Source organism: Dama dama, chromosome 32, assembly GCF_033118175.1.
Source record: "Dama dama isolate Ldn47 chromosome 32, ASM3311817v1, whole genome shotgun sequence".
Lineage (NCBI taxonomy): Eukaryota > Metazoa > Chordata > Mammalia > Artiodactyla > Cervidae > Dama > Dama dama.
In genome coordinates, this window is record NC_083712.1 from 3,522,091 (window position 1) to 3,589,726 (window position 67,636).

The following is a 67,636-nucleotide window of genomic DNA, read 5'->3' on the forward strand; positions in this document are numbered from 1 at the left end:
TTGGGAGCATTGTGCGTGGCTGGCGGGAACAGCGGGCATGAGTGCTTGCAAACTGTCCTTTGGAGGCAGCCGGGGAGGTCTTCCAAGGGCCGGACTGATCACCACCCCAAAATGCTTTTCTCTCGGGCTTGGGAGCATTGTGCGCGGCTGGCGGGAACAACGGACATGAATGCTTGCAAACCGGCCTTTGGAGGCAGCCCAGGAGGTCTTCCAAGGGCCTGGAGAGAGCACCACCCCAAAATGCTTTTCTCCCGGGCTTGGGAGCATTGTGCGTGGATGGCGGAAGCAGCGGGAATGAGTACTTACAAACCGGCCTTTGGGGGCAGCCGGGGAGGTCTTGAAAGTGCCCGGAGAGAGCACCACCCCGAAGCGCTTTTCTCCCGGGCTTGGGAACATTGTGCGCGGCTGGCGGGAACAGCAGGCAGGACTGCTTGCAAACTGGCCTTTGGAGGCAGCCGGGGAGGTCTTCCAAGGGCCCGGAGTGAGCACCACCCCAAAATGCTTTTCTCCCGGGCTTGGGAGCATTGTGCGCGGCTGGTGGGAACAACGGGCATGAGTGCTTGCAAACCGGCCTTTGGAGGCAGCCGGGGACGTCTTCCAAGGGCCCGGAGAGAGCACCACCCCGAAGCGCTCTTCTCCCGGGCTTGGGAGCATTGTGCGCGGCTGGCGGGAACAGCAGGCAGGACTGCTTGCAAACTGGCCTTTGGAGGCAGCCGGGGAGGTCTTCCAAGGGCCCGGAGTGAGCACCACCCCAAAATGCTTTTCTCCCGGGCTTGGGAGCATTGTGCGTGGCTGGCGGGAACAGCAGGAAGGAGCCTTGCAAACCGGCCTTTGGAGGCAGCGGGGGAGGTCTTCCAAGGGCCTGTAGAGAGCACCACCCCGAAGCGCTTTTCTCCCGGGCTTGGGAGTATTGTGCGCGGGTGGCGGGAACAGCAGGCAGGAGTGCTTGAAAACCGGCCTTTGCAGGCAGCCGGGGAGGTCTTCCAGGGCCCGGTGTGAGCACCACCCCAAAAAGCTTTTCTCCCGGACTTGGGAGCATTGTGCGCGGCTGGTGGGAACAGCGGGCATGAGTGCTTGCAAACTGGCCACTGGAGGCAGCCGGGGAGGTCTTCCAAGGGCCTGTAGAGAGCACCACCCCAAAATGCTTCTCTCCCGGGCTTGGGAGCATTGTGCGTGGCTGGCGGGAACAGCAGGAAGGAGTCCTTGCAAACCGGCCTTTGGAGGCAGCCGGGGAGGTCTTCCAAGGGCCTGTAGAGAGCACCACCCCGAAGCGCTTTTCTCCCGCGCTTGGGAGCATTCTGCGCGGGTGGCGGGAACCGCAGGCAGGAGTGCTTGAAAACCGTCCTTTGGAGGCAGCCGGGGAGGTCTTCCAGGGCCCGGTGTGAGCACCACCCCAAAATGCTTTTCTCCCGGGCTTGGGAGTATTGTGCGCGGATGGCGGGAACAGCAGGAAGGAGTCCTTGCAAACCGGCCTTTGGAGGCAGCCGGGGAGGTCTTCCAAGGGCCTGTAGAGAGCACCACCCCGAAGCGCTTTTCTCCCGGGCTTGGGAGCATTGTGCGCGGGTGGCGGGAACAGCAGGCAGGAGTGCTTGAAAACCGTCCTTTGGAGGCAGCCGGGGAGGTCTTCCAGGGCCCGGTGTGAGCACCACCCCAAAATGCTTTTCTCCCGGGCTTGGGAGCATTGTGCGCGGATGGCGGGAACAGCGAGTGGGAGTGCTTGCAAACCGGCCTTTGGGGGCACCCCGGGAGGTCTTCCATGGGCACGGAGAGAACACCACCCCGAAGCGCTTTTCTCCGGGGTTTTGGAGGATTGTGCGTGGCTGGCGGGAACAGCGAGTGGGAGTGCTTGCAAACCGGCCTTTGGGGGCAGCCAGGGAGGTCCTCCATTGGCACGGAGAGAACACCACCCCGAAGCGCTTTTCTCCCGGTCTTGGGAGCATTGTGCGAGGCTGGCGGGAACAGCGGGCGGGAGTGCTTGCAAACCGGCCTTTGGAGGCAGCTTGGGAGGTCTTCCAAGGGCCCGGAGAGAGCACCATCCCGAAGCACTTTTCTCACGGAATTGGGAGCATTGTTCGCGGCTGTCGGGAACAGAGGACATGAGTGCTTGCAAACCGGCCTTTAGAGGCAGCCGGGGAGTCTTCCAAGGGCCCGGAGAGAGACCACCCCAAAATGCTTTTCTCCCGGGCTTGGGAGCATTGTGTGCGGCTGGCGGGTCAGCGGGAGGGAGTTCTCGAAAACCAGCCTTTGGAGGCAGCCGGGGAGGTCTTCCAAGGGCCAGGAGAGAGCACCACCCCGAAGCGCTTTTCTCCCGGGCTTGGGAGCATTGTGCGCGGCTGGCGGGAACAGCGGGCATGAGTGCTTGCAAACCGGCCTTTGGAGACAAACGGGGAGGTCTTCCAAGGGCCCGTAGAGAGCACCACCCCGAAGCGCTTTTCTCCCGTGATTGGGAGCATTGTGTGCGGCTGGCGGGACAGCGGGAGGAAGTACTTGAAATCCAGCCTTTGGAGGCAGCCGGGGAGGTCTTCCAAGGGCCGGGAGAGAGCACCACCCTGAAGGGCTTTTCTCCTGGGCTTGGAGCATTTGCACGGATGGCGGGAACAGCGAGTGGGAGTGCTTGCAAACCGGCATTTAGGGGCAGCCCGGGAGGTCTTTCTTGGGCCCAGAGAGAACACCACCCCGAAACGCTTTTCTCCCGGGCTTGGGAGCATTGTGCGCGGGTGGCGGGAACAGCAGGCAGAAGTGCTTGCAAACCGGCCTTGGAGGCAGCCGGGGCGGTCTTCCAAAGCCCGGAGTGAGCACCACCCCAAAATGCTTTTCTCCCGGGCTTGGGAGCATTGTGCGCAGCTGGCGTGAACAGCGGGATTGAGTGCTTGCAAACCAGCCTTTGGAGGCAGCCGGGGAGGTCTTCCAGCGGGAGAGTGCCAGTTGTTCTCAGAGGCCCCACAGGCCAGGGGCAGGACCCAGCAGTGTCCCTGCCTCTGGCAGCCTTGCCCAGACCTTCCTGGCCTCCGGGGGTACTACCCCACCAAGGGGCAGGCTGCGGGGCCTGGGTCCAGACATGCCCGGGCGCCTCCCCAGGCTCATCCCCGCTGGTGCCTTTCCCCTGGGCCTAGGCCTCGGTTGAGGCCTCCTTGGAGAGGAGGTGGCCGGTAGGGGCTGTCTGCACACTGCAAGGTGCTGGAGCTCAGAGGGCCTCGTCAGAGGGAAAGGACCAGAAAAGGGCTGGATGCCCAAGACCTCTTTGACCCAGCAGCCTCAGGACAGCAGGGAGAGCAAGAGGCCCAACTTGCCCCTAGGTCGGCTCTACCCCGTCCCACACAGGCAGCCAGCCCAGCAGCAGCCTGGCAGTCTCTGGCTCCCCCGAACTCTCTGCCGGTGTAGGGGGCAGGAACAGACGTGTGCATGTCGTTCTGCCTTGGCCTGGGAGTGTGTTCCCCCTGCCTGTCCCCCAGGCTCAGGGGCAAGGGCTCGGAGAGAGCACCACCCCGAAGCGCTTTTCTCCCGGGCTTGGGAGCATTGTGCGTGCCTGGCGGGAACAGCGGGCGGGAGTGCTTGCAAACCGGCCTTTGGAGGCAGCCGGGGAGGTCTTCCAGCGGGAGAGTGCCGGTTGTGCTCAGACGCCCCACAGGCCAGGGGCACGACCCAGCAGTGTCCCTGCCCCTGGCAGCCTTGCCCAGACCCTCCTGGCCTCCGGGGGTACTGCCCCACCAAGGGGCAGGCTGCGGGGACTGGGTCCAGACATGGCCGGGCGCCTCCCCAGGCTCATCCCCGCTGGTGCCTTTCCCCTGGGCCTAGGCCTCGGTTGAGGCCTCCTTGGAGAGGAGGTTGCTGGCAGGGGCTGTCTCCACACTGCAAGGTGCTGGAGCTCAGAGGGCCTCGTCAGAGGCAAGGGACCAGCAAGGGGCTGGATGCCCAAGACCTCTTTGGCCCAGCAGCCTCAGGGCAGCAGGGAGAGGAAGAGGCCCAACTTGCCCCTAGGTCGGCTCTGCCCCTTCCCACACAGGCGGCCAGCCCAGCAGCTGCCTGACAGACTCTGGCTCCCCCGAGCTCTCTGCCGGTGCAGGGGTCAGGAACAGACGTGTGCATGTGGTTCTGCGTTGGTCTGGGAGTGTGGACCCACTGCCTGGCCCCCAGGCTCAGGGGCAAGGGCCCGGAGAGAGCACCACCCCGAAGCGCTTTTCTCCCGGGCTTGGGAGAATTGTGCGTGCCTGGCGGGAACAGCGGGCGGGAGTGTTGGCAAACCGGCCTTTGGAGGCAGCCGGGGAAGTCTTCCAGTGGGAGAGGGCCGGTTGTGCTCAGAGGCCCCACAGGCCAGGGGCAGGACCCAGCAGGGCCCCTGCCCGTGGCCAGCCTTGCCCAGACCTTCCTGGCTTCCGGGGGTACTGCCCCACCAAGGGGCAGGCTGCGGGGACTGGGTCCAGACATGCCCGGGCGCCTCCCCAGGCTCATCCCCGCTGGTGCCTTTCCCCTGGGCCTAGGCCTCGGTTGAGGCCTCCGTGGAGAGGAGGTTGCTGGCAGGGGCAGTCTCCACACTGCAAGGTGCTGGAGCTCAGAGGGCCTCGTCAGAGGGAAGGGACAAGCAAGGGGCTGGATGCCCAAGATCTCTTTGGCCCAGCAGCCTCATGGCAGCAGGAAGAGCAAGAGGCCCAACTTGCCCCTAGGTCGGCTCTGCCCCTTCCCACACAGGCGGCCAGCCCAGCAGCTGCCTGACAGACTTTGGCTCCCCCGAGCTCTCTGCCGGTGCATGGGGCAGGAACAGACGTGTGCATGTCGTTCTGCCTTGGCCTGGGAGTGTGGACACCCTGCCTGGCCCCCAGGCTCAGGGGACAGGGCCCGGAGAGAGCACCACCCCGAGGCGATTTTCTCCCGGGCTTGGGAGCGTTGTGCGCCCTTGGTTGGAACAGTGGGCGGGAGTGCTTGCAAACCGGCCTTTGGAGGCAGCCGGGGACGTCTTCCAGTGGGAGAGGGCCGGTTGTGCTCAGAGGCCCCACAGGCCAGGGGCAGGACGCAGCAGGGCCCCTGCCCCTGGCCAGCCTTGCCCAGACCTTCCTGGCCTCCGGGGGTACTGCCCCACCAAGGGGCAGGCTGCGCGGACTGGGTCCAGACATGCTCGGGCGCCTCCCCTGTCTCATCCCCGCTGGTGCCTTTCCCCTGGGCCTAGGCCTCGGTTGAGTCCTCCTTGGAGAGGAGGTTGCTGGCAGGGGCTGTCTCCACACTGCAAGGTGCTGGAGCTCAGAGGGCCTCGTCAGAGGGAAGGGACCAGTAAGGGGCTGGATGCCCAAGACGTCTTTGGCCCAGCAGCCTCAGGGCAGCAGGGAGAGCAAGAGGCCCAACTTGCCCCTCGGTCGGCTCTGCCCCTTCCCACACAGGCGGCCAACCCAGCAGCTGCCTGCCAGACTCTGGCTCCCCCAAGCTCTCTGCCGGTGCAGGGGACAGGAACAGACGTGGGCATGTGGTTCTGCCTTGGCCAGGGAGTGTGTTCCCCGTGCCTTGCCCCCAGGCTCAGGGGCAAGGGCCCGGAGAGAGAACCACCCCAATGCGCTTTTCTCCCGGGCTTGGGAGCATTGTGCGAGCCTGGCGTGAACAGCGGGCGGGAGTGTTAGCAAACAGGACTTTGGAGGCAGCCGGGGAGGTCTTCCAGTGGGAGAGGGCCGGTTGTGCTCAGAGGCCCCACAGGCCAGGGGCAGGACCCAGCAGGGCCCCTGACCCTGGCCAGCCTTGCCCAGACCTTCCTGGCCTCCGGGGGTACTGCCCCACCAAGGGGCAGGCTGCGGGGACTGGGTCCAGACATCCCCGGGCGCCTCCCCAGGCTCATCCCCGCTGGTGCCTTTCCCCTGGGCCTAGGCCTCGGTTGAGGCCTCCTTGGAGAGGAGGTTGCTGGCAGGGGCTGTCTCCACACTGCAAGGTGCTGGAGATCAGAGGGCCTCGTCAGAGGGAAGGGACCAGCAAAGGGCTGGATGCCCAAGACCTCTTTGACCCAGCAGCCTCAGGGCAGCAGGGAGAGCAAGAGGCCCAACTTGCCCCTAGGTCGGCTCTGCCCCTTCCCACACAGGCGGCCAGCCCAGCAGCAGCCTGGCAGTCTCTGGCTCCCCCGAGCTCTCTGCCGGTGTAGGGGGCAGGAACAGACGTGTGCATGTCGTTCTGCCTTGGCCTGGGAGTGTGTTCCCCCTGCCTGGCCCCCAGGCTCAGGGGCAAGGGCCCGGTGAGAGCACCACCCCGAAGCGCTTTTCTCCCGGGCTTGGGAGCATTGTGCGTGCCTGGCGGGAACAGCGGGCGGGAGTGCTTGCAAACCGGCCTTTCGAGGCAGACGGGGAGGTCTTCCAGCGGGAGAGTGCCGGTTGTGCTCAGACGCCCCACAGGCCAGGGGCACGACCCAGCAGTGTCCCTGCCCCTGGCAGCCTTGCCCAGACCTTCCTGGCCTCCGGGGGTACTGCCCCACCAAGGGGCAGGCTGCGGGGACTGGGTCCAGACATGCCCGGGCGCCTCCCCAGGCTCATCCCCGCTGGTGCCTTTCCCCTTGGCTAGGCCTCGGTTGAGGACTCCTTGGAGAGGAGGTTGCTGGCAGGAGCTGTCTCCACACTGCAAGGTGCTGGAGCTCAGAGGGCCTCGTCCGAGGGAAGGGACCAGCAAGGGGCTGGATGCCCAAGACCTCTTTGGCCCAGCAGCCTCAGGGCAGCAGGGAGAGCAAGAGGCCCAACTTGCCCTTAGGTCGGCTCTGCCACTTCCCACACAGGCGGCCAGCCCAGCAGCTGCCTGACAGACTCTGGCTCCCCCGAGCTCTCTGCCGGTGCAGGGGGCAGATCAGACGTGTGCATGTGGTTCTGCCTTGTCCTGGGAGTGTGGACACCCTGCCTTGCCCCCAGGCTCAGGGGCAAGGGCCCGGAGAGAGCACCACCCTGAAGCGCTTTTCTCCCGGGCTTGGGAGCATTGTGCACGCCTGCTGGGAACAGTGGGCGGGAGCGCTTGCAAACCGGCCTTTGGAGGCAGCCGGGGAGGTCTTCCAGTGGGAGAGGGCCGGTTGTGCTCAGAGGCCCCACAGGCCAGGGGCAGGACGCAGCAGGGCCCCTGCCCCTGGCCAGCCTTGCCCAGATCTTCCTGGCCTCCGGGGGTACTGCCCCACCAAGGGGCAGGCTGCGGGGACTGGGTCCAGACATGCCCGGGCGCCTCCCCAGGCTCATCCCCGCTGGTGCCTTTCCCCTGGTCCTAGGCCTCGGTTGAGGCCTCCTTGGAGAGGAGGTTGCTGGCAGGGGCTGTCTCCACACTGCAAGGTGCTGGAGCTCAGAGGGCCTCGTCAGAGGGAAGGGACCAGCAAGGGGCTGGATGCCCAAGACCTCTTTGGCCCAGCAGCCTCAGGGCAGCAGGGAGAGGAAGAGGCCCAACTTGCCCCTAGGTCGGCTCTGCCCCTTCCCACACAGGCGGCCAGCCCAGCACCTGCCTGACAGACTCTGGCTCCCCAGAGCTCTCTGCCGGTGCAGGGGTCAGGAACAGACGTGTGCATGTGGTTCTGCCTTGGTCTGGGAGTGTGGACCCACTGCCTGGCCCCCAGGCTCAGGGGCAAGGGCCCGGAGAGAGCACCACCCCGAAGCGCTTTTCTCCCGGGCTTGGGAGCATTGTGCGAGCCTGGCGTGAACAGCGGGCGGGAGTGTTTGCAAACAGGACTTTGGAGGCAGCCGTGGAGGTCTTCCAGTGGGAGAGGGCCGGTTGTGCTCAGAGGCCTCACAGGCCAGGGGCAGGACCCAGCAGGTCTCCTGCCCCTGGCCAGCCTTGCCCAGACCTTCCTGGCCTCCGGGGGTACTGCCCCACCAAGGGGCAGGCTGCGGGGACTGGGTCCAGACATGCCTGGGCGCCTCCCCAGGCTCATCCCCGCTGGTGCCTTTCCCCTGGGCATAGGCCTCGGTTGATGCCTCCTTGGAGAGGAGGTTGCTGGCAGGGGCTGTCTCCACACTGCAAGGTGCTGGAGCTCAGAGGGCCTCGTCAGCGGGAAGGGACCAGCAAGGGGCTGGATGCCCAAGACCTCTTTGGCCCAGCAGCCTCAGGGCAGCAGGGAGAGCAAGAGGCCCAACTTGCCCCTAGGTCGGCTCTGCCCCTTCCCACACAGGCAGCCAACCCAGCAGCTGCCTGATAGACTCTGGCTCCCCCGAGCTCTCTGCCGGTTCAGGGGTCAGGAACACACGTGTGCATGTGGTTCTGCCTTGGTCTGGGAGTGTGGACCCACTGCCTGGACCCCAGGCTCAGGGGCAAGGGCCCGGAGAGAGCAACACCCCGAAGCGCTTTTCTCCTGGCCTTGGGAGCGTTGTGCGTGCCTGGCGGGAACAGCGGGCGGGAGTGTTGGCAAACCCGCCTTTGAAGGCAGCCGGGGAGGTCTTCCAGTGGGAGAGGGCCGGTTGTGCTCAGAGGCCCCACAGGCCAGGGGCAGGACCCAGCAGGGACCCTGCCCCTGGCCAGCCATGCCCAGACCTTCCTGGCCTCCGGGGGTACTGCCCCACCAAGGGGCAGGCTGCGGGGACTTGGTCCAGACATGCCCGGGCCCCTCCACTGGCTCATCCCCGCTGGTGCCTTTCCCCTGGGCCTAGGCCTCGGTTGAGGCCTCCTTGGAGAGGAGGTTGCTGGCAGGGTCTGTCTCCACACTGCAAGGTGCTGGAGCTCAGAGGGCCTCGTCAGAGGGAAGGGACCAGCAAGGGGCTGGATGCCCAAGACCTCTTTGGCCCAGCAGCCTCAGGGCAGCAGGGAGAGCAAGAGGCCCAACTTGCCCCTAGGTCGGCTCTGCCCCTTCCCACACAGGCGGCCAGCCCAGCAGCTGCCTGACAGACTCTGGCTCCCCCCAGCTCTCTGCCGGTGGAGGGGGCAGGAACAGACGTGTGCATGTTGTTGTGCCTTGGCCTGGGACTCTGGATCCCCTGCCTGGCCCCCAGGCTCAGGGGCAAGGGCCCGGAGAGACCACCACCCCGAAGCGCTTTTCTCCCGGGCTTGGGAGCATTGTGCGTGCCTGGCGGGAACAGCGAGTGGGAATGCTTGCAAACCGGCCTTTGGGGGCAGCCGGGGAGGTCCTCCATGGTCCCTGAGAGAACACCACCCCGAAGCGCTTTTCTCACGGTCTTGGGAGCATTGTGCGCGGCTGGCGGGAACAGCGGGCATGAGTGCTTGCAAACTGTCCTTTGGAGGCAGCCGGGGAGGTCTTCCAAGGGCCGGACTGATCACCACCCCAAAATGCTTTTCTCTCGGGCTTGGGAGCATTGTGCGAGGCTGTCGGGAACAACGGACATGAATGCTTGCAAACCGGCCTTTGGAGGCAGCCCGGGAGGTCTTCCAAGGGCCCGGAGAGAGCACCACCCCAAAATGCTTTTCTCCCGGGCTTGGGAGCATTGTGCGTGGCTGGCGGAAGCGGCGGGAATGAGTACTTACAAACCGGCCTTTGGAGGCAGCCGGGGAGGTCTTGAAAGTGCCCGGAGAGAGCACCACCCCGAAGCGCTTTTCTCCCGGGCTTGGGAACATTGTGCGCGCCTGGCGGGAACAGTGGGCGGGAGTGCTTGCAAACCGGCCTTTGTAGGCAGCCGGGGAGGTCTTCCAGTGGGAGAGGGCCGGTTGTGCTCAGAGGCCCCACAGGCCATGGGGAGGACCCAGCAGGGCCCCTGCCCCTGGCCAGCCTTGCCCAGATCTTCCTGGCCTCCGGGGGTACTGCCCCACCAAGGGGCAGGCTGCGGGGACTGGGTCCAGACATGCCCGGGCGCCTCCCCAGGCTCATCCCCGCTGGTGCCTTTCCCCTGGGCCTAGGCCTCGGTTGAGGCCTCCTTGGAGAGGATGTTGCTGGCAGGGGCTGTCTCCACACTGCAAGGTGCTGGAGCTCAGAGGGCCTCCTCAGAGGGAAGGCACCAGCAAGGGGCTGGATGCCCAAGACCTCTTTGGCCCAGCAGCCTCAGGGCAGCAGGGAGAGGAAGACGCCCAACTTGCCCCTAGGTCGGCTCTGCCCCTTCCCACACAGGCGGCCAGCCCAGCAGCTGCCTGACAGACTCTGGCTCCCCCGAACTCTCTGCCGGTGCAGGGGTCAGGAACAGACGTGTGCATGTGGTTCTGCCTTGGTCTGGGAGTGTGGACCAACTGCCTGGACCCCAGGCTCAGGGGCAAGGGCCCGAGGAGAGCACCACTCCGAAGCGCTTTTCTCCCGGGCTTGGGAGCATTGTGCGTGCCTGGCGGGAACAGCGGGCGGGAGTGTTGGCAAACTGGCCTTTGGAGGGAGCCGGGGAGTTCTTCCAGTGGGAGAGGGCCGGTTGTGCTCAGAGGCCCCACAGGCCAGGGGCAGGACCCAGCAGGGCCCCTGCCCCTGGCCAGCCTTGCCCAGACCTTCCTGGCCTCCGGGGGTACTGCCCCACCAAGGGGCAGGCTGCGGGGACTGGGTCCAGACATGCCCGGGCGCCTCCCCAGGCTCATCCCCGCTGGTGCCTTTCCCCTGGGCCTAGGCCTCGGTTGAGGCCTCCTTGGAGAGGAGGTTGCTGGCAGGGGCTGTCTCCACACTGCAAGGTGCTGGAGCTCAGAGGGCCTCGTCAGAGGGAAGGGACCAGCAAGGGGCTGGATGCCCAAGACCTCTATGGCCCAGCAGCCTCAGGGCAGCAGGGAGAGCAAGAGGCCCAACTTGCCCCTAGGTCGGCTCTGCCACTTCCCACACAGGCGGCCTGCCAAGCAGCTGCCTGACAGACTCTGGCTCCCCCGAGCTCTCTGCCGGTGCAGGGGGCAGATCAGACGTGTGCATGTGGTTCTGCCTTGGCCTGGGAGTGTGTTCCCCCTGCCTGGCCCCCAGGCTCAGGGGCAAGGGCCCAGGAGAGCACCACCCTGAAGCGCTTTTCTTCCGGGCTTAGGAGCATTGTGCCGCCTGCTGGTAACAGTGGCCGGGAGCGCTTGCAAACCGGCCTTTGGAGGCAGCCGGGGAGGTCTTCCAGTGGGAGAGGGCCGGTTGTGCTCAGAGGCCACACAGGCCAGGGGCAGGACCCAGCAGGGCCCCTGCCCCTGGCCAGCCTTACCCAGACCTTCCTGGCCTCCGGGGGTACTGCCCCACCAAGGGGCAGGCTGCGGGGACTGGGTCCAGACATGCTCGGGCGCCTCCCCTGGCTCATCCCCGCTGGTGCCTTTCCCCTGGGCCTAGGCCTCGGTTGAGGCCTCCTTGGAGAGGAGGTTGCTGGCAGGGGCTGTCTCCACACTGCAAGGTGCTGGAGCTCAGAGGGCCTCGTCAGAGGGAAGGGACCAGTAAGGGGCTGGATGCCCAAGACGTCTTTGGCCCAGCAGCCTCAGGGCAGCAGGGAGAGCAAGAGGCCCAACTTGCCCCTAGGGCGGCTCTGCCCCTTCCCACACAGGCGGCCAACCCAGCAGCTGCCTGACAGACTCTGGCTCCCCCAAGCTCTCTGCCGGTGCAGGGGACAGGAACAGACGTGGGCATGTGGTTCTGCCTTGGCCTGGGAGTGTGTTCCCCATGCATTGCCCCCAGGCTCAGGGGCAAGGGCCCGGAGAGACCACCACCCCGAAGCGCTTTTCTCCCGGGCTTGGGAGCATTGTGCAAGTCTGGCGTGAACAGCGGGTGGGAGTGTTGGCAAACAGGACTTTGGAGGCAGCCGCGGAGGTCTTCCAGTGAGAGAGGGTCGGTTGTGCTCAGAGGCCCCACAGGCCAGGGGCAGGACCCAGCAGGTCCCCTGCCCCTGGCCAGCCTTTCCCAGACCTTCCTGGCCTCCGGGGGTACTGCCCCACCAAGGGGCAGGCTGCGGGGACTGGGTCCAGACATGCCCGGGCGCCTCCCCAGGCTCATCCCCGCTGGTGCCTTTCCCCTGGTCCTAGGTCTCGGTTGAGGCCTCCTTGGAGAGGAGGTTGCTGGCAGGGGCTGTCTCCACACTGCAAGGTGCTGGAGCTCAGAGGGCCTCGTCAGAGGGAAGGGACAAGCAAAGGGCTGGATGCCCAAGACCTCTTTGGCCCAGCAGCCTCAGGGCAGCAGGGAGAGCAAGAGGCCCAACTTGCCCCTAGGTCGGCTCTGCCCCTTCCCACAAAGGCGGCCAGCCCAGCAGCTGCCTGACAGACTCTGGCTCCCCCGAGCTCTCTGCCGGTGCAGGGGTCAGGAACAAACGTGTGCATGTGGTTCTGCCTTGGCCTGGGAGTGTGGACCCCCTGCCTGGCCCCCAGGCTCAGGGGCAAGGGCCCGGAGAGAGCACCACCCCGAAGCGCTTTTCTCCCGGGCTTGGGAGCATTGTGCGCGCTTGGTGGGAACAGTGGGCGGGAGTGCGTGCAAAACGGCCTTTGGAGGCAGACGGGGAGGTCTTCCAGTGGGAGAGGGCCGGTTGTGCTCAGAGGCCCCACAGGCCAGGGGCAGGACCCAGCAGGTCCCCTGCCCCTGGTCAGCCTTGCCCAGACCTTCCTGGCCTCCATGGGTACTGCCCCACCAAGGGGCAGGCTGCGGGGACTGGGTCCAGACATGCCCGGGCGCCTCCCCAGGCTCATCCCCGCTGGTGCCTTTCCCCTGGGCCTAGGCCTCGGTTGAGGCCTCCTTGGAGAGGAGATTGCTGGCAGGTGCTGTCTCCACACTGCAAGGTGCTGGAGCTCAGAGGGCCTCGTCAGAGGGAAGGGACCAGCAAAGGGCTGGATGCCCAAGACGTCTTTGGCCCAGCAGCCTCAGGGCAGCAGGGAGAGCAAGAGGCCCAACTTGCCCCTAGGTCGGCTCTGCCCCTTCCCACACAGGCGGCCAGCCCAGCACCTGCCTGAGAGACTCTGGCTCCCCCGAGCTCTCTGCCGGTGTAGGGGGCAGGAACAGACGTGTGCATGTCGTTCTGCATTGGCCTGGGAGTGTGTTCCAACTGCCTGGCCCCCAGGCTCAGGGGCAAGGGCCCGGAGAGAGCACCACCCCGAAGCGCTTTTCTCCCGGGCTTGGGAGCATTGTGCGTGCCTGGCGGGAACAGCGGGCGGGAGTGCTTGCAAACCGGCCTTTGGAGGCAGACGGGGAGGTCTTCCAGCGGGAGAGTGCCGGTTGTGCTCAGACGCCCCACAGGCCAGGGGCACGACCCAGCAGGGCCCCTGCCCCTCGCAGCCTTGCCCAGACCTTCCTGGCCTCCGGGGGTACTGCCCCACCAAGGGGCAGGCTGCGGGGACTGGGTCCAGACATGCCCGGGCGCCTCCCCAGGCTCATCTCCGCTGGTGCCTTTCCCCTGGGCCTAGGCCTCGGTTGAGGCCTCCTTGGAGAGGAGGTTGCTGGCAGGGGCTGTCTCCACACTGCAAAGTGCTGGAGCTCAGAGGGCCTCGTCAGAGGGAAGGGACCAGCAAGGGGCTGGATGCCCAAGACCTCTTTGGCCCAGCAGCCTCAGGGCAGCAGGGAGAGCAAGAGGCCCAACTTGCCCCTAGGTCGGGTCTGCCCCTTCCCACACAGGCGGCCAGCCCAACAGCTGCCTGACAGACTCTGGCTCCCCCCAGCTCTCTGCCGGTGGAGGGGGCAGGAACAGACGTGTGCATGTGGTTCTGCCTTGGCCTGGGACTGTGGATCCCCTGCCTGGCCCCCAGGCTCAGGGGCAGGGGCCCGGAGAGACCACCACCCCGAAGCGCTTTTCTCCGGGGTTTTGGAACATTGTGTGTGCCTGGCGGGAACAGCGAGTGGGAATGCTTGCAAACCGGCCTTTGGGGGCAGCCGGGGAGGTCCTCCATGGTCCCTGAGAGAACACCACCCCGAAGCGCTTTTCTCACGGTCTTGGGAGCATTGTGCGCAGCTGGCGGGAACAGCGGGCATGAGTGCTTGCAAACTGTCCTTTGGAGGCAGCCGGGGAGGTCTTCCAAGGGCCGGACTGATCACCACCCCAAAATGCTTTTCTCTCGGGCTTGGGAGCATTGTGCGCGGCTGTCGGGAACAACGGACATGAATGCTTGCAAACCGGCCTTTGGAGGCAGCCCGGGAGGTCTTCCAAGGGCCCGGAGAGAGCACCACCCCAAAATGCTTTTCTCCCGGGCTTGGGAGCATTGTGCGTGGCTGGCGGAAGCAGCGGGAATGAGTACTTACAAACCGGCCTTTGGAGGCAGCCGGGGAGGTCTTGAAAGTGCCCGGAGAGAGCACCACCCCGAAGCGCTTTTCTCCCGGGCTTGGGAACATTGTGCGCGGCTGGCGGGAACAGCAGGCAGGACTGCTTGCAAACTGGCCTTTGGAGGCAGCCGGGGAGGTCTTCCAAGGGCCCGGAGTGAGCACCACCCCAAAATGCTTTTCTCCCGGGCTTGGGAGCATTGTGCGCGGCTGGTGGGAACAACGGGCATGAGTGCTTGCAAACCGGCCTTTGGAGGCAGCCGGGGACGTCTTCCAAGGGCCCGGAGAGAGCACCACCCCGAAGCGCTTTTCTCCCGGGCTTGGGAACATTGTGCGCGGCTGGCGGGAACAGCAGGCAGGACTGCTTGCAAACTGGCCTTTGGAGGCAGCCGGGGAGGTCTTCCAAGGGCCCGGAGTGAGCACCACCCCAAAATGCTTTTCTCCCGGGCTTGGGAGCATTGTGCGCGGCTGGTGGGAACAACGGGCATGAGTGCTTGCAAACCGGCCTTTGGAGGCAGCCGGGGACGACTTCCAAGGGCCCGGAGAGATCACCACCCCGAAGCACTTTTCTCCCGGGCTTGGGAGCATTGTGCGTGGCTGGCGGGAACAGCAGGAAGGAGTCCTTGCAAACCGGCCTTTGGAGGCAGCGGGGGTGGTCTTCAAAGGGCCTGTAGAGAGCACCACCCCGAAGCGCTTTTCTCCCGGGCTTGGGAGTATTGTGCGCGGGTGGCAGGAACAGCAGGCAGGAGTGCTTGAAAACCGGCCTTTGCAGGCAGCCGGGGAGGTCTTCCAGGGCCCGGTGTGAGCACCACCCCAAAAAGCTTTTCTCCCGGGCTTGGGAGCATTGTGCGCGGCTGGTGGGAACAGCGGGCATGAGTGCTTGCAAACTGGCCACTGGAGGCAGCCGGGGAGGTCTTCCAAGGGCCTGTAGAGAGCACCACCCCAAAATGCTTCTCTCCCGGGCTTGGGAGCATTGTGCGTGGCTGGCGGGAACAGCAGGAAGGAGTCCTTGCAAACCGGCCTTTGGAGGCAGCCGGGGAGGTCTTCCAAGGGCCTGTAGAGAGCACCACCCCGAAGCGCTTTTCTCCCGGGCTTGGGAGCATTGTGCGCAGGTGGCGGGAACAGCAGGCAGGAGTGCTTGAAAACTGGCCTTTGGAGGCAGCCGGGGAGGTCTTCCAGGGCCCGGTGTGAGCACCAGGCCAAAAAGCTTTTCTCCCGTGCTTGGGAGCATTGTGCGTGGCTGGTGGGAACAGCGGACATGAGTGCTTGCAAACTGGCCATTGGAGGCAGCCGGGGAGGTCTTCCAAGGGCCCGGAGTGAGCACCACCCCAAAATGCTTTTCTCCCGGGCTTGGGAGCATTGTGCGTGGCTGGCGGGAACAGCAGGAAGGAGTCCTTGCAAACCGGCCTTTGGAGGCAGCCGGGGAGGTCTTCCAAGGGCCTGTAGAGAGCACCACCCCGAAGCGCTTTTCTCCCGCGCTTGGGAGCATTTTGCGCGGGTGGCGGGAACAGCAGGCAGGAGTGCTTGAAAACCGTCCTTTGGAGGCAGCCGGGGAGGTCTTCCAGGGCCCGGTGTGAGCACCACCTCAAAATGCTTTTCTCCCGGGCTTGGGAGCATTGTGCGTGGCTGGCGGGAACAGCAGGAAGGAGTCCTTGCAAACCGGCCTTTGGAGGCAGCCGGGGAGGTCTTCCAAGGGCCTGTAGAGAGCACCACCCCGAAGCGCTTTTCTCCCGGTCTTGGGAGCATTGTGCGCGGGTGGCGGGAACAGCAGGCAGGAGTGCTTGAAAACCGTCCTTTGGAGGCAGCCGGGGAGGTCTTCCAGGGCCCGGTGTGAGCACCACCCCAAAATGCTTTTCTCCCGGGCTTGGGAGCATTGTGCGCGGATGGCGGGAACAGCGAGTGGGAGTGCTTCCAAACCGGCCTTTGGGGGCACCCCGGGAGGTCTTCCATGGGCACGGAGAGAACACCACCCCGAAGCGCTTTTCTCCGGGGTTTTGGAGGATTGTGCGTGGCTGGCGGGAACAGCGAGTGGGAGTGCTTGCAAACCGGCCTTTGGGGGCAGCCAGGGAGGTCCTCCATTGGCACGGAGAGAACACCACCCCGAAGCGCTTTTCTCCCGGGCTTGGGAGCATTGTGCGAGGCTGGCGGGAACAGCGGGCGGGAGTGCTTGCAAACTGTCCTTTGGAGGCAGCCGGGGAGGTCTTCCAAGGGCCGGACTCATCACCACCCCAAAATGCTTTTCTCTCGGGCTTGGGAGCATTGTGCGCGGCTGTCGGGAACAACGGACATGAATGCTTGCAAACCGGCCTTTGGAGGCAGCCCGGGAGGTCTTCCAAGGGCCCGGAGAGAGCACCACCCCAAAATGCTTTTCTCCCGGGCTTGGGAGCATTGTGCGTGGCTGGCGGAAGCAGCGGGAATGAGTACTTACAAACCGGCCTTTGGAGGCAGCCGGGGAGGTCTTGAAAGTGCCCGGAGAGAGCACCACCCCGAAGCGCTTTTCTCCCGGGCTTGGGAACATTGTGCGCGGCTGGCGGGAACAGCAGGCAGGACTGCTTGCAAACTGGCCTTTGGAGGCAGCCGGGGAGGTCTTCCAAGGGCCCGGAGTGAGCACCACCCCAAAATGCTTTTCTCCCGGGCTTGGGAGCATTGTGCGCGGCTGGTGGGAACAACGGGCATGAGTGCTTGCAAACCGGCCTTTGGAGGCAGCCGGGGACGTCTTCCAAGGGCCCGGAGAGAGCACCACCCCGAAGCACTTTTCTCCCGGGCTTGGGAGCATTGTGCGTGGCTGGCGGGAACAGCAGGAAGGAGTCCTTGCAAACCGGCCTTTGGAGGCAGCGGGGGTGGTCTTCAAAGGGCCTGTAGAGAGCACCACCCCGAAGCGCTTTTCTCCCGGGCTTGGGAGTATTGTGCGCGGGTGGCAGGAACAGCAGGCAGGAGTGCTTGAAAACCGGCCTTTGCAGGCAGCCGGGGAGGTCTTCCAGGGCCCGGTGTGAGCACCACCCCAAAAAGCTTTTCTCCCGGGCTTGGGAGCATTGTGCGCGGCTGGTGGGAACAGCGGGCATGAGTGCTTGCAAACTGGCCACTGGAGGCAGCCGGGGAGGTCTTCCAAGGGCCTGTAGAGAGCACCACCCCAAAATGCTTCTCTCCCGGGCTTGGGAGCATTGTGCGTGGCTGGCGGGAACAGCAGGAAGGAGTCCTTGCAAACCGGCCTTTGGAGGCAGCCGGGGAGGTCTTCCAAGGGCCTGTAGAGAGCACCACCCCGAAGCGCTTTTCTCCCGGGCTTGGGAGCATTGTGCGCAGGTGGCGGGAACAGCAGGCAGGAGTGCTTGAAAACTGGCCTTTGGAGGCAGCCGGGGAGGTCTTCCAGGGCCCGGTGTGAGCACCACCCCAAAAAGCTTTTCTCCCGGGCTTGGGAGCATTGTGCGCGGCTGGTGGGAACAGCGGACATGAGTGCTTGCAAACTGGCCATTGGAGGCAGCCGGGGAGGTCTTCCAAGGGCCCGGAGTGAGCACCACCCCAAAATGCTTTTCTCCCGGGCTTGGGAGCATTGTGCGTGGCTGGCGGGAACAGCAGGAAGGAGTCCTTGCAAACCGGCCTTTGGAGGCAGCCGGGGAGGTCTTCCAAGGGCCTGTAGAGAGCACCACCCCGAAGCGCTTTTCTCCCGCGCTTGGGAGCATTTTGCGCGGGTGGCGGGAACAGCAGGCAGGAGTGCTTGAAAACCGTCCTTTGGAGGCAGCCGGGGAGGTCTTCCAGGGCCCGGTGTGAGCACCACCCCAAAATGCTTTTCTCCCGGGCTTGGGAGCATTGTGCGTGGCTGGCGGGAACAGCAGGAAGGAGTCCTTGCAAACCGGCCTTTGGAGGCAGCCGGGGAGGTCTTCCAAGGGCCTGTAGAGAGCACCACCCCGAAGCGCTTTTCTCCCGGTCTTGGGAGCATTGTGCGCGGGTGGCGGGAACAGCAGGCAGGAGTGCTTGAAAACCGTCCTTTGGAGGCAGCCGGGGAGGTCTTCCAGGGCCCGGTGTGAGCACCACCCCAAAATGCTTTTCTCCCGGGCTTGGGAGCATTGTGCGCGGATGGCGGGAACAGCGAGTGGGAGTGCTTCCAAACCGGCCTTTGGGGGCACCCCGGGAGGTCTTCCATGGGCACGGAGAGAACACCACCCCGAAGCGCTTTTCTCCGGGGTTTTGGAGGATTGTGCGTGGCTGGCGGGAACAGCGAGTGGGAGTGCTTGCAAACCGGCCTTTGGGGGCAGCCAGGGAGGTCCTCCATTGGCACGGAGAGAACACCACCCCGAAGCGCTTTTCTCCCGGGCTTGGGAGCATTGTGCGAGGCTGGCGGGAACAGCGGGCGGGAGTGCTTGCAAACCGGCCTTTGGAGGCAGCTTGGGAGGTCTTCCAAGGGCCCGGAGAGAGCACCATCCCGAAGCACTTTTCTCACGGAATTGGGAGCATTGTTCGCGGCTGTCGGGAACAGAGGACATGAGTGCTTGCAAACCGGCCTTTAGAGGCAGCCGGGGAGTCTTCCAAGGGCCCGGAGAGAGACCACCTCAAAATGCTTTTCTCCCGGGCTTGGGAGCATTGTGTGCGGCTGGCGGGTCAGCGGGAGGGAGTTCTTGAAAACCAGCCTTTGGAGGCAGCCGGGGAGGTCTTCCAAGGGCCGGGAGAGAGCACCACCCCGAAGCGCTTTTCTCCCGGGCTTGGGAGCATTGTGCGCGGCTGGCGGGAACAGCGGGATTGAGTGCTTGCAAACCGGCCTTTGGAGGCAGCCGGGGAGGTCTTCCAAGGGCCGGGAGAGAGCACCACCCCGAAGCGCTTTTCTCCTAGGCTTGGGAGCATTGTGCGCGGCTGGCGGGAACAGCGGGCATGAGTGCTTGCAAACCGGCCTTTGGAGACAAACGGGGAGGTCTTCCAAGGGCCCATAGAGAGCACCACCCCGAAGCGCTTTTCTCCCGTGATTGGGAGCATTGTGTGCGGCTGGCGGGACAGCGGGAGGGAGTACTTGAAATCCAGCCTTTGGAGGCAGCCGGGGAGGTCTTCCAAGGGCCGGGAGAGAGCACCACCCTGAAGGGCTTTTCTCCTGGGCTTGGAGCATTTGCACGGATGGCGGGAACAGTGAGTGGGAGTGCTTGCAAACCGGCATTTGGGGGCAGGCCGGGAGGTCTTTCTTGGGTCCAGAGAGAACACCACCCCGAAACGCTTTTCTCCCGGGCTTGGGAGCATTGTGCGCGGGTGGCGGGAACAGCAGGCAGAAGTGCTTGCAAACCGGCCTTGGAGGCAGCCGGGGAGGTCTTCCAAAGCCCGGAGTGAGCACCACCCCAAAATGCTTTTCTCCCGGGCTTGGGAGCATTGTCCGCAGCTGGCGTGAACAGCGGGATTGAGTGCTTGCAAACCAGCCTTTGGAGGCAGCCGGGGAGGTCTTCCAGCGGGAGAGTGCCAGTTGTTCTCAGAGGCCCCACAGGCCAGGGGCAGGACCCAGCAGTGTCCCTGCCTCTGGCAGCCTTGCCCAGACCTTCCTGGACTCCAGGGGTACTACCCCACCAAGGGGCAGGCTGCGGGGCCTGGGTCCAGACATGCCCGGGCGCCTCCCCAGGCTCATCCCCGCTGGTGCCTTTCCCCTGGGCCTAGGCCTCGGTTGAGGCCTCCTTGGAGAGGAGGTTGCCGGCAGGGGCTGTCTGCACACTGCAAGGTGCTGGAGCTCAGAGGGCCTCGTCAGAGGGAAAGGACCAGCAAAGGGCTGGATGCCCAAGACCTCTTTGACCCAGCAGCCTCAGGGCAGCAGGGAGAGCAAGAGGCCCAACTTGCCCCTAGGTCGGCTCTGCCCCGTCCCACACAGGCAGCCAGCCCAGCAGCAGCCTGGCAGTCTCTGGCTCCCCCGAACTCTCTGCCGGTGTAGGGGGCAGGAACAGACGTTTGCATGTCGTTCTGCTTTGGCCTGGGAGTGTGTTCCCCCTGCCTGGCCCCCAGGCTCAGGGGCAAGGGCCCGGAGAGAGCACCACCCCGAAGCGCTTTTCTCCCGGGCTTGGGAGCATTGTGCGTGCCTGGCGGGAACAGCGGGCGGGAGTGCTTGCAAACCGGCCTTTGGAGGCAGCCGGGGAGGTCTTCCAGCGGGAGAGGGCCGGTTGTGCTCAGACGCCCCACAGGCCAGGGGCAGGACCCAGCAGTGTCCCTGCCCCTGGCAGCCTTGCCCAGACCCTCCTGGCCTCCGGGGGTACTGCCCCACCAAGGGGCAGGCTGCGGGGACTGGGTCCAGACATGGCCGGGCGCCTCCCCAGGCTCATCCCCGCTGGTGCCTTTCCCCTGGGCCTAGGCCTCGGTTGAGGCCTCCTTGGAGAGGAGGTTGCTGGCAGGGGCTGTCTCCACACTGCAAGGTGCTGGAGCTCAGAGGGCCTCGTCAGAGGGAAGGGACCAGCAAGGGGCTGGATGCCCAAGACCTCTTTGGCCCAGCAGCCTCAGGGCAGCCGGGAGAGGAAGAGGCCCAACTTGCCCCTAGGTCGGCTCTGCCCCTTCCCACACAGGCGGCCAGCCCAGCAGCTGCCTGACAGACTCTGGCTCCCCCGAGCTCTCTGCGGTGCAGGGGTCAGGAACAGAGGTGTGCATGTGGTTCTGCGTTGGTCTGGGAGTGTAGACCCACTGCCTCGCCCCCACGCTCAAGGGCAAGGGCCCGGAGAGAGCAACACCCCGAAGCGCTTTTCTCCCGGGCTTGGGAGAATAGTGCGTGCCTGGCGGGAACAGCGGGCGGGAGTGTTTGCAAACAGGACTTTGGAGGCAGCCGTGGAGGTCTTCCAGTGGGAGAGGGCCGGTTGTGCTCAGAGGCCCCACAGGCCAGGGGCAGGACGCAGCAGGGCCCCTGCCCCTGGCCAGCCTTGCCCAGACCTTCCTGGCCTCCGGGGGTACTGCCCCACCAAGGGGCAGGCTGCGGGGCCTGGGTCCAGACATGCCCGGGCGCCTCCCCAGGCTCATCCCCGCTGGTGCCTTTCCCCTGGGCCTAGGCCTCGGTTGAGGCCTCCTTGGAGAGGAGGTTGCTGGCAGGGGCTGTCTCCACACTGCAAGGTGCTGGAGCTCAGAGGGCCTCGTCAGAGGGAAGGGACCAGTAAGGGGCTGGATGCCCAAGACGTCTTTGGCCCAGCAGCCTCAGGGCAGCAGGGAGAGCAAGAGGCCCAACTTGCCCCTAGGGCGGCTCTGCCCCTTCCCACACAGGCGGCCAACCCAGCAGCTGCCTGACAGACTCTGGCTCCCCCAAGCTCTCTGCCGGTGCAGGGGACAGGAACAGACGTGGGCATGTGGTTCTGCCTTGGCCTGGGAGTGTGTTCCCCCTGCCTTGCCCCCAGGCTCAGGGGCAAGGGCCCGGAGAGAGCACCACCCCGAAGCGCTTTTCTCACGGGCTTGGGAGCATTGTGCGAGCCTGGCGTGAACAGCGGGCGGGAGTGTTTGCAAACAGGACTTTGGAGGCAGCCGTGGAGGTCTTCCAGTGGGAGAGGGCCGGTTGTGCTCAGAGGCCTCACAGGCCAGGGGCAGGACCCAGCAGGTCCCCTGCCCCTGGCCAGCCTTGCCCAGACCTTCCTGGCCTCCGGGGGTACTGCCCCACCAAGGGGCAGGCTGCGGGGACTGGGTCCAGACATGCCTGGGCGCCTCCCCAGGCTCATCCCCGCTGGTGCCTTTCCCCTGGGCATAGGCCTCGGTTGATGCCTCCTTGGAGAGGAGGTTGCTGGCAGGGGCTGTCTCCACACTGCAAGGTGCTGGAGCTCAGAGGGCCTCGTCAGAGGGAAGGGACCAGCAAGGGGCTGGATGCCCAAGACCTCTTTGGCCCAGCAGCCTCAGGGCAGCAGGGAGAGCAAGAGGCCCAACTTGCCCCTAGGTCGGCTCTGCCCCTTCCCACACAGGCAGCCAACCCAGCAGCTGCCTGACAGACTCTGGCTCCCCCGAGCTCTCTGCCGGTGCAGGGGTCAGGAACAGACGTGTGCATGTGGTTCTGCCTTGGTCTGGGAGTGTGGACCCACTGCCTGGACCCCAGGCTCAGGGGCAAGGGCCCGGAGAGAGCAACACCCCGAAGCGCTTTTCTCCTGGCCTTGGGAGCGTTGTGCGTGCCTGGCGGGAACAGCGGGCGGGAGTGCTTGCAAACCGGCCTTTCGAGGCAGACGGGGAGGTCTTCCAGCGGGAGAGTGCCGGTTGTGCTCAGACGCCCCACAGGCCAGGGGCAGGACCCAGCAGTGTCCCTGCCCCTGGCAGCCTTGCCGAGACCTTCCTGGCCTCCGGGGGTACTGCCCCACCAAGGGGCAGGCTGCGGGGACTGGGTCCAGACATGCCCGGGCGCCTCCCCAGGCTCATCCCCGCTGGTGCCTTTCCCCTGGGCCTAGGCCTCGGTTGAGGCCTCCTTGGAGAGGAGGTTGCTGGCAGGGGCTGTCTCCACACTGCAAGGTGCTGGAGCTCAGAGGGCCTCGTCAGAGGGAAGGGACCAGCAAGGGGCTGGATGCCCAAGACCTCTTTGGCCCAGCAGCCTCAGGGCAGCAGGGAGAGCAAGAGGCCCAACTTGCCCCTAGGTTGGCTCTGCCCCTTCCCACACAGGCGGCCAGCCCAGCAGCTGCCTGACAGACTCTGGCTCCCCCGAGCTCTCTGCCGGTGCAGGGGGCAGATCAGACGTGTGCATGTGGTTCTGCCTTGTCCTGGGAGTGTGGACACCCTGCCTTGCCCCCAGGCTCAGGGGCAAGGGCCCGGAGAGAGCACCACCCTGAAGCGCTTTCCTCACGGGCTTGGGAGCATTGTGCGTGCCTGGCGGGAAGAGCGGGCAGGAGTGTTGGCAAACTGGCCTTTGGAGGCAGCCGGGGAGGTCTTCCAGTGGGAGAGGGCCGGTTGTGCTCAGAGGCCCCACAGGCCATGGGGAGGACCCAGCAGGGCCCCTGCCCCTGGCCAGCCTTGCCCAGATCTTCCTGGCCTCCGGGGGTACTGCCCCACCAAGGGGCAGGCTGCGGGGACTGGGTCCAGACATGCCCGGGCGCCTCCCCAGGCTCATCCCCGCTGGTGCCTTTCCCCTGGGCCTAGGCCTCGGTTGAGGCCTCCTTGGAGAGGATGTTGCTGCCAGGGGCTGTCTCCACACTGCAAGGTGCTAGAGCTCAGAGGGCCTCGTCAGAGGGAAGGGACCAGCAAGGGGCTGGATGCCCAAGACCTCTTTGGCCCAGCAGCCTCAGGGCAGCAGGGAGAGCAAGAGGCCCAACTTGCCCCTAGGTCGGCTCTGCCCCTTCCCACACAGGCGGCCAGCCCAGCAGCTGCCTGACAGACTCTGGCTCCCCCGAGCTCTCTGCCGGTGCAGGGGTCAGGAACAGACGTGTGCATGTGGTTCTGCCTTGGTCTGGGAGTGTGGACCAACTGCCTGGCCCCCAGGCTCAGGGGCAAGGGCCCGAGGAGAGCACCACCCCGAAGTGCTTTTCTCCCGGGCTTGGGAGCATTGTGCGTGCCTGGCGGGAACAGCGGGCGGAAGTGTTGGCAAACTGGCCCTTGGAGTCAGCCGGGGAGTTCTTCCAGTGGGAGAGGGCCGGTTGTGCTCAGAGGCCCCACAGGCCATGGGCAGGACCCAGCAGGGCCCCTGCCCCTGGCCAGCCTTGCCCAGACCTTCCTGGCCTCCGGGGGTACTGCCCCACCAAGGGGCAGGCTGCGGGGACTGGGTCCAGACATGCCTGGGCACCTCCCCAGGCTCATCCCCGCTGGTGCCTTTCCCCTGGGCATAGGCCTCGGTTGATGCCTCCTTGGAGAGGAGGTTGCTGGCAGGGGCTGTCTCCACACTGCAAGGTGCTGGAGCTCAGAGGGCCTCGTCAGAGGGAAGGGACCAGCAAGGGGCTGGATGCCCAAGACCTCTTTGGCCCAGCAGCCTCAGGGCAGCAGGGAGAGCAAGAGGCCCAACTTGCCCCTAGGTCGGCTCTGCCCCGTCCCACACAGGCAGCCAACCCAGCAGCTGCCTGACAGACTCTGGCTCCCCCGAGCTCTCTGCCGGTGCAGGGGTCAGGAACAGACGTGTGCATGTGGTTCTGCCTTGGTCTGGGAGTGTGGACCCACTGCCTGGACCCCAGGCTCAGGGGCAAGGGCCCGGAGAGAGCAACACCCCGAAGCGCTTTTCTCCTGGCCTTGGGAGCGTTGTGCGTGCCTGGCGGGAACAGCGGGCGGGAGTGTTGGCAAACCCGCCTTTGGAGGCAGCCGGGGAGGTCTTCCAGTGGGAGAGGGCCGGTTGTGCTCAGAGGCCCCACAGGCCAGGGGCAGGACCCAGCAGGGACCCTGCCCCTGGCCAGCCTTGCCCAGACCTTCCTGGCCTCCGGGGGTACTGCCCCACCAAGGGGCAGGCTGCGTGGACTGGGTCCTGATATGCCCGTGCGCCTCCACTGGCTCATCCCCGCTGGTGCCTTTCCCCTGGGCCTAGGCCTAGGTTGAGGCCTCCTTGGAGAGGAGGTTGCTGGCAGGGGCTGTCTCCACACTGCAAAGTGCTGGAGCTCAGAGGGCCTCGTCAGAGGGAAGGGACCAGCAAGGGGCTGGATGCCCAAGACCTCTTTGGCCCAGCAGGCTCAGGGCAGCAGGGAGAGCAAGAGGCCCAACTTGCCCCTAGGTCGGCTCTGCCCCTTCCCACACAGGCGGCCAGCCCAGCAGCTGCCTGACAGACTCTGGCTCCCCCCAGCTCTCTGCCAGTGGAGGGGGCAGGAACAGAGGTGTGCATGTTGTTGTGCCTTGGTCTGGGAGTGTGGACCAACTGCCTGGCCCCCAGGCTCAGGGGCAAGGGCCCGGAGAGACCACCACCCCGAAGCGCTTTTCTCCCGGGCTTGGGAGCATTGTGCGTGCCTGGCGGGAACAGCGGGCGGGAGTGTTGGCAAACTGGCCTTTGGAGGCAGCCGGGGAGTTCTTCCAGTGGGAGAGGGCCGGTTGTGCTCAGAGACCCCACAGGCCAGGGGCAGGACCCAGCAGGGCCCCTGCCCCTGGCCAGCCTTGCCCAGACCTTCCTGGCCTCCGGGGGTACTGCCCCACCAAGGGGCAGGCTGCGGGGACTGGGTCCAGACATGGCCGGGCGCCTCCCCAGGCTCATCCCCGCTGGTGCCTTTCCCCTGGGCCTAGGCCTCGGTTGAGGCCTCCTTGGAGAGGAGGTTGCTGGCAGGGGCTGTCTCCACACTGCAAGGTGCTGGAGCTCAGAGGGCCTCGTCAGAGGCAAGGGACCAGCAAGGGGCTGGATGCCCAAGACCTCTTTGGCCCAGCAGCCTCAGGGCAGCAGGGAGAGGAAGAGGCCCAACTTGCCCCTAGGTCGGCTCTGCCCCTTCCCACACAGGCGGCCAGCCCAGCAGCTGCCTGACAGACTCTGGCTCCCCCGAGCTCTCTGCCGGTGCAGGGGTCAGGAACAGACGTGTGCATGTGGTTCTGCGTTGGTCTGGGAGTGTGGACCCACTGCCTGGCCCCCAGGCTCAGGGGCAAGGGCCCGGAGAGAGCACCACCCCGAAGCGCTTTTCTCCCGGGCTTGGGAGAATTGTGCGTGCCTGGCGGGAACAGCGGGCGGGAGTGTTGGCAAACCGGCCTTTGGAGGCAGCCGGGGAAGTCTTCCAGTGGGAGAGGGCCGGTTGTGCTCAGAGGCCCCACAGGCCAGGGGCAGGACCCAGCAGGGCCCCTGCCCGTGGCCAGCCTTGCCCAGACCTTCCTGGCTTCCGGGGGTACTGCCCCACCAAGGGGCAGGCTGCGGGGACTGGGTCCAGACATGCCCGGGCGCCTCCCCAGGCTCATCCCCGCTGGTGCCTTTCCCCTGGGCCTAGGCCTCGGTTGAGGCGTCCTTGGAGAGGAGGTTGCTGGCAGGGGCAGTCTCCACACTGCAAGGTGCTGGAGCTCAGAGGGCCTCGTCAGAGGGAAGGGACAAGCAAGGGGCTGGATGCCCAAGATCTCTTTGGCCCAGCAGCCTCATGGCAGCAGGAAGAGCAAGAGGCCCCAACTTGCCCCTAGGTCGGCTCTGCCCCTTCCCACACAGGCGGTCCAGCCCAGCAGCTGCCTGACAGACTTTGGCTCCCCCGAGCTCCTCTGCCGGTGCATGGGGCAGGAACAGACGTGTGCATGTCGTTCTGCCTTGGCCTGGGAGTGTGGACACCCTGCCTGGCCCCCAGGCTCAGGGGACAGGTGCCCGGAGAGAGCACCACCCCGAGGCGATTTTCTCCCGGGCTTGGGAGCGTTGTGCGCCCTTGGTTGGAACAGTGGGCGGGAGTGCTTGCAAACCGGCCTTTGGAGGCAGCCGGGGACGTCTTCCAGTGGGAGAGGGCCGGTTGTGCTCAGAGGCCCCACAGGCCAGGGGCAGGACGCAGCAGGGCCCCTGCCCCTGGCCAGCCTTGCCCAGACCTTCCTGGCCTCCGGGGGTACTGCCCCACCAAGGGGCAGGCTGCGGGGACTGGGTCCAGACATGCTCGGGCGCCTCCCCTGGCTCATCCCCGCTGGTGCCTTTCCCCTGGGCCTAGGCCTCGGTTGAGGCCTCCTTGGAGAGGAGGTTGCTGGCAGGGGCTGTCTCCACACTGCAAGGTGCTGGAGCTCAGAGGGCCTCGTCAGAGGGAAGGGACCAGTAAGGGGCTGGATGCCCAAGACGTCTTTGGCCCAGCAGCCTCAGGGCAGCAGGGAGAGCAAGAGGCCCAACTTGCCCCTCGGTCGGCTCTGCCCCTTCCCACACAGGCGGCCAACCCAGCAGCTGCCTGCCAGACTCTGGCTCCCCCAAGCTCTCTGCCGGTGCAGGGGACAGGAACAGACGTGGGCATGTGGTTCTGCCTTGGCCAGGGAGTGTGTTCCCCGTGCCTTGCCCCCAGGCTCAGGGGCAAGGGCCCGGAGAGAGAACCACCCCAATGCGCTTTTCTCCCGGGCTTGGGAGCATTGTGCGAGCCTGGCCGTGAACAGCGGGCGGGAGTGTTAGCAAACAGGACTTTGGAGGCAGCCGGGGAGGTCTTCCAGTGGGAGAGGGCCGGTTGTGCTCAGAGGCCCCACAGGCCAGGGGCAGGACCCAGCAGGGCCCCTGACCCTGGCCAGCCTTGCCCAGACCTTCCTGGCCTCCGGGGGTACTGCCCCACCAAGGGGCAGGCTGCGGGGACTGGGTCCAGACATCCCCGGGCGCCTCCCCAGGCTCATCCCCGCTGATGCCTTTCCCCTGGGCCTAGGCCTCGGTTGAGGCCTCCTTGGAGAGGAGGTTGCTGGCAGGGGCTGTCTCCACACTGCAAGGTGCTGGAGATCAGAGGGCCTCGTCAGAGGGAAGGGACCAGCAAAGGGCTGGATGCCCAAGACCTCTTTGACCCAGCAGCCTCAGGGCAGCAGGGAGAGCAAGAGGCCCAACTTGCCCCTAGGTCGGCTCTGCCCCTTCCCACACAGGCGGCCAGCCCAGCAGCAGCCTGGCAGTCTCTGGCTCCCCCGAGCTCTCTGCCGGTGTAGGGGGCAGGAACAGACGTGTGCATGTCGTTCTGCCTTGGCCTGGGAGTGTGTTCCCCCTGCCTGGCCCCCAGGCTCAGGGGCAAGGGCCCGGTGAGAGCACCACCCCGAAGCGCTTTTCTCCCGGGCTTGGGAGCATTGTGCGTGCCTGGCGGGAACAGCGGGCGGGAGTGCTTGCAAACCGGCCTTTCGAGGCAGACGGGGAGGTCTTCCAGCGGGAGAGTGCCGGTTGTGCTCAGACGCCCCCCAGGGGCAGGACCCAGCAGTGTCCCTGCCCCTGGCAGCCTTGCCCAGACCTTCCTGGCCTCCGGGGGTACTGCCCCACCAAGGGGCAGGCTGCGGGGACTGGGTCCAGACATGCCCGGGCGCCTCCCCAGGCTCATCCCCGCTGGTGCCTTTCCCCTTGGCTAGGCCTCGGTTGAGGACTCCTTGGAGAGGAGGTTGCTGGCAGGAGCTGTCTCCACACTGCAAGGTGCTGGAGCTCAGAGGGCCTCGTCCGAGGGAAGGGACCAGCAAGGGGCTGGATGCCCAAGACCTCTTTGGCCCAGCAGCCTCAGGGCAGCAGGGAGAGCAAGAGGCCCAACTTGCCCTTAGGTCGGCTCTGCCCCTTCCCACACAGGCGGCCAGCCCAGCAGCTGCCTGACAGACTCTGGCTCCCCCGAGCTCTCTGCCGGTGCAGGGGGCAGATCAGACGTGTGCATGTGGTTCTGCCTTGTCCTGGGAGTGTGGACACCCTGCCTTGCCCCCAGGCTCAGGGGCAAGGGCCCGGAGAGAGCACCACCCTGAAGCGCTTTTCTCCCGGGCTTGGGAGCATTGTGCACGCCTGCTGGGAACAGTGGGCGGGAGCGCTTGCAAACCGGCCTTTGGAGGCAGCCGGGGAGGTCTTCCAGTGGGAGAGGGCCGGTTGTGCTCAGAGGCCCCACAGGCCAGGGGCAGGACGCAGCAGGGCCCCTGCCCCTGGCCAGCCTTGCCCAGATCTTCCTGGCCTCCGGGGGTACTGCCCCACCAAGGGGCAGGCTGCGGGGACTGGGTCCAGACATGCCCGGGCGCCTCCCCAGGCTCATCCCCGCTGGTGCCTTTCCCCTGGTCCTAGGCCTCGGTTGAGGCCTCCTTGGAGAGGAGGTTGCTGGCAGGGGCTGTCTCCACACTGCAAGGTGCTGGAGCTCAGAGGGCCTCGTCAGAGGGAAGGGACCAGCAAGGGGCTGGATGCCCAAGACCTCTTTGGCCCAGCAGCCTCAGGGCAGCAGGGAGAGGAAGAGGCCCAACTTGCCCCTAGGTCGGCTCTGCCCCTTCCCACACAGGCGGCCAGCCCAGCACCTGCCTGACAGACTCTGGCTCCCCAGAGCTCTCTGCCGGTGCAGGGGTCAGGAACAGACGTGTGCATGTGGTTCTGCCTTGGTCTGGGAGTGTGGACCCACTGCCTGGCCCCCAGGCTCAGGGGCAAGGGCCCGGAGAGAGCACCACCCCGAAGCGCTTTTCTCCCGGGCTTGGGAGCATTGTGCGAGCCTGGCGTGAACAGCGGGCGGGAGTGTTTGCAAACAGGACTTTGGAGGCAGCCGTGGAGGTCTTCCAGTGGGAGAGGGCCGGTTGTGCTCAGAGGCCTCACAGGCCAGGGGCAGGACCCAGCAGGTCCCCTGCCCCTGGCCAGCCTTGCCCAGACCTTCCTGGCCTCCGGGGGTACTGCCCCACCAAGGGGCAGGCTGCGGGGACTGGGTCCAGACATGCCTGGGCGCCTCCCCAGGCTCATCCCCGCTGGTGCCTTTCCCCTGGGCATAGGCCTCGGTTGATGCCTCCTTGGAGAGGAGGTTGCTGGCAGGGGCTGTCTCCACACTGCAAGGTGCTGGAGCTCAGAGGGCCTCGTCAGCGGGAAGGGACCAGCAAGGGGCTGGATGCCCAAGACCTCTTTGGCCCAGCAGCCTCAGGGCAGCAGGGAGAGCAAGAGGCCCAACTTGCCCCTAGGTCGGCTCTGCCCCTTCCCACACAGGCAGCCAACCCAGCAGCTGCCTGATAGACTCTGGCTCCCCCGAGCTCTCTGCCGGTTCAGGGGTCAGGAACACACGTGTGCATGTGGTTCTGCCTTGGTCTGGGAGTGTGGACCCACTGCCTGGACCCCAGGCTCAGGGGCAAGGGCCCGGAGAGAGCAACACCCCGAAGCGCTTTTCTCCTGGCCTTGGGAGCGTTGTGCGTGCCTGGCGGGAACAGCGGGCGGGAGTGTTGGCAAACCCGCCTTTGAAGGCAGCCGGGGAGGTCTTCCAGTGGGAGAGGGCCGGTTGTGCTCAGAGGCCCCACAGGCCAGGGGCAGGACCCAGCAGGGACCCTGCCCCTGGCCAGCCATGCCCAGACCTTCCTGGCCTCCGGGGGTACTGCCCCACCAAGGGGCAGGCTGCGGGGACTTGGTCCAGACATGCCCGGGCCCCTCCACTGGCTCATCCCCGCTGGTGCCTTTCCCCTGGGCCTAGGCCTCGGTTGAGGCCTCCTTGGAGAGGAGGTTGCTGGCAGGGTCTGTCTCCACACTGCAAGGTGCTGGAGCTCAGAGGGCCTCGTCAGAGGGAAGGGACCAGCAAGGGGCTGGATGCCCAAGACCTCTTTGGCCCAGCAGCCTCAGGGCAGCAGGGAGAGCAAGAGGCCCAACTTGCCCCTAGGTCGGCTCTGCCCCTTCCCACACAGGCGGCCAGCCCAGCAGCTGCCTGACAGACTCTGGCTCCCCCCAGCTCTCTGCCGGTGGAGGGGGCAGGAACAGACGTGTGCATGTTGTTGTGCCTTGGCCTGGGACTCTGGATCCCCTGCCTGGCCCCCAGGCTCAGGGGCAAGGGCCCGGAGAGACCACCACCCCGAAGCGCTTTTCTCCCGGGCTTGGGAGCATTGTGCGTGCCTGGCGGGAACAGCGAGTGGGAATGCTTGCAAACCGGCCTTTGGGGGCAGCCGGGGAGGTCCTCCATGGTCCCTGAGAGAACACCACCCCGAAGCGCTTTTCTCACGGTCTTGGGAGCATTGTGCGCGGCTGGCGGGAACAGCGGGCATGAGTGCTTGCAAACTGTCCTTTGGAGGCAGCCGGGGAGGTCTTCCAAGGGCCGGACTGATCACCACCCCAAAATGCTTTTCTCTCGGGCTTGGGAGCATTGTGCGAGGCTGTCGGGAACAACGGACATGAATGCTTGCAAACCGGCCTTTGGAGGCAGCCCGGGAGGTCTTCCAAGGGCCCGGAGAGAGCACCACCCCAAAATGCTTTTCTCCCGGGCTTGGGAGCATTGTGCGTGGCTGGCGGAAGCGGCGGGAATGAGTACTTACAAACCGGCCTTTGGAGGCAGCCGGGGAGGTCTTGAAAGTGCCCGGAGAGAGCACCACCCCGAAGCGCTTTTCTCCCGGGCTTGGGAACATTGTGCGCGCCTGGCGGGAACAGTGGGCGGGAGTGCTTGCAAACCGGCCTTTGTAGGCAGCCGGGGAGGTCTTCCAGTGGGAGAGGGCCGGTTGTGCTCAGAGGCCCCACAGGCCATGGGGAGGACCCAGCAGGGCCCCTGCCCCTGGCCAGCCTTGCCCAGACCTTCCTGGCCTCCGGGGGTACTGCCCCACCAAGGGGCAGGCTGCGGGGACTGGGTCCAGACATGCCCGGGCGCCTCCCCAGGCTCATCCCCGCTGGTGCCTTTCCCCTGGGCCTAGGCCTCGGTTGAGGCCTCCTTGGAGAGGATGTTGCTGGCAGGGGCTGTCTCCACACTGCAAGGTGCTGGAGCTCAGAGGGCCTCCTCAGAGGGAAGGCACCAGCAAGGGGCTGGATGCCCAAGACCTCTTTGGCCCAGCAGCCTCAGGGCAGCAGGGAGAGGAAGAGGCCCAACTTGCCCCTAGGTCGGCTCTGCCCCTTCCCACACAGGCGGCCAGCCCAGCAGCTGCCTGACAGACTCTGGCTCCCCCGAACTCTCTGCCGGTGCAGGGGTCAGGAACAGACGTGTGCATGTGGTTCTGCCTTGGTCTGGGAGTGTGGACCAACTGCCTGGACCCCAGGCTCAGGGGCAAGGGCCCGAGGAGAGCACCACCCCGAAGCGCTTTTCTCCCGGGCTTGGGAGCATTGTGCGTGCCTGGCGGGAACAGCGGGCGGGAGTGTTGGCAAACTGGCCTTTGGAGGGAGCCGGGGAGTTCTTCCAGTGGGAGAGGGCCGGTTGTGCTCAGAGGCCCCACAGGCCAGGGGCAGGACCCAGCAGGGCCCCTGCCCCTGGCCAGCCTTGCCCAGACCTTCCTGGCCTCCGGGGGTACTGCCCCACCAAGGGGCAGGCTGCGGGGACTGGGTCCAGACATGCCCGGGCGCCTCCCCAGGCTCATCCCCGCTGGTGCCTTTCCCCTGGGCCTAGGCCTCGGTTGAGGCCTCCTTGGAGAGGAGGTTGCTGGCAGGGGCTGTCTCCACACTGCAAGGTGCTGGAGCTCAGAGGGCCTCGTCAGAGGGAAGGGACCAGCAAGGGGCTGGATGCCCAAGACCTCTATGGCCCAGCAGCCTCAGGGCAGCAGGGAGAGCAAGAGGCCCAACTTGCCCCTAGGTCGGCTCTGCCACTTCCCACACAGGCGGCCTGCCAAGCAGCTGCCTGACAGACTCTGGCTCCCCCGAGCTCTCTGCCGGTGCAGGGGGCAGATCAGACGTGTGCATGTGGTTCTGCCTTGGCCTGGGAGTGTGTTCCCCCTGCCTGGCCCCCAGGCTCAGGGGCAAGGGCCCAGGAGAGCACCACCCTGAAGCGCTTTTCTTCCGGGCTTAGGAGCATTGTGCCGCCTGCTGGTAACAGTGGCCGGGAGCGCTTGCAAACCGGCCTTTGGAGGCAGCCGGGGAGGTCTTCCAGTGGGAGAGGGCCGGTTGTGCTCAGAGGCCACACAGGCCAGGGGCAGGACCCAGCAGGGCCCCTGCCCCTGGCCAGCCTTACCCAGACCTTCCTGGCCTCCGGGGGTACTGCCCCACCAAGGGGCAGGCTGCGGGGACTGGGTCCAGACATGCTCGGGCGCCTCCCCTGGCTCATCCCCGCTGGTGCCTTTCCCCTGGGCCTAGGCCTCGGTTGAGGCCTCCTTGGAGAGGAGGTTGCTGGCAGGGGCTGTCTCCACACTGCAAGGTGCTGGAGCTCAGAGGGCCTCGTCAGAGGGAAGGGACCAGTAAGGGGCTGGATGCCCAAGACGTCTTTGGCCCAGCAGCCTCAGGGCAGCAGGGAGAGCAAGAGGCCCAACTTGCCCCTAGGGCGGCTCTGCCCCTTCCCACACAGGCGGCCAACCCAGCAGCTGCCTGACAGACTCTGGCTCCCCCAAGCTCTCTGCCGGTGCAGGGGACAGGAACAGACGTGGGCATGTGGTTCTGCCTTGGCCTGGGAGTGTGTTCCCCATGCATTGCCCCCAGGCTCAGGGGCAAGGGCCCGGAGAGACCACAACCCCGAAGCGCTTTTCTCCCGGGCTTGGGAGCATTGTGCAAGTCTGGCGTGAACAGCGGGTGGGAGTGTTGGCAAACAGGACTTTGGAGGCAGCCGCGGAGGTCTTCCAGTGAGAGAGGGTCGGTTGTGCTCAGAGGCCCCACAGGCCAGGGGCAGGACCCAGCAGGTCCCCTGCCCCTGGCCAGCCTTTCCCAGACCTTCCTGGCCTCCGGGGGTACTGCCCCACCAAGGGGCAGTCTGCGGGGACTGGGTCCAGACATGCCCGGGCGCCTCCCCAGGCTCATCCCCGCTGGTGCCTTTCCCCTGGTCCTAGGTCTCGGTTGAGGCCTCCTTGGAGAGGAGGTTGCTGGCAGGGGCTGTCTCCACACTGCAAGGTGCTGGAGCTCAGAGGGCCTCGTCAGAGGGAAGGGACAAGCAAAGGGCTGGATGCCCAAGACCTCTTTGGCCCAGCAGCCTCAGGGCAGCAGGGAGAGCAAGAGGCCCAACTTGCCCCTAGGTCGGCTCTGCCCCTTCCCACAAAGGCGGCCAGCCCAGCAGCTGCCTGACAGACTCTGGCTCCCCCGAGCTCTCTGCCGGTGCAGGGGTCAGGAACAAACGTGTGCATGTGGTTCTGCCTTGGCCTGGGAGTGTGGACCCCCTGCCTGGCCCCCAGGCTCAGGGGCAAGGGCCCGGAGAGAGCACCACCCCGAAGCGCTTTTCTCCCGGGCTTGGGAGCATTGTGCGCGCTTGGTGGGAACAGTGGGCGGGAGTGCGTGCAAAACGGCCTTTGGAGGCAGACGGGGAGGTCTTCCAGTGGGAGAGGGCCGGTTGTGCTCAGAGGCCCCACAGGCCAGGGGCAGGACCCAGCAGGTCCCCTGCCCCTGGTCAGCCTTGCCCAGACCTTCCTGGCCTCCATGGGTACTGCCCCACCAAGGGGCAGGCTGCGGGGACTGGGCCAGACATGCCCGGGCGCCTCCCCAGGCTCATCCCCGCTGGTGCCTTTCCCCTGGGCCTAGGCCTCGGTTGAGGCCTCCTTGGAGAGGAGATTGCTGGCAGGTGCTGTCTCCACACTGCAAGGTGCTGGAGCTCAGAGGGCCTCGTCAGAGGGAAGGGACAAGCAAAGGGCTGGATGCCCAAGACGTCTTTGGCCCAGCAGCCTCAGGGCAGCAGGGAGAGCAAGAGGCCCAACTTGCCCCTAGGTCGGCTCTGCCCCTTCCCACACAGGCGGCCAGCCCAGCACCTGCCTGAGAGACTCTGGCTCCCCCGAGCTCTCTGCCGGTGTAGGGGGCAGGAACAGACGTGTGCATGTCGTTCTGCATTGGCCTGGGAGTGTGTTCCAACTGCCTGGCCCCCAGGCTCAGGGGCAAGGGCCCGGAGAGAGCACCACCCCGAAGCGCTTTTCTCCCGGGCTTGGGAGCATTGTGCGTGCCTGGCGGGAACAGCGGGCGGGAGTGCTTGCAAACCGGCCTTTGGAGGCAGACGGGGAGGTCTTCCAGCGGGAGAGTGCCGGTTGTGCTCAGACGCCCCACAGGCCAGGGGCACGACCCAGCAGGGCCCCTGCCCCTCGCAGCCTTGCCCAGACCTTCCTGGCCTCCGGGGGTACTGCCCCACCAAGGGGCAGGCTGCGGGGACTGGGTCCAGACATGCCCGGGCGCCTCCCCAGGCTCATCTCCGCTGGTGCCTTTCCCCTGGGCCTAGGCCTCGGTTGAGGCCTCCTTGGAGAGGAGGTTGCTGGCAGGGGCTGTCTCCACACTGCAAAGTGCTGGAGCTCAGAGGGCCTCGTCAGAGGGAAGGGACCAGCAAGGGGCTGGATGCCCAAGACCTCTTTGGCCCAGCAGCCTCAGGGCAGCAGGGAGAGCAAGAGGCCCAACTTGCCCCTAGGTCGGGTCTGCCCCTTCCCACACAGGCGGCCAGCCCAACAGCTGCCTGACAGACTCTGGCTCCCCCCAGCTCTCTGCCGGTGGAGGGGGCAGGAACAGACGTGTGCATGTGGTTCTGCCTTGGCCTGGGACTGTGGATCCCCTGCCTGGCCCCCAGGCTCAGGGGCAGGGGCCCGGAGAGACCACCACCCCGAAGCGCTTTTCTCCGGGGTTTTGGAACATTGTGTGTGCCTGGCGGGAACAGCGAGTGGGAATGCTTGCAAACCGGCCTTTGGGGGCAGCCGGGGAGGTCCTCCATGGTCCCTGAGAGAACACCACCCCGAAGCGCTTTTCTCACGGTCTTGGGAGCATTGTGCGCAGCTGGCGGGAACAGCGGGCATGAGTGCTTGCAAACTGTCCTTTGGAGGCAGCCGGGGAGGTCTTCCAAGGGCCGGACTGATCACCACCCCAAAATGCTTTTCTCTCGGGCTTGGGAGCATTGTGCGCGGCTGTCGGGAACAACGGACATGAATGCTTGCAAACCGGCCTTTGGAGGCAGCCCGGGAGGTCTTCCAAGGGCCCGGAGAGAGCACCACCCCAAAATGCTTTTCTCCCGGGCTTGGGAGCATTGTGCGTGGCTGGCGGAAGCAGCGGGAATGAGTACTTACAAACCGGCCTTTGGAGGCAGCCGGGGAGGTCTTGAAAGTGCCCGGAGAGAGCACCACCCCGAAGCGCTTTTCTCCCGGGCTTGGGAACATTGTGCGCGGCTGGCGGGAACAGCAGGCAGGACTGCTTGCAAACTGGCCTTTGGAGGCAGCCGGGGAGGTCTTCCAAGGGCCCGGAGTGAGCACCACCCCAAAATGCTTTTCTCCCGGGCTTGGGAGCATTGTGCGCGGCTGGTGGGAACAACGGGCATGAGTGCTTGCAAACCGGCCTTTGGAGGCAGCCGGGGACGTCTTCCAAGGGCCCGGAGAGAGCACCACCCCGAAGCGCTTTTCTCCCGGGCTTGGGAACATTGTGCGCGGCTGGCGGGAACAGCAGGCAGGACTGCTTGCAAACTGGCCTTTGGAGGCAGCCGGGGAGGTCTTCCAAGGGCCCGGAGTGAGCACCACCCCAAAATGCTTTTCTCCCGGGCTTGGGAGCATTGTGCGCGGCTGGTGGGAACAACGGGCATGAGTGCTTGCAAACCGGCCTTTGGAGGCAGCCGGGGACGACTTCCAAGGGCCCGGAGAGATCACCACCCCGAAGCACTTTTCTCCCGGGCTTGGGAGCATTGTGCGTGGCTGGCGGGAACAGCAGGAAGGAGTCCTTGCAAACCGGCCTTTGGAGGCAGCGGGGGTGGTCTTCAAAGGGCCTGTAGAGAGCACCACCCCGAAGCGCTTTTCTCCCGGGCTTGGGAGTATTGTGCGCGGGTGGCAGGAACAGCAGGCAGGAGTGCTTGAAAACCGGCCTTTGCAGGCAGCCGGGGAGGTCTTCCAGGGCCCGGTGTGAGCACCACCCCAAAAAGCTTTTCTCCCGGGCTTGGGAGCATTGTGCGCGGCTGGTGGGAACAGCGGGCATGAGTGCTTGCAAACTGGCCACTGGAGGCAGCCGGGGAGGTCTTCCAAGGGCCTGTAGAGAGCACCACCCCAAAATGCTTCTCTCCCGGGCTTGGGAGCATTGTGCGTGGCTGGCGGGAACAGCAGGAAGGAGTCCTTGCAAACCGGCCTTTGGAGGCAGCCGGGGAGGTCTTCCAAGGGCCTGTAGAGAGCACCACCCCGAAGCGCTTTTCTCCCGGGCTTGGGAGCATTGTGCGCAGGTGGCGGGAACAGCAGGCAGGAGTGCTTGAAAACTGGCCTTTGGAGGCAGCTGGGGAGGTCTTCCAGGGCCCGGTGTGAGCACCAGGCCAAAAAGCTTTTCTCCCGTGCTTGGGAGCATTGTGCGCGGCTGGTGGGAACAGCGGACATGAGTGCTTGCAAACTGGCCATTGGAGGCAGCCGGGGAGGTCTTCCAAGGGCCCGGAGTGAGCACCACCCCAAAATGCTTTTCTCCCGGGCTTGGGAGCATTGTGCGTGGCTGGCGGGAACAGCAGGAAGGAGTCCTTGCAAACCGGCCTTTGGAGGCAGCCGGGGAGGTCTTCCAAGGGCCTGTAGAGAGCACCACCCCGAAGCGCTTTTCTCCCGCGCTTGGGAGCATTTTGCGCGGGTGGCGGGAACAGCAGGCAGGAGTGCTTGAAAACCGTCCTTTGGAGGCAGCCGGGGAGGTCTTCCAGGGCCCGGTGTGAGCACCACCTCAAAATGCTTTTCTCCCGGGCTTGGGAGCATTGTGCGTGGCTGGCGGGAACAGCAGGAAGGAGTCCTTGCAAACCGGCCTTTGGAGGCAGCCGGGGAGGTCTTCCAAGGGCCTGTAGAGAGCACCACCCCGAAGCGCTTTTCTCCCGGTCTTGGGAGCATTGTGCGCGGGTGGCGGGAACAGCAGGCAGGAGTGCTTGAAAACCGTCCTTTGGAGGCAGCCGGGGAGGTCTTCCAGGGCCCGGTGTGAGCACCACCCCAAAATGCTTTTCTCCCGGGCTTGGGAGCATTGTGCGCGGATGGCGGGAACAGCGAGTGGGAGTGCTTCCAAACCGGCCTTTGGGGGCACCCCGGGAGGTCTTCCATGGGCACGGAGAGAACACCACCCCGAAGCGCTTTTCTCCGGGGTTTTGGAGGATTGTGCGTGGCTGGCGGGAACAGCGAGTGGGAGTGCTTGCAAACCGGCCTTTGGGGGCAGCCAGGGAGGTCCTCCATTGGCACGGAGAGAACACCACCCCGAAGCGCTTTTCTCCCGGGCTTGGGAGCATTGTGCGAGGCTGGCGGGAACAGCGGGCGGGAGTGCTTGCAAACTGTCCTTTGGAGGCAGCCGGGGAGGTCTTCCAAGGGCCGGACTCATCACCACCCCAAAATGCTTTTCTCTCGGGCTTGGGAGCATTGTGCGCGGCTGTCGGGAACAACGGACATGAATGCTTGCAAACCGGCCTTTGGAGGCAGCCCGGGAGGTCTTCCAAGGGCCCGGAGAGAGCACCACCCCAAAATGCTTTTCTCCCGGGCTTGGGAGCATTGTGCGTGGCTGGCGGAAGCAGCGGGAATGAGTACTTACAAACCGGCCTTTGGAGGCAGCCGGGGAGGTCTTGAAAGTGCCCGGAGAGAGCACCACCCCGAAGCGCTTTTCTCCCGGGCTTGGGAACATTGTGCGCGGCTGGCGGGAACAGCAGGCAGGACTGCTTGCAAACTGGCCTTTGGAGGCAGCCGGGGAGGTCTTCCAAGGGCCCGGAGTGAGCACCACCCCAAAATGCTTTTCTCCCGGGCTTGGGAGCATTGTGCGCGGCTGGTGGGAACAACGGGCATGAGTGCTTGCAAACCGGCCTTTGGAGGCAGCCGGGGACGTCTTCCAAGGGCCCGGAGAGAGCACCACCCCGAAGCACTTTTCTCCCGGGCTTGGGAGCATTGTGCGTGGCTGGCGGGAACAGCAGGAAGGAGTCCTTGCAAACCGGCCTTTGGAGGCAGCGGGGGTGGTCTTCAAAGGGCCTGTAGAGAGCACCACCCCGAAGCGCTTTTCTCCCGGGCTTGGGAGTATTGTGCGCGGGTGGCAGGAACAGCAGGCAGGAGTGCTTGAAAACCGGCCTTTGCAGGCAGCCGGGGAGGTCTTCCAGGGCCCGGTGTGAGCACCACCCCAAAAAGCTTTTCTCCCGGGCTTGGGAGCATTGTGCGCGGCTGGTGGGAACAGCGGGCATGAGTGCTTGCAAACTGGCCACTGGAGGCAGCCGGGGAGGTCTTCCAAGGGCCTGTAGAGAGCACCACCCCAAAATGCTTCTCTCCCGGGCTTGGGAGCATTGTGCGTGGCTGGCGGGAACAGCAGGAAGGAGTCCTTGCAAACCGGCCTTTGGAGGCAGCCGGGGAGGTCTTCCAAGGGCCTGTAGAGAGCACCACCCCGAAGCGCTTTTCTCCCGGGCTTGGGAGCATTGTGCGCAGGTGGCGGGAACAGCAGGCAGGAGTGCTTGAAAACTGGCCTTTGGAGGCAGCCGGGGAGGTCTTCCAGGGCCCGGTGTGAGCACCACCCCAAAAAGCTTTTCTCCCGGGCTTGGGAGCATTGTGCGCGGCTGGTGGGAACAGCGGACATGAGTGCTTGCAAACTGGCCATTGGAGGCAGCCGGGGAGGTCTTCCAAGGGCCCGGAGTGAGCACCACCCCAAAATGCTTTTCTCCCGGGCTTGGGAGCATTGTGCGTGGCTGGCGGGAACAGCAGGAAGGAGTCCTTGCAAACCGGCCTTTGGAGGCAGCCGGGGAGGTCTTCCAAGGGCCTGTAGAGAGCACCACCCCGAAGCGCTTTTCTCCCGCGCTTGGGAGCATTTTGCGCGGGTGGCGGGAACAGCAGGCAGGAGTGCTTGAAAACCGTCCTTTGGAGGCAGCCGGGGAGGTCTTCCAGGGCCCGGTGTGAGCACCACCCCAAAATGCTTTTCTCCCGGGCTTGGGAGCATTGTGCGTGGCTGGCGGGAACAGCAGGAAGGAGTCCTTGCAAACCGGCCTTTGGAGGCAGCCGGGGAGGTCTTCCAAGGGCCTGTAGAGAGCACCACCCCGAAGCGCTTTTCTCCCGGTCTTGGGAGCATTGTGCGCGGGTGGCGGGAACAGCAGGCAGGAGTGCTTGAAAACCGTCCTTTGGAGGCAGCCGGGGAGGTCTTCCAGGGCCCGGTGTGAGCACCACCCCAAAATGCTTTTCTCCCGGGCTTGGGAGCATTGTGCGCGGATGGCGGGAACAGCGAGTGGGAGTGCTTCCAAACCGGCCTTTGGGGGCACCCCGGGAGGTCTTCCATGGGCACGGAGAGAACACCACCCCGAAGCGCTTTTCTCCGGGGTTTTGGAGGATTGTGCGTGGCTGGCGGGAACAGCGAGTGGGAGTGCTTGCAAACCGGCCTTTGGGGGCAGCCAGGGAGGTCCTCCATTGGCACGGAGAGAACACCACCCCGAAGCGCTTTTCTCCCGGGCTTGGGAGCATTGTGCGAGGCTGGCGGGAACAGCGGGCGGGAGTGCTTGCAAACCGGCCTTTGGAGGCAGCTTGGGAGGTCTTCCAAGGGCCCGGAGAGAGCACCATCCCGAAGCACTTTTCTCACGGAATTGGGAGCATTGTTCGCGGCTGTCGGGAACAGAGGACATGAGTGCTTGCAAACCGGCCTTTAGAGGCAGCCGGGGAGTCTTCCAAGGGCCCGGAGAGAGACCACCTCAAAATGCTTTTCTCCCGGGCTTGGGAGCATTGTGTGCGGCTGGCGGGTCAGCGGGAGGGAGTTCTTGAAAACCAGCCTTTGGAGGCAGCCGGGGAGGTCTTCCAAGGGCCGGGAGAGAGCACCACCCCGAAGCGCTTTTCTCCCGGGCTTGGGAGCATTGTGCGCGGCTGGCGGGAACAGCGGGATTGAGTGCTTGCAAACCGGCCTTTGGAGGCAGCCGGGGAGGTCTTCCAAGGGCCGGGAGAGAGCACCACCCCGAAGCGCTTTTCTCCTAGGCTTGGGAGCATTGTGCGCGGCTGGCGGGAACAGCGGGCATGAGTGCTTGCAAACCGGCCTTTGGAGACAAACGGGGAGGTCTTCCAAGGGCCCATAGAGAGCACCACCCCGAAGCGCTTTTCTCCCGTGATTGGGAGCATTGTGTGCGGCTGGCGGGACAGCGGGAGGGAGTACTTGAAATCCAGCCTTTGGAGGCAGCCGGGGAGGTCTTCCAAGGGCCGGGAGAGAGCACCACCCTGAAGGGCTTTTCTCCTGGGCTTGGAGCATTTGCACGGATGGCGGGAACAGTGAGTGGGAGTGCTTGCAAACCGGCATTTGGGGGCAGCCCGGGAGGTCTTTCTTGGGTCCAGAGAGAACACCACCCCGAAACGCTTTTCTCCCGGGCTTGGGAGCATTGTGCGCGGGTGGCGGGAACAGCAGGCAGAAGTGCTTGCAAACCGGCCTTGGAGGCAGCCGGGGAGGTCTTCCAAAGCCCGGAGTGAGCACCACCCCAAAATGCTTTTCTCCCGGGCTTGGGAGCATTGTCCGCAGCTGGCGTGAACAGCGGGATTGAGTGCTTGCAAACCAGCCTTTGGAGGCAGCCGGGGAGGTCTTCCAGCGGGAGAGTGCCAGTTGTTCTCAGAGGCCCCACAGGCCAGGGGCAGGACCCAGCAGTGTCCCTGCCTCTGGCAGCCTTGCCCAGACCTTCCTGGACTCCAGGGGTACTACCCCACCAAGGGGCAGGCTGCGGGGCCTGGGTCCAGACATGCCCGGGCGCCTCCCCAGGCTCATCCCCGCTGGTGCCTTTCCCCTGGGCCTAGGCCTCGGTTGAGGCCTCCTTGGAGAGGAGGTTGCTGGCAGGGGCTGTCTGCACACTGCAAGGTGCTGGAACTCAGAGGGCCTCGTCAGAGGGAAAGGACCAGCAAAGGGCTGGATGCCCAAGACCTCTTTGACCCAGCAGCCTCAGGGCAGCAGGGAGAGCAAGAGGCCCAACTTGCCCCTAGGTCGGCTCTGCCCCGTCCCACACAGGCAGCCAGCCCAGCAGCAGCCTGGCAGTCTCTGGCTCCCCCGAACTCTCTGCCGGTGTAGGGGGCAGGAACAGACGTTTGCATGTCGTTCTGCCTTGGCCTGGGAGTGTGTTCCCCCTGCCTGGCCCCCAGGCTCAGGGGCAAGGGCCCGGAGAGAGCACCACCCCGAAGCGCTTTTCTCCCGGGCTTGGGAGCATTGTGCGTGCCTGGCGGGAACAGCGGGCGGGAGTGCTTGCAAACCGGCCTTTGGAGGCAGCCGGGGAGGTCTTCCAGCGGGAGAGGGCCGGTTGTGCTCAGACGCCCCACAGGCCAGGGGCAGGACCCAGCAGTGTCCCTGCCCCTGGCAGCCTTGCCCAGACCCTCCTGGCCTCCGGGGGTACTGCCCCACCAAGGGGCAGGCTGCGGGGACTGGGTCCAGACATGGCCGGGCGCCTCCCCAGGCTCATCCCCGCTGGTGCCTTTCCCCTGGGCCTAGGCCTCGGTTGAGGCCTCCTTGGAGAGGAGGTTGCTGGCAGGGGCTGTCTCCACACTGCAAGGTGCTGGAGCTCAGAGGGCCTCGTCAGAGGGAAGGGACCAGCAAGGGGCTGGATGCCCAAGACCTCTTTGGCCCAGCAGCCTCAGGGCAGCCGGGAGAGGAAGAGGCCCAACTTGCCCCTAGGTCGGCTCTGCCCCTTCCCACACAGGCGGCCAGCCCAGCAGCTGCCTGACAGACTCTGGCTCCCCCGAGCTCTCTGCGGTGCAGGGGTCAGGAACAGAGGTGTGCATGTGGTTCTGCGTTGGTCTGGGAGTGTAGACCCACTGCCTCGCCCCCACGCTCAAGGGCAAGGGCCCGGAGAGAGCAACACCCCGAAGCGCTTTTCTCCCGGGCTTGGGAGAATAGTGCGTGCCTGGCGGGAACAGCGGGCGGGAGTGTTGGCAAACCGGCCTTTGGAGGCAGCCGGGGAAGTCTTCCAGTGGGAGAGGGCCGGTTGTGCTCAGAGGCCCAACAGGCCAGGGGCAGGACCCAGCAGGGCCCCTGCCCGTGGCCAGCCTTGCCCAGACCTTCCTGGCCTCCGGGGGTACTGCCCCACCAAGGGGCAGGCTGTGGGGACTGGGTCCAGACATGCCCGGGCGCCTCCCCAGGCTCATCCCCGCTGGTGCCTTTCCCCTGGTCCTAGGCCTCGGTTGAGGCCTCCTTGGAGAGGAGGTTGCTGGCAGGGGCTGTCTCCACACTGCAAGGTGCTGGAGCTCAGACGGCCTCGTCAGAGGGAAGGGACAAGCAAGGGGCTGGATGCCCAAGATCTCTTTGGCCCAGCAGCCTCAGGGCAGCAGGGAGAGCAAGAGGCCCAACTTGCCCCTAGGTCGGCTCTGCCCCGTCCCACACAGGCGGCCAGCCCAGCAGCTGCCTGACAGACTCTGGCTCCCCCGAGCTCTCTGCCGGTGCATGGGGCAGGAACAGACGTGTGCATGTCGTTCTGCCTTGGCCTGGGAGTGTGGACCCCCTGCCTGGCCCCCAGGCTCAGGGTAAAGGGCCCGGAGAGAGCACCACCCTGAAGCGCTTTTCTCCCGGGCTTGGGAGCATTGTGCACGCCTGCTGGGAACAGTGGGCGGGAGCGCTTGCAAACCGGCCTTTGGAGGCAGCCGGGGAGGTCTTCCAGTGGGAGAGGGCCGGTTGTGCTCAGAGGCCCCACAGGCCAGGGGCAGGACGCAGCAGGGCCCCTGCCCCTGGCCAGCCTTGCCCAGACCTTCCTGGCCTCCGGGGGTACTGCCCCACCAAGGGGCAGGCTGCGGGGCCTGGGTCCAGACATGCCCGGGCGCCTCCCCAGGCTCATCCCCGCTGGTGCCTTTCCCCTGGGCCTAGGCCTCGGTTGAGGCCTCCTTGGAGAGGAGGTTGCTGGCAGGGGCTGTCTCCACACTGCAAGGTGCTGGAGCTCAGAGGGCCTCGTCAGAGGGAAGGGACCAGTAAGGGGCTGGATGCCCAAGACGTCTTTGGCCCAGCAGCCTCAGGGCAGCAGGGAGAGCAAGAGGCCCAACTTGCCCCTAGGGCGGCTCTGCCCCTTCCCACACAGGCGGCCAACCCAGCAGCTGCCTGACAGACTCTGGCTCCCCCAAGCTCTCTGCCGGTGCAGGGGACAGGAACAGACGTGGGCATGTGGTTCTGCCTTGGCCTGGGAGTGTGTTCCCCCTGCCTTGCCCCCAGGCTCAGGGGCAAGGGCCCGGAGAGAGCACCACCCCGAAGCGCTTTTCTCACGGGCTTGGGAGCATTGTGCGAGCCTGGCGTGAACAGCGGGCGGGAGTGTTTGCAAACAGGACTTTGGAGGCAGCCGTGGAGGTCTTCCAGTGGGAGAGGGCCGGTTGTGCTCAGAGGCCTCACAGGCCAGGGGCAGGACCCAGCAGGTCCCCTGCCCCTGGCCAGCCTTGCCCAGACCTTCCTGGCCTCCGGGGGTACTGCCCCACCAAGGGGCAGGCTGCGGGGACTGGGTCCAGACATGCCTGGGCGCCTCCCCAGGCTCATCCCCGCTGGTGCCTTTCCCCTGGGCATAGGCCTCGGTTGATGCCTCCTTGGAGAGGAGGTTGCTGGCAGGGGCTGTCTCCACACTGCAAGGTGCTGGAGCTCAGAGGGCCTCGTCAGAGGGAAGGGACCAGCAAGGGGCTGGATGCCCAAGACCTCTTTGGCCCAGCAGCCTCAGGGCAGCAGGGAGAGCAAGAGGCCCAACTTGCCCCTAGGTCGGCTCTGCCCCTTCCCACACAGGCAGCCAACCCAGCAGCTGCCTGACAGACTCTGGCTCCCCCGAGCTCTCTGCCGGTGCAGGGGTCAGGAACAGACGTGTGCATGTGGTTCTGCCTTAGTCTGGGAGTGTGGACCCACTGCCTGGACCCCAGGCTCAGGGGCAAGGGCCCGGAGAGAGCAACACCCCGAAGCGCTTTTCTCCTGGCCTTGGGAGCGTTGTGCGTGCCTGGCGGGAACAGCGGGCGGGAGTGCTTGCAAACCGGCCTTTCGAGGCAGACGGGGAGGTCTTCCAGCGGGAGAGTGCCGGTTGTGCTCAGACGCCCCACAGGCCAGGGGCAGGACCCAGCAGTGTCCCTGCCCCTGGCAGCCTTGCCGAGACCTTCCTGGCCTCCGGGGGTACTGCCCCACCAAGGGGCAGGCTGCGGGGACTGGGTCCAGACATGCCCGGGCGCCTCCCCAGGCTCATCCCCGCTGGTGCCTTTCCCCTGGGCCTAGGCCTCGGTTGAGGCCTCCTTGGAGAGGAGGTTGCTGGCAGGGGCTGTCTCCACACTGCAAGGTGCTGGAGCTCAGAGGGCCTCGTCAGAGGGAAGGGACCAGCAAGGGGCTGGATGCCCAAGACCTCTTTGGCCCAGCAGCCTCAGGGCAGCAGGGAGAGCAAGAGGCCCAACTTGCCCCTAGGTTGGCTCTGCCCCTTCCCACACAGGCGGCCAGCCCAGCAGCTGCCTGACAGACTCTGGCTCCCCCGAGCTCTCTGCCGGTGCAGGGGGCAGATCAGACGTGTGCATGTGGTTCTGCCTTGTCCTGGGAGTGTGGACACCCTGCCTTGCCCCCAGGCTCAGGGGCAAGGGCCCGGAGAGAGCACCACCCTGAAGCGCTTTCCTCACGGGCTTGGGAGCATTGTGCGTGCCTGGCGGGAAGAGCGGGCAGGAGTGTTGGCAAACTGGCCTTTGGAGGCAGCCGGGGAGGTCTTCCAGTGGGAGAGGGCCTGTTGTGCTCAGAGGCCCCACAGGCCATGGGGAGGACCCAGCAGGGCCCCTGCCCCTGGCCAGCCTTGCCCAGATCTTCCTGGCCTCCGGGGGTACTGCCCCACCAAGGGGCAGGCTGCGGGGACTGGGTCCAGACATGCCCGGGCGCCTCCCCAGGCTCATCCCCGCTGGTGCCTTTCCCCTGGGCCTAGGCCTCGGTTGAGGCCTCCTTGGAGAGGATGTTGCTGCCAGGGGCTATCTCCACACTGCAAGGTGCTAGAGCTCAGAGGGCCTCGTCAGAGGGAAGGGACCAGCAAGGGGCTGGATGCCCAAGACCTCTTTGGCCCAGCAGCCTCAGGGCAGCAGGGAGAGCAAGAGGCCCAACTTGCCCCTAGGTCGGCTCTGCCCCTTCCCACACAGGCGGCCAACCCAGCAGCTGCCTGACAGACTCTGGCTCCCCCGAGCTCTCTGCCGGTGCAGGGGTCAGGAACAGACGTGTGCATGTGGTTCTGCCTTGGTCTGGGAGTGTGGACCAACTGCCTGGCCCCCAGGCTCAGGGGCAAGGGCCCGAGGAGAGCACCACCCCGAAGTGCTTTTCTCCCGGGCTTGGGAGCATTGTGCGTGCCTGGCGGGAACAGCGGGCGGAAGTGTTGGCAAACTGGCCCTTGGAGTCAGCCGGGGAGTTCTTCCAGTGGGAGAGGGCCGGTTGTGCTCAGAGGCCCCACAGGCCATGGGCAGGACCCAGCAGGGCCCCTGCCCCTGGCCAGCCTTGCCCAGACCTTCCTGGCCTCCGGGGGTACTGCCCCACCAAGGGGCAGGCTGCGGGGACTGGGTCCAGACATGCCTGGGCACCTCCCCAGGCTCATCCCCGCTGGTGCCTTTCCCCTGGGCATAGGCCTCGGTTGATGCCTCCTTGGAGAGGAGGTTGCTGGCAGGGGCTGTCTCCACACTGCAAGGTGCTGGAGCTCAGAGGGCCTCGTCAGAGGGAAGGGACCAGCAAGGGGCTGGATGCCCAAGACCTCTTTGGCCCAGCAGCCTCAGGGCAGCAGGGAGAGCAAGAGGCCCAACTTGCCCCTAGGTCGGCTCTGCCCCTTCCCACACAGGCAGCCAACCCAGCAGCTGCCTGACAGACTCTGGCTCCCCCGAGCTCTCTGCCGGTGCAGGGGTCAGGAACAGACGTGTGCATGTGGTTCTGCCTTGGTCTGGGAGTGTGGACCCACTGCCTGGACCCCAGGCTCAGGGGCAAGGGCCCGGAGAGAGCAACACCCCGAAGCGCTTTTCTCCTGGCCTTGGGAGCGTTGTGCGTGCCTGGCGGGAACAGCGGGCGGGAGTGTTGGCAAACCCGCCTTTGGAGGCAGCCGGGGAGGTCTTCCAGTGGGAGAGGGCCGGTTGTGCTCAGAGGCCCCACAGGCCAGGGGCAGGACCCAGCAGGGACCCTGCCCCTGGCCAGCCTTGCCCAGACCTTCCTGGCCTCCGGGGGTACTGCCCCACCAAGGGGCAGGCTGCGTGGACTGGGTCCTGATATGCCCGTGCGCCTCCACTGGCTCATCCCCGCTGGTGCCTTTCCCCTGGGCCTAGGCCTAGGTTGAGGCCTCCTTGGAGAGGAGGTTGCTGGCAGGGGCTGTCTCCACACTGCCAAGTGCTGGAGCTCAGAGGGCCTCGTCAGAGGGAAGGGACCAGCAAGGGGCTGGATGCCCAAGACCTCTTTGGCCCAGCAGGCTCAGGGCAGCAGGGAGAGCAAGAGGCCCAACTTGCCCCTAGGTCGGCTCTGCCCCTTCCCACACAGGCGGCCAGCCCAGCAGCTGCCTGACAGACTCTGGCTCCCCCCAGCTCTCTGCCAGTGGAGGGGGCAGGAACAGAGGTGTGCATGTTGTTGTGCCTTGGTCTGGGAGTGTGGACCAACTGCCTGGCCCCCAGGCTCAGGGGCAAGGGCCCGGAGAGACCACCACCCCGAAGCGCTTTTCTCCCGGGCTTGGGAGCATTGTGCGTGCCTGGCGGGAACAGCGGGCGGGAGTGTTGGCAAACTGGCCTTTGGAGGCAGCCGGGGAGTTCTTCCAGTGGGAGAGGGCCGGTTGTGCTCAGAGACCCCACAGGCCAGGGGCAGGACCCAGCAGGGCCCCTGCCCCTGGCCAGCCTTGCCCAGACCTTCCTGGCCTCCGGGGGTACTGCCCCACCAAGGGGCAGGCTGCGGGGACTGGGTCCAGACATGCCCGGGCGCCTCCCCAGGCTCATCCCCGCTGGTGCCTTTCCCCTGGGCCTAGGCCTCGGTTGAGGCCTCCTTGGAGAGGAGGTTGCTGGCAGGGGCTGTCTCCACACTGCAAGGTGCTGGAGCTCAGAGGGCCTCGTCAGAGGGAAGGGACCAGCAAGGGGCTGGATGCCCAAGACCTCTTTGGCCCAGCAGCCTCAGGGCAGCAGGGAGAGCAAGAGGCCCAACTTGCCCCTAGGTCGGCTCTGCCACTTCCCACACAGGCGGCCAGCCCAGCAGCTGCCTGACAGACTCTGGCTCCCCAGAGCTCTCTGCCGGTGCAGGGGGCAGGTCAGACGTGTGCATGTGGTTCTGCCTTGGCCTGGGAGTGTGGACACCCTGCCTTGCCCCCAGGCTCAGGGGCAAGGGCCCGGAGAGACCACCACCCTGAAGCGCTTTTCTTCCGGGCTTAGGAGCATTGTGCCCGCCTGCTGGTAACAGTGGTCGGGAGCGCTTGCAAACCGGCCTTTGGAGGCAGCCGGGGAGGTCTTCCAGTGGGAGAGGGCCGGTTGTGCTCAGAGGCCCCACAGGCCAGGGGCAGGACCCAGCAGGGCCCCTGCCCCTGGCCAGTCTTACCCAGACCTTCCTGGCCTCCGGGGGTACTGCCCCACCAAGGGGCAGGCTGCGGGGACTGGGTCCAGACATGCTCGGGCGCCTCCCCTGGCTCATCCCCGCTGGTGCCTTTCCCCTGGGCCTAGGCCTCGGTTGAGGCCTCCTTGGAGAGGAGGTTTCTGGCAGGGGCTGTCTCCACACTGCAAGGTGCTGGAGCTCAGAGGGCCTCGTCAGAGGGAAGGGACCAGTAAGGGGCTGGATGCCCAAGACGTCTTTGGCCCAGCAGCCTCAGGGCAGCAGGGAGAGCAAGAGGCCCAACTTGCCCCTAGGGCGGCTCTGCCCCTTCCCACACAGGCGGCCAACCCAGCAGCTGCCTGACAGACTCTGGCTCCCCCAAGCTCTCTGCCGGTGCAGGGGACAGGATCAGACGTGGGCATGTGGTTCTGCCTTGGCCTGGGAGTGTGTTCCCCATGCCTTGCCCCCAGGCTCAGGGGCAAGGGCCCGGAGAGAGCACCACCCCGAAGCGCTTTTCTCCCGGGCTTGGGAGCATTGTGCGTGCCTGGCGGGAACAGCGGGCGGGAGTGCTTGCAAACCGGCCTTTCGAGGCAGACGGGGAGGTCTTCCAGCGGGAGAGTGCCGGTTGTGCTCAGACGCCCCACAGGCCAGGGGCAGGACCCAGCAGTGTCCCTGCCCCTGGCAGCCTTGCCCAGACCTTCCTGGCCTCCGGGGGTACTGCCCCACCAAGGGGCAGGCTGCGGGGACTGGGTCCAGACATGCCCGGGCGCCTCCCCAGGCTCATCCCCGCTGGTGCCTTTCCCCTGGGCCTAGGCCTCGGTTGAGGCCTCCTTGGAGAGGAGGTTGCTGGCAGGGGCTGTCTCCACACTGAAAGGTGCTGGAGCTCAGAGGGCCTCGTCAGAGGGAAGGGACCAGCAAGGGGCTGGATGCCCAAGACCTCTTTGGCCCAGCAGCCTCAGGGCAGCAGGGAGAGCAAGAGGCCCAACTTTCCCCTAGGTCGGCTCTGCCCCTTCCCACACAGGCGGACAGCCCAGCAGCTGCCTGACAGACTCTGGCTCCCCCGAGCTCTCTGCCAGTGCAGGGGGCAGATCAGACGTGTGCATGTGGTTCTGCCTTGTCCTGGGAGTGTGGACACCCTGCCTTGCCCCCAGGCTCAGGGGCAAGGGCCCGGAGAGAGCACCACCCTGAAGCGCTTTTCTCCCGGGCTTGCGAGCATTGTCCACGCCTGCTGGGAACAGTGGGCGGGAGCGCTTGCAAACCGGCCTTGGAGGCAGCCGGGGAGGTCTTCCAGTGGGAGAGGGCCGGTTGTGCTCAGAGGCCCCACAGGCCAGGGGCAGGACGCAGCAGGGCCCCTGCCCCTGGCCAGCCTTGCCCAGACCTTCCTGGCCTCCGGGGGTACTGCCCCACTAAGGGGCAGGCTGCGGGGCCTGGGTCCAGAGATGCCCGGGCGCCTCCCCAGGCTCATCCCCGCTGGTGCCTTTCCCCTGGGCCTAGGCCTCGGTTGAGGCCTCCTTGGAGAGGAGGTTGCTGGCAGGGGCTGTCTCCACACTGCAAGGTGCTGGAGCTCAGAGGGCCTCGTCAGCGGGAAGGGACCAGCAAGGGGCTGGATGCCCAAGACCTCTTTGGCCCCGCAGCCTCAGGGCAGCAGGGAGAGCAAGAGGCCCAACTTGCCCCTAGGTCGGCTCTGCCCCTTCCCACACAGGCAGCCAACCCAGCAGCTGCCTGACAGACTCTGGCTCCCCCGAGCTCTCTGCCGGTGCAGGGGTCAGGAAGAGACGTGTGCATGTGGTTCTGCCTTTGTCTGGGAGTGTGGACCCACTGCCTGGACCCCAGGCTCAGGGGCAAGGGCCCGGAGAGAGCAACACCCCGAAGCGCTTTTCTCCTGGCCTTGGGAGCGTTGTGCGTGCCTGGCGGGAACAGCGGGCGGGAGTGTTGGCAAACCCGCCTTTGGAGGCAGCCGGGGAGGTCTTCCAGTGGGAGAGGGCCGGTTGTGCTCAGAGGCCCCACAGGCCAGGGGCAGGACCCAGCAGGGACCCTGCCCCTGGCCAGCCTTGCCCAGACCTTCCTGGCCTCCGGGGGTACTGCCCCACCAAGGGGCAGGCTGCGGGGACTGGGTCCTGATATGCCCGTGCGCCTCCACTGGCTCATCCCCGCTGGTGCCTTTCCCCTGTGCCTAGGCCTCGGTTGAGGCCTCCTTGGAGAGGAGGTTGCTGGCAGGGGCTGTCTCCACACTGCAAGGTGCTGGAGCTCAGAGGGCCTCGTCAGAGGGAAGGGACCAGCAAGGGGCTGGATGCCCAAGACCTCTTTGGCCCAGCAGCCTCAGGGCAGCAGGGAGAGCAAGAGGCCCAACTTGCCCCTAGGTCGGCTCTGCCCCTTCCCACACAGGCGGCCAGCCCAGCAGCTGCCTGACAGACTCTGGCTCCCCCCAGCTCTCTGCCGGTCGAGGGGGCAGGAACAGACGTGTGCATGTTGTTGTGCCTTGGCCTGGGACTGTGGATCCCCTGCCTGGCCCCCAGGCTCAGGGGCAAGGGCCCGGAGAGACCACCACCCCGAAGCGCTTTTCTCCCGGGCTTGGGAGCATTGTGCGCGCCTGGCGGGAACAGTGGGCGGGAGTGCTTGAAAACAGGACTTTGGAGGCAGCCGGGGAGGTCTTCCAGTGGGAGAGGGCCGGTTGTGCTCAGAGGCCCCACAGGCCAGGGGCAGGACCCAGCAGGGCCCCTGACCCTGGCCAGCCTTGCCCAGACCTTCCTGGCCTCCGGGGGTACTGCCCCACCAAGGGGCAGGCTGCGGGGACTGGGTCCAGACATCCCCGGGCGCCTCCCCAGGCTCATCCCCGCTGGTGCCTTTCCCCTGGGCCTAGGCCTCGGTTGAGGCCTCCTTGGAGAGGAGGTTGCTGGCAGGGGCTGTCTCCACACTGCAAGGTGCTGGAGCTCAGAGGGCCTCGTCAGAGGGAAGGGACCAGTAAGGGGCTGGATGCCCAAGACGTCTTTGGCCCAGCAGCCTCAGGGCAGCAGGGAGAGCAAGAGGCCCAACTTGCCCCTAGGGCGGCTCTGCCCCTTCCCACACAGGCGGCCAACCCAGCAGCTGCCTGACAGACTCTGGCTCCCCCAAGCTCTCTGCCGGTGCAGGGGACAGGAACAGACGTGGGCATGTGGTTCTGCCTTGGCCTGGGAGTGTGTTCCCCATGCCTTGCCCCCAGGCTCAGGGGCAAGGGCCCGGAGAGAGCACCACCCCGAAGCGCTTTTCTCCCGGGCTTGGGAGCATTGTGCAAGTCTGGCGTGAACAGTGGGTGGGAGTGTTGGCAAACAGGACTTTGGAGGCAGCCGGGGAGGTCTTCCAGTGGGACAGGGCCGGTTGTGCTCAGAGGTCCCACAGGCCAGGGGCAGGACCCAGCATGTCCACTGCCCCTGGCCAGCCTTTCCCAGACCTTCCTGGCCTCCAGGGGTACTGCCCCACCAAGGGGCAGGCTGCGGGGACTGGGTCCAGACATGCCCGGGCGCCTCCCCAGGCTCATCCCCGCTGGTGCCTTTCCCCTGGGCCTAGGCCTCGGTTGAGGCCTCCTTGGAGAGGAGATTGCTGGCAGGTGCTGTCTCCACACTGCAAGGTGCTGGAGCTCAGAGGGCCTCGTCAGAGGGAAGGGACCAGCAAAGGGCTGGATGCCCAAGAAGTCTTTGGCCCAGCAGCCTCAGGGCAGCAGGGAGAGCAAGAGGCCCAACTTGCCCCTAGGTCGGCTCTGCCCCTTCCCACACAGGCGGCCAGCCCAGCACCTGCCTGAGAGACTCTGGCTCCCCCGAGCTCTCTGCCGGTGTAGGGGGCAGGAACAGACGTGTTCATGTCGTTCTGTCTTGGCCTGGGGGTGTGTTCCAACTGCCTGGCCCGCAGGCGTAGGGGCAAGGGCCCGGAGAGAGCACCACCCCGAAGCGCTTTTCTCCCGGGTTTGGGAGCACTGTGCGTGCCTGGCGGGAACAGCGGGCGGGAGTGCTTGCAAACCGGCCTTTGGAGGCAGACGGGGAGGTCTTCCAGCGGGAGAGTGCCGGTTGTGCTCAGACGTCCCACAGGCCAGGGGCAGGACCCAGCGCTGTCCCTGCCCCTGGCAGCCTTGCACAGACCTTCTTGGCCTCCAGGGGTACTGCCCCACCAAGGGGCAGGCTGCGGGGACTGGGTCCAGACATGCCCGGGCGCCTCCCCAGGCTCATCCCCGCTGGTGCCTTTCCCCTGGGCCTAGGCCTCGGTTGAGGCCTCATTGGAGAGGAGGTTGCTGGCAGGGGCTGTCTCCACACTGCAAGGTGCTGGAGCTCAGAGGGCCTCGTCAGAGGGAAGGGACCAGCAAGGGGCTGGATGCCCAAGACCTCTTTGGCCCAGCAGCCTCAGGGCAGCAGGGAGAGGAAGAGGCCCAACTTGCCCCTAGGTCGGCTCTGCCCCTTCCCACACAGGCGGCCAGCCCAGCACCTGCCTGACAGACTCTGGCTCCCCAGAGCTCTCTGCCGGTGCAGGGGTCAGGAACAGACGTGTGCATGTGGTTCTGCCTTGGTCTGGGAGTGTGGACCCACTGCCTGGCCCCCAGGCTCAGGGGCAAGGGCCCGGAGAGAGCACCACCCCGAAGCGCTTTTCTCCCGGGCTTGGGAGCATTGTGCGAGCCTGGCGTGAACAGCGGGCGGGAGTGTTTGCAAACAGGACTTTGGAGGCAGCTGGGGAGGTCTTCCAGTGGGAGAGGGCCGGTTGTGCTCAGAGGCCTCACAGGCCAGGGGCAGGACCCAGCAGGGACCCTGCCCCTGGCCAGCCTTGCCCAGACCTTCCTGGCCTCCGGGGGTACTGCCCCACCAAGGGGCAGGCTGCGGGGACTGGGTCCAGACATGTCCGTGCGCCTCCCCAGGATCATCCCTGCTGGTGCCTTTCCCCTGGGCGTAGGCCTCGGTTGAGGCCTCTTTGGAGAGGAGGTTGCTGGCAGGGGCTGTCTCCACACTGCAAGGTGCTGGAGCTCAGAGGGCCTCGTCAGAGGGAAGGGACCAGCAAAGGGCTGGATACCCAAGACCTCTTTGACCCAGCAGCCTCAGGGCAGCAGGGAGAGCAAGAGGCCCAACTTGCCCCTAGGTCGGCTCTGCCCCGTCCCACACAGGGAGCCAGCCCAGCAGCAGCCTGGCAGTCTCTGGCTCCCCCGAGCTCTCTGCCGGTGTAGGGGGCAGGAAGAGACGTCTGCATGTCGTTCTGCATTGGCCTGGGAGTGTGTTCCAACTGCCTGGCCCCCAGGCTCAGGGGCAAGGGCCCGGAGAGAGCACCACCCCGAAGCGCTTTTCTCCCGGGCTTGGGAGCATTGTGCGTGCCTGGCGGGAACAGCGGGCGGGAGTGCTTGCAAACCGGCCTTTGGAGGCAGACGGGGAGGTCTTCCAGCGGGAGAGTGCCGGTTGTGCTCAGACGCCCCACAGGCCAGGGGCACGACCCAGCAGGGCCCCTGCCCCTCGCAGCCTTGCCCAGACCTTCCTGGCCTCCGGGGGTACTGCCCCACCAAGGGGCAGGCTGCGGGGACTGGGTCCAGACATGCCCGGGCGCCTCCACTGGCTCATCTCCGCTGGTGCCTTTCCCCTGGGCCTAGGCCTCGGTTGAGGCCTCCTTGGAGAGGAGGTTGCTGGCAGGGGCTGTCTCCACACTGCAAGGTGCTGGAGCTCAGAGGGCCTCGTCAGAGGGAAGGGACCAGCAAGGGGCTGGATGCCCAAGACCTCTTTGGCCCAGCAGCCTCAGGGCAGCAGGGAGAGGAAGAGGCCCAACTTGCCCCTAGGTCGGCTCTGCCCCTTCCCACACAGGCGGCCAGCCCAGCAGCTGCCTGACAGACTCTGGCTCCCCCCAGCTCTCAGCCCGTGGAGGGGGCAGGAACAGACGTGTGCATGTGGTTCTGCCTTGGCCTGGGACTGTGGATTCCCTGCCTGGCCCCCAGGCTCAGGGGCAGGGGCCCGGAGAGACCACCACCCCGAAGCGCTTTTCTCCGGGGTTTTGGAACATTGTGTGTGCCTGGCGGGAACAGCGAGTGGGTATGCTTGCAAACCGGCCTTTGGGGGCAGCCGGGGAGGTCCTCCATGGTCCCTGAGAGAACACCACCCCGAAGCGCTTTTCTCACTGTCTTGGGAGCATTGTGCGCGGCTGGCGGGAACAGCGGGCATGAGTGCTTGCAAACCGGCCTTTGGAGGCAGCCGGGGAGGTCTTCCAAGGGCCGGACTGATCCCCACCCCAAAATGCTTTTCTCTCGGTCTTGGGAGCATTGTGCGCGGCTGTCGGGAACAACGGACATGAATGCTTGCAAACCGGCCTTTGGAGGCAGCCCGGGAGGTCTTCCAGGGCCCGGTGTGAGCACCACCCCAAAAAGCTTTTCTCCCGGGCTTGGGAGCATTGTGCGCGGCTGGTGGGAACAGCGGGCATGAGTGCTTGCAAACTGGCCACTGGAGGCAGCCGGGGAGGTCTTCCAAGGGCCTGTAGAGAGCACCACCCCAAAATGCTTCTCTCCCGGGCTTGGGAGCATTGTGCGTGGCTGGCGGGAACAGCAGGAAGGAGTCCTTGCAAACCGGCCTTTGGAGGCAGCCGGGGAGGTCTTCCAAGGGCCTGTAGAGAGCACCACCCCGAAGCGCTTTTCTCCCGGGCTTGGGAGCATTGTGCGCAGGTGGCGGGAACAGCAGGCAGGAGTGCTTGAAAACTGGCCTTTGGAGGCAGCCGGGGAGGTCTTCCAGGGCCCGGTGTGAGCACCAGGCCAAAAAGCTTTTCTCCCGGGTTTGGGAGCATTGTGCGCGGCTGGTGGGAACAGCGGACATGAGTGCTTGCAAACTGGCCATTGGAGGCAGCCGGGGAGGTCTTCCAAGGGCCCGGAGTGAGCACCACCCCAAAATGCTTTTCTCCCGGGCTTGGGAGCATTGTGCGTGGCTGGCGGGAACAGCAGGAAGGAGTCCTTGCAAACCGGCCTTTGGAGGCAGCCGGGGAGGTCTTCCAAGGGCCTGTAGAGAGCACCACCCCGAAGCGCTTTTCTCCCGCGCTTGGGAGCATTCTGCGCGGGTGGCGGGAACAGCAGGCAGGAGTGCTTGAAAACCGTCCTTTGGAGGCAGCCGGGGAGGTCTTCCAGGGCCCGGTGTGAGCACCACCCCAAAAAGCTTTTCTCCCGGGCTTGGGAGCATTGTGCGTGGCTGGCGGGAACAGCAGGAAGGAGTCCTTGCAAACCGGCCTTTGGAGGCAGCTGGGGAGGTCTTCCAGTGGGAGAGGGCCGATTGTGCTCAGAGGCCCCACAGGCCAGGGGCAGGACCCAGCAGGTCCACTGCCCCTGGCCAGCCTTTCCCAGACCTTCCTGGCCTCCAGGGGTACTGCCCCACCAAGGGGCAGGCTGCGGGGACTGGGTCCAGACATGCCCGGGCGCCTCCCCAGGCTCATCCCCGCTGGTGCCTTTCCCCTGGGCCTAGGCCTCGGTTGAGGCCTCCTTGGAGAGGAGATTGCTGGCAGGTGCTGTCTCCACACTGCAAGGTGCTGGAGCTCAGAGGGCCTCGTCAGAGGGAAGGGACCAGCAAAGGGCTGGATGCCCAAGAAGTCTTTGGCCCAGCAGCCTCAGGGCAGCAGGGAGAGCAAGAGGCCCAACTTGCCCCTAGGTCGGCTCTGCCCCTTCCCACACAGGCGGCCAGCCCAGCACCTGCCTGAGAGACTCTGGCTCCCCCGAGCTCTCTGCCGGTGTAGGGGGCAGGAACAGACGTGTTCATGTCGTTCTGTCTTGGCCTGGGGGTGTGTTCCAACTGCCTGGCCCGCAGGCGTAGGGGCAAGGGCCCGGAGAGAGCACCACCCCGAAGCGCTTTTCTCCCGCGTTTGGGAGCACTGTGCGTGCCTGGCGGGAACAGCGGGCGGGAGTGCTTGCAAACCGGCCTTTGGAGGCAGACGGGGAGGTCTTCCAGCGGGAGAGTGCCGGTTGTGCTCAGATGTCCCACAGGCCAGGGGCAGGACCCAGCGCTGTCCCTGCCCCTGGCAGCCTTGCACAGACCTTCTTGGCCTCCAGGGGTACTGCCCCACCAAGGGGCAGGCTGCGGGGACTGGGTCCAGACATGCCCGGGCGCCTCCCCAGGCTCATCCCCGCTGGTGCCTTTCCCCTGGGCCTAGGCCTCGGTTGAGGCCTCATTGGAGAGGAGGTTGCTGGCAGGGGCTGTCTCCACACTGCAAGGTGCTGGAGCTCAGAGGGCCTCGTCAGAGGGAAGGGACCAGCAAGGGGCTGGATGCCCAAGACCTCTTTGGCCCAGCAGCCTCAGGGCAGCAGGGAGAGGAAGAGGCCCAACTTGCCCCTAGGTCGGCTCTGCCCCTTCCCACACAGGCGGCCAGCCCAGCACCTGCCTGACAGACTCTGGCTCCCCAGAGCTCTCTGCCGGTGCAGGGGTCAGGAACAGACGTGTGCATGTGGTTCTGCCTTGGTCTGGGAGTGTGGACCCACTGCCTGGACCCCAGGCTCAGGGGCAAGGGCCCGGAGAGAGCACCACCCCGAAGCGCTTTTCTCCCGGGCTTGGGAGCATTGTGCGAGCCTGGCGTGAACAGCGGGCGGGAGTGTTTGCAAACAGGACTTTGGAGGCAGCTGGGGAGGTCTTCCAGTGGGAGAGGGCCGGTTGTGCTCAGAGGCCTCACAGGCCAGGGGCAGGACCCAGCAGGGACCCTGCCCCTGGCCAGCCTTGCCCAGACCTTCCTGGCCTCCGGGGGTACTGCCCCACCAAGGGGCAGGCTGCGGGGACTGGGTCCAGACATGTCCGTGCGCCTCCCCAGGATCATCCCTGCTGGTGCCTTTCCCCTGGGCGTAGGCCTCGGTTGAGGCCTCTTTGGAGAGGAGGTTGCTGGCAGGGGCTGTCTCCACACTGCAAGGTGCTGGAGCTCAGAGGGCCTCGTCAGAGGGAAGGGACCAGCAAAGGGCTGGATACCCAAGACCTCTTTGACCCAGCAGCCTCAGGGCAGCAGGGAGAGCAAGAGGCCCAACTTGCCCCTAGGTCGGCTCTGCCCCGTCCCACACAGGGAGCCAGCCCAGCAGCAGCCTGGCAGTCTCTGGCTCCCCCGAGCTCTCTGCCGGTGTAGGGGGCAGGAAGAGACGTCTGCATGTCGTTCTGCATTGGCCTGGGAGTGTGTTCCAACTGCCTGGCCCCCAGGCTCAGGGGCAAGGGCCCGGAGACAGCACCACCCCGAAGCGCTTTTCTCCCGGGCTTGGGAGCATTGTGCGTGCCTGGCGGGAACAGCGGGCGGGAGTGCTTGCAAACCGGCCTTTGGAGGCAGACGGGGAGGTCTTCCAGCGGGAGAGTGCCGGTTGTGCTCAGACGCCCCACAGGCCAGGGGCACGACCCAGCAGGGCCCCTGCCCCTCGCAGCCTTGCCCAGACCTTCCTGGCCTCCGGGGGTACTGCCCCACCAAGGGGCAGGCTGCGGGGACTGGGTCCAGACATGCCCGGGCGCCTCCACTGGCTCATCTCCGCTGGTGCCTTTCCCCTGGGCCTAGGCCTCGGTTGAGGCCTCCTTGGAGAGGAGGTTGCTGGCAGGGGCTGTCTCCACACTGCAAGGTGCTGGAGCTCAGAGGGCCTCGTCAGAGGGAAGGGACCAGCAAGGGGCTGGATGCCCAAGACCTCTTTGGCCCAGCAGCCTCAGGGCAGCAGGGAGAGGAAGAGGCCCAACTTGCCCCTAGGTCGGCTCTGCCCCTTCCCACACAGGCGGCCAGCCCAGCAGCTGCCTGACAGACTCTGGCTCCCCCCAGCTCTCAGCCCGTGGAGGGGGCAGGAACAGACGTGTGCATGTGGTTCTGCCTTGGCCTGGGACTGTGGATTCCCTGCCTGGCCCCCAGGCTCAGGGGCAGGGGCCCGGAGAGACCACCACCCCGAAGCGCTTTTCTCCGGGGTTTTGGAACATTGTGTGTGCCTGGCGGGAACAGCGAGTGGGTATGCTTGCAAACCGGCCTTTGGGGGCAGCCGGGGAGGTCCTCCATGGTCCCTGAGAGAACACCACCCCGAAGCGCTTTTCTCACTGTCTTGGGAGCATTGTGCGCGGCTGGCGGGAACAGCGGGCATGAGTGCTTGCAAACCGGCCTTTGGAGGCAGCCGGGGAGGTCTTCCAAGGGCCGGACTGATCCCCACCCCAAAATGCTTTTCTCTCGGGCTTGGGAGCATTGTGCGCGGCTGTCGGGAACAACGGACATGAATGCTTGCAAACCGGCCTTTGGAGGCAGCCCGGGAGGTCTTCCAGGGCCCGGTGTGAGCACCACCCCAAAAAGCTTTTCTCCCGGGCTTGGGAGCATTGTGCGCGGCTGGTGGGAACAGCGGGCATGAGTGCTTGCAAACTGGCCACTGGAGGCAGCCGGGGAGGTCTTCCAAGGGCCTGTAGAGAGCACCACCCCAAAATGCTTCTCTCCCGGGCTTGGGAGCATTGTGCGTGGCTGGCGGGAACAGCAGGAAGGAGTCCTTGCAAACCGGCCTTTGGAGGCAGCCGGGGAGGTCTTCCAAGGGCCTGTAGAGAGCACCACCCCGAAGCGCTTTTCTCCCGGGCTTGGGAGCATTGTGCGCAGGTGGCGGGAACAGCAGGCAGGAGTGCTTGAAAACTGGCCTTTGGAGGCAGCCGGGGAGGTCTTCCAGGGCCCGGTGTGAGCACCAGGCCAAAAAGCTTTTCTCCCGGGCTTGGGAGCATTGTGCGCGGCTGGTGGGAACAGCGGACATGAGTGCTTGCAAACTGGCCATTGGAGGCAGCCGGGGAGGTCTTCCAAGGGCCCGGAGTGAGCACCACCCCAAAATGCTTTTCTCCCGGGCTTGGGAGCATTGTGCGTGGCTGGCGGGAACAGCAGGAAGGAGTCCTTGCAAACCGGCCTTTGGAGGCAGCCGGGGAGGTCTTCCAAGGGCCTGTAGAGAGCACCACCCCGAAGCGCTTTTCTCCCGCGCTTGGGAGCATTCTGCGCGGGTGGCGGGAACAGCAGGCAGGAGTGCTTGAAAACCGTCCTTTGGAGGCAGCCGGGGAGGTCTTCCAGGGCCCGGTGTGAGCACCACCCCAAAAAGCTTTTCTCCCGGGCTTGGGAGCATTGTGCGTGGCTGGCGGGAACAGCAGGAAGGAGTCCTTGCAAACCGGCCTTTGGAGGCAGCCGGGGAGGTCTTCCAAGGGCCTGTAGAGAGCACCACCCCGAAGCGCTTTTCTCCCGGGCTTGGGAGCATTTTGCGCGGGTGGCGGGAACAGCAGGCAGGAGTGCTTGAAAACCGTCCTTTGGAGGCAGCCGGGGAGGTCTTCCAGGGCCCGGTGTGAGCACCACCCCAAAATGCTTTTCTCCCGGGCTTGGGAGCATTGTGCGTGGCTGGCGGGAACAGCAGGAAGGAGTCCTTGCAAACCGGCCTTTGGAGGCAGCCGGGGAGGTCTTCCAAGGGCCTGTAGAGAGCACCACCCCGAAGCGCTTTTCTCCCGCGCTTGGGAGCATTCTGCGCGGGTGGCGGGAACAGCAGGCAGGAGTGCTTGAAAACCGTCCTTTGGAGGCAGCCGGGGAGGTCTTCCAGGGCCCGGTGTGAGCACCACCCCAAAAAGCTTTTCTCCCGGGCTTGGGAGCATTGTGCGTGGCTGGCGGGAACAGCAGGAAGGAGTCCTTGCAAACCGGCCTTTGGAGGCAGCTGGGGAGGTCTTCCAGTGGGAGAGGGCCGGTTGTGCTCAGAGGCCCCACAGGCCAGGGGCAGGACCCAGCAGGGCCCCTGACCCTGGCCAGCCTTGCCCAGACCTTCCTGGCCTCCGGGGGTACTGCCCCACCAAGGGGCAGGCTGCGGGGACTGGGTCCAGACATCCCCGGGCGCCTCCCCAGGCTCATCCCCGCTGGTGCCTTTCCCCTGGGCCTAGGCCTCGGTTGAGGCCTCCTTGGAGAGGAGGTTGCTGGCAGGGGCTGTCTCCACACTGCAAGGTGCTGGAGCTCAGAGGGCCTCGTCAGAGGGAAGGGACCAGTAAGGGGCTGGATGCCCAAGACGTCTTTGGCCCAGCAGCCTCAGGGCAGCAGGGAGAGCAAGAGGCCCAACTTGCCCCTAGGGCGGCTCTGCCCCTTCCCACACAGGCGGCCAACCCAGCAGCTGCCTGACAGACTCTGGCTCCCCCAAGCTCTCTGCCGGTGCAGGGGACAGGAACAGACGTCGGCATGTGGTTCTGCCTTGGCCTGGGAGTGTGTTCCCCATGCCTTGCCCCCAGGCTCAGGGGCAAGGGCCCGGAGAGAGCACCACCCCGAAGCGCTTTTCTCCCGGGCTTGGGAGCATTGTGCAAGTCTGGCGTGAACAGTGGGTGGGAGTGTTGGCAAACAGGACTTTGGAGGCAGCCGGGGAGGTCTTCCAGTGGGACAGGGCCGGTTGTGCTCAGAAGTCCCACAGGCCAGGGGCAGGACCCAGCAGGTCCACTGCCCCTGGCCAGCCTTTCCCAGACCTTCCTGGCCTCCAGGGGTACTGCCCCACCAAGGGGCAGGCTGCGGGGACTGGGTCCAGACATGCCCGGGCGCCTCCCCAGGCTCATCCCCGCTGGTGCCTTTCCCCTGGGCCTAGGCCTCGGTTGAGGCCTCCTTGGAGAGGAGATTGCTGGCAGGTGCTGTCTCCACACTGCAAGGTGCTGGAGCTCAGAGGGCCTCGTCAGAGGGAAGGGACCAGCAAAGGGCTGGATGCCCAAGAAGTCTTTGGCCCAGCAGCCTCAGGGCAGCAGGGAGAGCAAGAGGCCCAACTTGCCCCTAGGTCGGCTCTGCCCCTTCCCACACAGGCGGCCAGCCCAGCACCTGCCTGAGAGACTCTGGCTCCCCCGAGCTCTCTGCCGGTGTAGGGGGCAGGAACAGACGTGTTCATGTCGTTCTGTCTTGGCCTGGGGGTGTGTTCCAACTGCCTGGCCCGCAGGCGTAGGGGCAAGGGCCCGGAGAGAGCACCACCCCGAAGCGCTTTTCTCCCGCGTTTGGGAGCACTGTGCGTGCCTGGCGGGAACAGCGGGCGGGAGTGCTTGCAAACCGGCCTTTGGAGGCAGACGGGGAGGTCTTCCAGCGGGAGAGTGCCGGTTGTGCTCAGACGTCCCACAGGCCAGGGGCAGGACCCAGCGCTGTCCCTGCCCCTGGCAGCCTTGCACAGACCTTCTTGGCCTCCAGGGGTACTGCCCCACCAAGGGGCAGGCTGCGGGGACTGGGTCCAGACATGCCCGGGCGCCTCCCCAGGCTCATCCCCGCTGGTGCCTTTCCCCTGGGCCTAGGCCTCGGTTGAGGCCTCATTGGAGAGGAGGTTGCTGGCAGGGGCTGTCTCCACACTGCAAGGTGCTGGAGCTCAGAGGGCCTCGTCAGAGGGAAGGGACCAGCAAGGGGCTGGATGCCCAAGACCTCTTTGGCCCAGCAGCCTCAGGGCAGCAGGGAGAGGAAGAGGCCCAACTTGCCCCTAGGTCGGCTCTGCCCCTTCCCACACAGGCGGCCAGCCCAGCACCTGCCTGACAGACTCTGGCTCCCCAGAGCTCTCTGCCGGTGCAGGGGTCAGGAACAGACGTGTGCATGTGGTTCTGCCTTGGTCTGGGAGTGTGGACCCACTGCCTGGCCCCCAGGCTCAGGGGCAAGGGCCCGGAGAGAGCACCACCCCGAAGCGCTTTTCTCCCGGGCTTGGGAGCATTGTGCGAGCCTGGCGTGAACAGCGGGCGGGAGTGTTTGCAAACAGGACTTTGGAGGCAGCTGGGGAGGTCTTCCAGTGGGAGAGGGCCGGTTGTGCTCAGAGGCCTCACAGGCCAGGGGCAGGACCCAGCAGGGACCCTGCCCCTGGCCAGCCTTGCCCAGACCTTCCTGGCCTCCGGGGGTACTGCCCCACCAAGGGGCAGGCTGCGGGGACTGGGTCCAGACATGTCCGTGCGCCTCCCCAGGATCATCCCTGCTGGTGCCTTTCCCCTGGGCGTAGGCCTCGGTTGAGGCCTCTTTGGAGAGGAGGTTGCTGGCAGGGGCTGTCTCCACACTGCAAGGTGCTGGAGCTCAGAGGGCCTCGTCAGAGGGAAGGGACCAGCAAAGGGCTGGATACCCAAGACCTCTTTGACCCAGCAGCCTCAGGGCAGCAGGGAGAGCAAGAGGCCCAACTTGCCCCTAGGTCGGCTCTGCCCCGTCCCACACAGGGAGCCAGCCCAGCAGCAGCCTGGCAGTCTCTGGCTCCCCCGAGCTCTCTGCCGGTGTAGGGGGCAGGAAGAGACGTCTGCATGTCGTTCTGCATTGGCCTGGGAGTGTGTTCCAACTGCCTGGCCCCCAGGCTCAGGGGCAAGGGCCCGGAGACAGCACCACCCCGAAGCGCTTTTCTCCCGGGCTTGGGAGCATTGTGCGTGCCTGGCGGGAACAGCGGGCGGGAGTGCTTGCAAACCGGCCTTTGGAGGCAGACGGGGAGGTCTTCCAGCGGGAGAGTGCCGGTTGTGCTCAGACGCCCCACAGGCCAGGGGCACGACCCAGCAGGGCCCCTGCCCCTCGCAGCCTTGCCCAGACCTTCCTGGCCTCCGGGGGTACTGCCCCACCAAGGGGCAGGCTGCGGGGACTGGGTCCAGACATGCCCGGGCGCCTCCACTGGCTCATCTCCGCTGGTGCCTTTCCCCTGGGCCTAGGCCTCGGTTGAGGCCTCCTTGGAGAGGAGGTTGCTGGCAGGGGCTGTCTCCACACTGCAAGGTGCTGGAGCTCAGAGGGCCTCGTCAGAGGGAAGGGACCAGCAAGGGGCTGGATGCCCAAGACCTCTTTGGCCCAGCAGCCTCAGGGCAGCAGGGAGAGGAAGAGGCCCAACTTGCCCCTAGGTCGGCTCTGCCCCTTCCCACACAGGCGGCAAGCCCAGCAGCTGCCTGACAGACTCTGGCTCCCCCCAGCTCTCAGCCCGTGGAGGGGGCAGGAACAGACGTGTGCATGTGGTTCTGCCTTGGCCTGGGACTGTGGATTCCCTGCCTGGCCCCCAGGCTCAGGGGCAGGGGCCCGGAGAGACCACCACCCCGAAGCGCTTTTCTCCGGGGTTTTGGAACATTGTGTGTGCCTGGCGGGAACAGCGAGTGGGTATGCTTGCAAACCGGCCTTTGGGGGCAGCCGGGGAGGTCCTCCATGGTCCCTGAGAGAACACCACCCCGAAGCGCTTTTCTCACTGTCTTGGGAGCATTGTGCGCGGCTGGCGGGAACAGCGGGCATGAGTGCTTGCAAACCGGCCTTTGGAGGCAGCCGGGGAGGTCTTCCAAGGGCCGGACTGATCCCCACCCCAAAATGCTTTTCTCTCGGGCTTGGGAGCATTGTGCGCGGCTGTCGGGAACAACGGACATGAATGCTTGCAAACCGGCCTTTGGAGGCAGCCCGGGAGGTCTTCCAGGGCCCGGTGTGAGCACCACCCCAAAAAGCTTTTCTCCCGGGCTTGGGAGCATTGTGCGCGGCTGGTGGGAACAGCGGGCATGAGTGCTTGCAAACTGGCCACTGGAGGCAGCCGGGGAGGTCTTCCAAGGGCCTGTAGAGAGCACCACCCCAAAATGCTTCTCTCCCGGGCTTGGGAGCATTGTGCGTGGCTGGCGGGAACAGCAGGAAGGAGTCCTTGCAAACCGGCCTTTGGAGGCAGCCGGGGAGGTCTTCCAAGGGCCTGTAGAGAGCACCACCCCGAAGCGCTTTTCTCCCGGGCTTGGGAGCATTGTGCGCAGGTGGCGGGAACAGCAGGCAGGAGTGCTTGAAAACTGGCCTTTGGAGGCAGCCGGGGAGGTCTTCCAGGGCCCGGTGTGAGCACCAGGCCAAAAAGCTTTTCTCCCGGGCTTGGGAGCATTGTGCGCGGCTGGTGGGAACAGCGGACATGAGTGCTTGCAAACTGGCCATTGGAGGCAGCCGGGGAGGTCTTCCAAGGGCCCGGAGTGAGCACCACCCCAAAATGCTTTTCTCCCGCGCTTGGGAGCATTCTGCGCGGGTGGCGGGAACAGCAGGCAGGAGTGCTTGAAAACCGTCCTTTGGAGGCAGCCGGGGAGGTCTTCCAGGGCCCGGTGTGAGCACCACCCCAAAAAGCTTTTCTCCCGGGCTTGGGAGCATTGTGCGTGGCTGGCGGGAACAGCAGGAAGGAGTCCTTGCAAACCGGCCTTTGGAGGCAGCCGGGGAGGTCTTCCAAGGGCCTGTAGAGAGCACCACCCCGAAGCGCTTTTCTCCCGGGCTTGGGAGCATTTTGCGCGGGTGGCGGGAACAGCAGGCAGGAGTGCTTGAAAACCGTCCTTTGGAGGCAGCCGGGGAGGTCTTCCAGGGCCCGGTGTGAGCACCACCCCAAGATGCTTTTCTCCCGGGCTTGGGAGCATTGTGCGTGGATGGCGGGAACAGCAGGAAGAAGTCCTTGCAAACCGGCCTTTGGAGGCAGCCGGGGAGGTCTTCCAAGGGCCTGTAGAGAGCACCACCCCGAAGCGCTTTTCTCCCGGTCTTGGGAGCATTTTGCGCGGGTGGCGGGAACAGCAGGCAGGAGTGCTTGAAAACCGTCCTTTGGAGGCAGCCGGGGAGGTCTTCCAGGGCCCGGTGTGAGCACCACCCCAAAAAGCTTTTCTCCCGGGCTTGGGAGCATTGTGCGCGGATGGCGGGAACAGCGAGTCGGAGTGCTTCCAAACCGGCCTTTGGGGGCACCCCGGGAGGTCTTCCATGGGCACGGAGAGAACACCACCCCGAAGCGCTTTTCTCCGGGGTTTTAGAGGATTGTGCGTGGCTGGCGGGAACAGCGAGTGGGAGTGCTTGCAAACCGGCCTTTGGGGGCAGCCAGGGAGGTCCTCCATTGGCACGGAGAGAACACCACCCCGAAGCGCTTTTCTCCCGGGCTTGGGAGCATTGTGCGAGGCTGGCGGGAACAGCGGGCGGGAGTGCTTGCAAACCGGCCTTTGGAGGCAGCTTGGGAGGTCTTCCAAGGGCCCGGAGAGAGCACCATCCCGAAGCACTTTTCTCACGGAATTGGGAGCATTGTTCGCGGCTGTCGGGAACAGAGGACATGAGTGCTTGCAAACTGGCCTTTAGAGGCAGCCGGGGAGTCTTCCAAGGGCCCGGAGAGAGACCACCTCAAAATGCTTTTCTCCCGGGCTTGGGAGCATTGTGTGCGGCTGGCGGGTCAGCGGGAGGGAGTTCTTGAAAACCAGCCTTTGGAGGCAGCCGGGGAGGTCTTCCAAGGGCCGGGAGAGAGCACCACCCCGAAGCGCTTTTCTCCCGGGCTTGGGAGCATTGTGCGCGGCTGGCGGGAACAGCGGGATTGAGTGCTTGCAAACCGGCCTTTGGAGGCAGCCGGGGAGGTCTTCCAAGGGCCGGGAGAGAGCACCACCCCGAAGCGCTTTTCTCCTAGGCTTGGGAGCATTGTGCGCGGCTGGCGGGAACAGCGGGCATGAGTGCTTGCAAACCGGCCTTTGGAGACAAACGGGGAGGTCTTCCAAGGGCCCGTAGAGAGCACCACCCCGAAGCGCTTTTCTCCCGTGATTGGGAGCATTGTGTGCGGCTGGCGGGACAGCGGGAGGGAGTACTTGAAATCCAGCCTTTGGAGGCAGCCGGGGAGGTCTTCCAAGGGCCGGGAGAGAGCACCACCCTGAAGGGCTTTTCTCCTGGGCTTGGAGCATTTGCACGGATGGCGGGAACAGTGAGTGGGAGTGCTTGCAAACCGGCATTTGGGGGCAGCCCGGGAGGTCTTTCTTGGGTCCAGAGAGAACACCACCCCGAAACGCTTTTCTCCCGGGCTTGGGAGCATTGTGCGCGGGTGGCGGGAACAGCAGGCAGAAGTGCTTGCAAACCGGCCTTGGAGGCAGCCGGGGAGGTCTTCCAAAGCCCGGAGTGAGCACCACCCCAAAATGCTTTTCTCCCGGGCTTGGGAGCATTGTGCGCAGCTGGCGTGAACAGCGGGATTGAGTGCTTGCAAACCAGCCTTTGGAGGCAGCCGGGGAGGTCTTCCAGCGGGAGAGTGCCAGTTGTTCTCAGAGGCCCCACAGGCCAGGGGCAGGACCCAGCAGTGTCCCTGCCTCTGGCAGCCTTGCCCAGACCTTCCTGGCCTCCGGGGGTACTACCCCACCAAGGGGCAGGCTGCGGGGCCTGGGTCCAGACATGCCCGGGCGCCTCCCCAGGCTCATCCCCGCTGGTGCCTTTCCCCTGGGCCTAGGCCTCGGTTGAGGCCTCCTTGGAGAGGAGGTTGCTGCCAGGGGCTGTCTCCACACTGCAAGGTGCTGGAGCTCAGAGGGCCTCGTCAGAGGGAAGGGACCAATTAGGGGCTGGATGCCCAAGACGTCTTTGCCCAGCAGCCTCAGGGCAGCAGGGAGAGCAAGAGGCCCAACTTGCCCCTAGGTCGGCTCTGCCCCTTCCCACACAGGCGGCCAGCCCAGCAGCTGCCTGAGAGACTCTGGCTCCCCCGAGCTCTCTGCGGTGCAGGGGTCAGGAACAGACGTGTGCATGTGGTTCTGCGTTGGTCTGGGAGTGTAGCCCCACTGCCTCGCCCCCACGCTCAGGGGCAAGGGCCCGGAGAGAGCAACACCCCGAAGCGCTTTTCTCCCGGGCTTGGGAGAATAGTGCGTGCCTGGCGGGAACAGCGGGCGGGAGTGTTGGCAAACCGGCCTTTGGAGGCAGCCGGGGAAGTCTTCCAGTGGGAGAGGGCCGGTTGTGCTCAGAGGCCCCACAGGCCAGGGGCAGGACCCAGCAGGGCCTCTGCCCGTGGCCAGCCTTGCCCAGACCTTCCTGGCCTCCGGGGGTACTGCCCCACCAAGGGGCAGGCTGTGGGGACTGGGTCCAGACATGCCCGGGCGCCTCCCCAGGCTCATCCCCGCTGGTGCCTTTCCCCTGGTCCTAGGCCTCGGTTGAGGCCTCCTTGGAGAGGAGGTTGCTGGCAGGGGCTGTCTCCACACTGCAAGGTGCTGGAGCTCAGAGGGCCTCGTCAGAGGGAAGGGACAAGCAAGGGGCTGGATGCCCAAGATCTCTTTGGCCCAGCAGCCTCAGGGCAGCAGGGAGAGCAAGAGGCCCAACTTGCCCCTAGGTCGGCTCTGCCCCGACCGACACAGGCGGCCAGCCCAGCAGCTGCCTGACAGACTCTGGCTCTCCCGAGCTCTCTGCCGGTGCATGGGGCAGGAACAGACGTGTGCATGTCGTTCTGCCTTGGCCTGGGAGTGTGGACCCCCTGCCTGGCCCCCAGGCTCAGGGGCAAGGGCCCGGAGAGAGCAACACCCCGAAGCGCTTTTCTCCTGGCCTTGGGAGCGTTGTGCGTGCCTGGCGGGAACAGCGGGCGGGAGTGCTTGCAAACCGGCCTTTCGAGGCAGACGGGGAGGTCTTCCAGCGGGAGAGTGCCGGTTGTGCTCAGACGCCCCACAGGCCAGGGGCAGGACCCAGCAGTGTCCCTGCCCCTGGCAGCCTTGCCGAGACCTTCCTGGCCTCCGGGGGTACTGCCCCACCAAGGGGCAGGCTGCGGGGACTGGGTCCAGACATGCCCGGGCGCCTCCCCAGGCTCATCCCCGCTGGTGCCTTTCCCCTGGGCCTAGGCCTCGGTTGAGGCCTCCTTGGAGAGGAGGTTGCTGGCAGGGGCTGTCTCCACACTGCAAGGTGCTGGAGCTCAGAGGGCCTCGTCAGAGGGAAGGGACCAGCAAGGGGCTGGATGCCCAAGACCTCTTTGGCCCAGCAGCCTCAGGGCAGCAGGGAGAGCAAGAGGCCCAACTTGCCCCTAGGTTGGCTCTGCCCCTTCCCACACAGGCGGCCAGCCCAGCAGCTGCCTGACAGACTCTGGCTCCCCCGAGCTCTCTGCCGGTGCAGGGGGCAGATCAGACGTGTGCATGTGGTTCTGCCTTGTCCTGGGGGTGTGGACACCCTGCCTTGCCCCCAGGCTCAGGGGCAAGGGCCCGGAGAGAGCACCACCCTGAAGCGGTTTCCTCACGGGCTTGGGAGCATTGTGCGAGCCTGGCGTGAACAGCGGGCGGGAGTGTTTGCAAACAGGACTTTGGAGGCAGCCGGGGAGGTCTTCCAGTGGGAGAGGGCCGGTTGTGCTCAGAGGCCCCACAGGCCAGGGGCAGGACGCAGCAGGGCCCCTGCCC